Source organism: Urtica dioica, chromosome 12 (assembly GCF_054948205.1).
Source record: "Urtica dioica subsp. dioica isolate 48M chromosome 12, U.dioica_male_clone48M_v1_H2, whole genome shotgun sequence".
Classification (NCBI taxonomy): Eukaryota; Viridiplantae; Streptophyta; class Magnoliopsida; order Rosales; family Urticaceae; genus Urtica; species Urtica dioica.
The window spans coordinates 9,347,049-9,419,137 of NC_142767.1; the positions used below are offsets into that span (position 1 = coordinate 9,347,049).

Below are 72,089 nucleotides of genomic sequence, written 5' to 3' on the forward strand. Positions count from 1 at the left end.
TGGGAGATAGAGGAAGAGCACAAACGTGCCTACCAGAGAGAGAGAGGGAGAGAGAGCTGGTTGGAGAAAATGAGGAAGAGAAAAGAGAGAGAGAGAGGCTGGTCGGAGAAATTGAGGAAGAGAATAGAGGGGAGAGAGAGATGATCGGAGAAATGAGGAAAATAAATGAGAGAGAGATAGAACTGGTCGGAGGAAGATAAAGGAAGAGAGAATGAGCTGGTCGGAGGAAGAAAAAGGAAGAGAGAATGAGATGAGCTATTTGATTGGGTAAGGTTTTTTTTTAATTAGATATAAAAATGCTCAAAGAAAATACTTTAATTAATAAATACGTACACTAAAATTTACATAGTGTCGTTGTGCTAGGAGAGAGAGGAAGAGCACAGATGTACGAGAGAGATAGAGAGATTTGCCGTTGTCCTGGGAGATAGAGGAAGAGCACAAACGTGCCTACCAGAGAGAGAGGGAGAGAGAGCTGGTTGGAGAAAATGAGGAAGAGAAAAGAGAGAGAGAGAGAGAGAGAGAGAGAGAGAGAGAGAGGCTGGTCGGAGAAATTGAGGAAGAGAATAGAGGGGAGAGAGAGATGATCGGAGAAATGAGGAAAATAAATGAGAGAGAGATAGAACTGGTCGGAGGAAGATAAAGGAAGAGAGAATGAGCTGGTCGGAGGAAGAAAAAGGAAGAGAGAATGAGATGAGCTATTTGATTGGGTAAGGTTTTTTTTAATTAGATATAAAAATGCTCAAAGAAAATACTTTAATTAATAAATACGTACACTAAAATTTACATAGAATTCATAAATATAAAATCCATATATAGGCATCCAAAGCAATCCGATTTGAAATATAAAATCAAACCAAACAAATTTGAGGGTTTTTTATTTTTAATTTTTTTTTTTTGCAAAAATATTTTCAATTTTAGATTCAAAATGTAAGACCACTTTAAATACATATGATTTATGTCAATCAAAGTGAAATATGTTGCAATCGTTTATGATAAACTAGTTAAGATTCAGCAAATGATATTATAAATTAGACTTTTGCCCATTAACATGCATTACAAAATATGTCATCATGAGATATATATATATATATATATATATATCAGATTTTTTAAAAAAACTGTTTGAATAAGATATATATGAAGTTAGTGAGAGTGTGGGATATTAGTCTGTCTGTGGCTGTGTTGTTACAGGTATGGAGAGCAGACTATAATTAGAAGAGGAGATAGCCAGACTATTTCCTTAATGGCCGCGGCTTTGTGTACTTTGAGTGAAGAGATCTCTAAGGGGAGTTCGTTGGGAAAATATTCTCGGAAACGCCTATGGTGATTAGGTGCTTGACGGAAATCAAGCCTGGTTTATTAAGGTTCAAATTTGAGTCTAAAGGGGATATATATATATATATATATATATATATATATATATATATATATAGAGAGAGAGAGAGAGAGAGAAAGAGAGAGAGAGAGAGAGAGAGAGAGAGAGAGAAGAGGTCCTTGAACGTTCACACCAGAACAAATAAAGGCATTCGGTGCGACGATTGTCGCACCAAATGCCTCAAAAGTCGCACCTAATAGTTTATTAGGTGCGACTTTCGGTGCGATAAAATCGCACCTAAAAGTCCGTCGCTAAAGGTATTAGGTGCGACATGTCGCACCTAAAAGTATCCATATTAGGTGCGACACTTTCAGGTGCGGCATGTCGCACCTAATGTCCAATCTATTTTACTGCCAAAAATCTTGAATATGGCGGGTGATTTCATATCCGGTGCGACTTTGTCGCACCTAATAATCTTCTCAACATTATATTCGGTGCGACAAAATCGCACTGAATATGTTATTTTAATTAAAAAAAATTACAAAATTATAAATTCGAAAACTAAATCAAAATTTATGTATAATTAAATAAAAATTAATTAAAAAAATTCTAAATTAGAAATAATATTATGAAAATAGAATTCTTAATTAAAAATACAAACACAGTCTAACAAAAACGAAAAACTTAATTTCTATTTTATTCATATACAACTTATCGAGAGTAGAATTCCCTCTACCGAATAAGTTGGTAGAACTTCGAGAACTGCTTCCTCGTCCTCGTCTGTCGTTGCCTGACGCGCTGCCGCTCATTCTGCCGCTTCCATAAGGACGGTCTCACAAGAAATCCATAGAACCAGGCATAGAACCTGGCGTCTGCTGATCTGTGCCCCCTGGTTGCGGTGCAGACGGATGTTGGGGAGTCATGGGAGACTGGTTATGCATCTGGGTGAGGAAGGCGATCTGTTGCCGCATCTCCTGCAGCTCGGCTTGTTGGGCATCCATCTAAGCTCGCATCTCGGTAACCAATGGATCGGTCTGAGATGACGAACTTGACGAGCCTCTATCTAGCGCTTGGGCCACACCTAGCGATGACTTTGGGATCGAAGGTCCTATCCCTACTTCCCAGTCTCTGCGTACTCCCAAAACGTACCGCATCGCGTAGGAGAGGACGGTATGCGGGCGAGGGGGACAGCCTCGCTGATCGGAGCGCTGTCGGAGCAGAGAGAGGGAGGGGGACGTACCGGAGGTGGGCTAGTCGCCGGAGAGAGAGAGAGAGAGAGAGAGAGAGAGAGAGAGAGAGAGAGAGAGAGAGAGAGAGAGCGAGAGAGAGAGAGTCAGATTGAGAGAGAAGGACAGACAGAGCGAGAGAAGAGGACGCCGGCGTGGGGGGCTGGGCCGGGGTCGAGCTCGCCGGAGTTGCAGAGAGAGACGGGGCGGGGCTGGGCAAAGACGTAGAGAGAGTGAAGGCTCGATCGGGCGAGGAAGAAGAAAAAGGCTCAATTTTATAACCCCTAAAACTATTGGGTGTGACAATGTCGCACCCAATAATCATATTCGGTGCGACAATGTCGCACCGAATATGAAATCATAAATCCAAAAAAATTTCGGAGGGATTTCCCTGACAACTTTGAATTTTAAAACTTTTAAGTGCGACGATTAGGTATTAGGTGCGACAAAGTCGCACCGAAAGGTTTTTGGTGCGACTATTTAATATTATGTGCGACACTGTCGCACCGAATACCACTAAACATTAGCGAAATTTTTAGTCATCTAGATGAGTTTCCGGTGCGACATTTAGGTAATACCCTTCCGCACCAGAAATGTGAATTTGTATTAGTGTCAAAGGGAATCAACTCTTTCTAGCTCGGTGGCTGAGCCTCTTGACTATCTCGAAAATTGATTTCTCATAAATATAGTACTGGCCACAATAATGGCGTCACAGCTAGGTTTTCTAATGAACTTAGAGCTCGGAAATTTATTGGGATTGCCAGGAAATTGGTAAGGTGTTAAGGAAGCCTAAACTATTACGTCCGCGCCCGGGTGGAGATTGATGGGGATTGATATTAGGAAGCTACTTTTGCAAGGATTCCTCTTGGAGAGTATGCCAAAATTGAATTTCAACAATCACGAACAAATAATTGAATATGATGATCATTTTAAATGTATTATATGTGAATCTCAAGATTTCGTCATATAAGATAAGCTCGAATTAAAAACTTGTATAAAATAAATTATAAATAGAGTAATGCGAGGCAAACAAGCATTATCGTTGATTAACAAGAGTGATTACAAAATGAGTCGAGCTTGATGGTTCTATAAACAAGAAGAGTCGAGCTGAGAATGTTCATAATAATTTATGTAAGAAAAATTGTGTCATTTTCTTTGCAAATGAAATAAAGCTATATATCTAATTGACCCATAAATATATGATAAGTGGCTGACTACGGAAAATTGAATATATTATGATAAATTGTTACTTAATTACTATAATTAGGCACGTCAAACCCATTTTGGTAGTTCCTGAAGGATTCAATCGTCTCTTCGATGACACTGTTTTGATCATTTGGCTTGCTAAAAAGAAAAGAAAAGGAGGATTATTTTGAAAATACAATTAATTTAAATATTTTTTTCTCACAATCTATTAAAAAGACTTTATTTTCTTTTTATAACAAATGTCATGAAAATATTGTATTCAATGATAACTGTCGTAAAAAAGATGTTTAAATTGATAATCATACTCGTAAAAATGAAATATAGTCTTTTTAATAAATAATGTGCCGTCCCTCCACAAAAGCCCCTTGGTTTTCCGTTATGAGATCCTCCATATGTACCTTAAGTCTCATCACAAGGCATCGTGACACAATCTTATAAATCACGTTATAAAGACTAATGGGTCGGAATTCACTAACCTTCGTTGCCTTGTCTACCTTAGTAATGAGAGTAATCACCGTGTCGTTGATAGCCGAGATAGGGAGACCATCATTAAGGATTCCCAAGCAGGAATTGGAGACAAGCTTCCCCACAAGATCCCAATTCCGTTGGTAGAAAAGGGCTGGAAACCCATCGGCACCCGGGGTTTTGATGGCCCCCATCGAGAAGACCGCCCGCCGGACATCATCGGAATCGAACGGTCTAAGCAAGTCCGCGTTCATCTCGGCTGTTACTCTCGGAGCAACCCCCTCCAAAGCCGCCCGAATGCACTCCGGACTAAGATTCGAGGAAGTAAAAAAATCCCCAAAGTAAGACGAAATTACTTCCTCGACCCCCTCGTCCCATTCCCTCCAAATTCCGTTGTCGCCGAAAATACCCATAATGCCATTCTTCTTCCTCCTAGCCGACGCTTTATGGTGGAAAAGGGAAGTGTTCTTATCACCACAACGCAACTACGTCATTCTACTTCTTTGCCACCAAAACTTCTCCTCATTCTCAAGAAGAGCGTCGAGTTGGCGTTGCTCTCTCCCCAACTCCAACCGGGCAGCCTCACCACGTTCCTCCCCGGCCCTTCGGACCCTCGCTTTTTGGCCGTCAATTCTCGTCTTCAAAGCACATCTCCTCCCAATACCCCAATTGTCGAGGCTAGTCTTGCATCGCCGGAGAGACTCGAGAAGTTTGGGAAGGGCAGCCCTCGAATTATCACCTCCCTAACATTCTCGGATCCGCGTAATACACTCCTCATCCTCATACCAAGCTTCCTCAAAGAAAAACCGCCGGGGTCTTCTAGGAGGATTCATTCTTGTTCCATGAGGTGCAAAGAGAAGGGGCCTATGATCCGAGCTCCAATACTCCAAATGAACGAATTTGGCTTCCGAAAATAAAGAACTCCACTCCGGAGTCGTGATATTCGACAACATCATGATTTGTTTTGAAGGAATTCACTCCATGCAGATGGGGAGGTTTGGGAACGGGAAATGTGCGGCTCTCAAAATCGACATGACGAAGGCGTACAAATGGAGTGGAATTACTTGGATGCCATGATGTTGAAGATGGGCTTCGAAGGGGAATGGGTGGAGAAAATTATGAGATGTGTGACGTCGGTAAGGTTCTCCTTCAACATCAATGAGGCGGTTAGAGGCCATGTTGCTCCTCAACGAGGGCTTCAACAAGGGGACCCTCTCTCTCCCCTTCTATTCCTCTTTTGCTCGGAGGGTCTCTCGGCCTTGCTCGGGGAGGAGGAGAGGAGAGGAACGATTAACGGGGTTGGGTTTGGCCGAAACAACCTTCGGGTCTCTCACCTCCTCTTTGCCGATGACAGTCTTATCTTCTTCTGGGCTAGCATGGAGGAGTGCGATTCGATTGGGGGCTGCCTTGCGACTTACTCGGCGGCGTCGGGACAAAGTATTAAAATTAAATCTTGGCGTGGCTTATGGTTTTCTCACTCCGGAAGAGAGGTTCTTATCAAAGCGGTTCTTCAAGCCATCCCGAGCTACATGGCGAGTTGCTTCCACCTTCCCGAGACCCTCATATCCGAGATACACAAGGCGGTGGCCAAATTTTGGTGGGGTAGTAACGGTCATGAGAGGAAGATCCATTGGTGTAAGTGGGAGGAGCTTACCAAGAATAAAGCGGAGGGGGGCCTTGGGTTCTGGGATTTGGAAAATTTTAATCAAGCCCTCATTGCTAAAAGGGTTTGGCGGCTTATTCATCGTCCGGGCACCCTCGTCGAAAAGGTTTTCCGGGAAAGCTACTATCCGGAGGGCACTCTCTTGGCTGCTAAGTGTGGCTCGAACGCATCCTCTTTGTGGAGAAGCTTAATGTGGGGTAAAGAAGTCATCAATGCGGGTAGCCGTTGAAAGATTGGGGACAGGGAGTCGGCGTTGGTTCTTCGTGATAGATGGCTGCCCCATTCTCATAATTTCTCTCTTGTGGACCAGCCTTTCGTTCCCGAGGATATGAGAGTTGCCGAACTTAAATGCGTCGACGGTTCGTGGAATGAAGCCTTGGTCCGAGCCATGTTTGGTTGTGAGGATGCGGAAGCTATCTTGAGTATTCCGGGTAGTCGGGCCGGGGCTGCCGATATTATCTGGTGGCACCACACGAAAGATGGAGAATACTCGATCGCCTCTTCTTCGTGGTGGAAGGCTCTTTGGAAACTTCCGATTCCTCCGGAAATTAAGCTATTCTCTTGGCGTGTGTGCAAAGGATGGATTCCGGCTAAAACGGTTCTCGAGCGACGGAAAATTGTGGAAGATACTCGCTGCCTTCTATGCTACAACGGACCGGAGACGATCTCTCATGCCTTGTGGGTTTGTCAATGGTCTAGAAAGATTTGGAAAATTGGCGGTTTTGAAGAGGTGTTAAAAGTTGCTCATGTGGAAGATATTACAAGCATTTTCATTCACGCCGTGGAGTCCGTCGAGGTACGTCTTTTTGAATTTTTTGTGGTCTTGATTTGGGAGATTTGGAATCATAGGAACAATGTGTCCGCCGGTAACGGGAAATGGTCGCCGGAAGAGTTGGTGGCTTGGTCCGGTGATTTCCTTGAGGCTTATAGGACAGCCAACACCTCTTCTTTCCATAAGGGCAGCGATTCGACCCCCATCTCGTGCCCCCCCCCCCCCCCCCCCCCCCCCCCCCCTGAAGCACGACGTGTTAGCTATCTCCATGGACGCGGCCGTGGATGTTAAAGCTCTCCGACTCGGGACCGGCTGCGTCATCCGCGATCACAAAGGTTTTGTCATATCCTCGGCGATTTCCGCCAACCATGTAGGCGCCTCCCCCCCCCCCCCCCCCATCGCGGAGGCCACCGCCATTTTACGGGGTTTGAGTTTGGCCGTGAGTCTTGGGTTTGCCCGTGTTGTGATTCAATCCAATTGCCTCGAGGTGGTGCGTGCGATTAAATGTAGAACGACCTCGCCTACTGAGCTCGGTACCATCGTCAATGACATCAAGGTGGCTTCTAGTGTCTTTTTGGATTTTGATGCTATTTTTATTTCGCGTTCTTGTAATGTCGTGACTCACAAGATGGCCCGTTATGCGCTTAGTGTCGGTTCGGATGTGCATTGGCCGGGGTTTGTCCCGCCTTGTGCCATGCGTGATGTGTTATATGACCAACGGACTTTGACGTAACCACGGTATTCATCTGTCATTTACGTGAGGGTTTATATGTATTTGTCGTGGTTCCGCCCACGTTTATTAAAACAAAAAAATAATAATGCGAAAAATTCATCTAATTAGTTATATATAAAATTCAAGTCAATATAGTTCCCAAGTATAGCTTTTATTGATCATACTAAAAATATAATACGTTGGGATTCTTAAAAAAAAAAAAAAAAAAAAAAAAAAAAAAAAAAAAAAAAACCGTATCTGTGGCTATTTGGTGAGCGATTAAAAATATCAGAACCTCACAACCATTAAAAAAAAGTGTGGAAAGAATCATTTACAAAAGTAATTCAATTCGCCTTCAAAAAAAAAAAAGTAATTCAATTCACTGAATATTTTAAGTTTAAAAGTTGGTCAAATTAGTTCACCTTAAATTCTCACTTAATGTATGTTTATGAGTCTTTGAAACAAGCAAGGGATGATGATGGATATTGTAGTTTAAAGATGGAAAAAATAACTTTGCCATCTATTACATCAAACATATACTAGATTTTACTTTTTTTTTTATTGAATACAAATTATAACTACTCACTTTAATTGAATAACTAATTTATTTTTATAGCTCATTATTTAGATCTAAAGTTTTAATATAACACGACGTCCGAGATGAAGCTTGAGAATGTTCAGCCGTAACATAAGTTTTTGAGACTTTATATCTGAATGATGCGTGCAACCAAATTGAAAATGAACTTTTACATTATTTCGTGATGCGAGAGACTTGTTCAATAATGAAAGTGATATTGCAGGAAAAATTAAGATGGCTGCGAATAGGAACTAAATCTTTGAGTGGAGTTACAATTTGATACTTTATTAACATCTCATTTACGAAAGTTCGTCTTTCATATATGAAGCCGAATGGCAAGTCATGTTTGGGGTAAAAAAAACCTTTTGGAAGTTGGTGAATAGAATTTTGTTGCAAACCGCCTCTTCGTGTGTGAACAAGAGAAACTAAAGCACATTCGCAGTTTGCACTTTCTTGCAAATTGTCTAGGTTATAAGATGTTGGAAGAACCTGTCTTTTTTAACGACAACATGAAGCTTCAAAGAGATTTAGAAAGTGACATTACAAAAAGGAAAGACCTCGTTGATATAATCCAAAGTTCTATAGAGTTGATGAGAGACAATTATGGACGATGATGAACAATCTTTTAATTGATCAAACCAGTTTACTATGATGATGAAAAGTAGAACTCTGGTTCACTAGTAGCGTCATAGGCTCGCAATGAAGACATTGATTTAGACCATGTATTGAGTGACGAAGTTGGTTTAAAATTTGCATGGATTGTAATGATATTGGTGAAGGTGACAGTGGCGGGATTGGTGTTCGCTATAATTGTTGATGGTGGATGTCAAGTGATGGAACCTAATTTAAGGAATTGGAAAAAGTCCCACATCTGTTAGGGATAGTAACTTTGTACATTTCCTTAGTGTATATAAAGGATACTATTTGTTGTATTCCTTAGTACCCAAAAGAGAAACACTTGTACTTGTAAACTTTCCCAATTGGGTTTATAGTATTGCAGCGGCAAAGTGGACGTAGCTTTCTCTTTGAAAGTGAACCACTATAAATCTTGTGCTCCTTCTTTTATTTTCGTTTTCTGTTTCGAGAGAGAGGTTTTGACAGAGTTAACCCAACACGGTTGGGCGAACTGACGAACTGAATCCAAAGACGTTTGGATGAAGTGACGAAGTCATTCCAGGTCGATCTGACGAAGTGACAAGCTCGACTGATCAAGTGACGAGCTCGACTGACGAAGTGACGAGCTCGACTGACGAAGTAACGAGCTCGACTGGACGAAGTGACGAGTTCGACAAGGTCAAAATCCCAACAACTGGTATCAGAGCTTCTAGGTTTGCAGTTTCTTGTTGAAACGGAGTGCGACCTGTGGAGAAGAAGCGAAGTAGAAAACGATGGGAGGCGAAGAAGGCACGGTGCAAGGGATCGGGAAGTTCCACGGGTCGGATTATGCATTCTGGAGAATGCAGATCGAGGATTATTTGTACGGAAGAAAGCTTCATCAACCGCTGAGCGAGAAACCAGAAAAGATGGACGAGGCAGAATGGAAACTCCTCGACAGGCAGGTTCTGGGAGTTATTCGACTGAAGCTGTCGAAGAACGTGGCTCACAACGTGGCGAAGGAGAAGACCACGGCGGGAATGATGAAGGTCCTGACGGACATGTACGAGAAACCCTCGGCGAACAACAAGGTGTTTCTGATGAAGAGGCTTTTCCACTTGAAGATGGATGAAGGAGCCGGGGTAGCCACTCACATGAACGAGTTCAACACGATCGTTAACCAACTGTCATCGGTTGAGATCGAGTTCGACGATGAAGTGCGAGCTCTAATTCTGCTCGCGTCCTTGCCGAATAGCTGGGAGCCGATGAGGGCCGCGGTCAGCAACTCGGTTGGAAGTGCGAAGTTAAAGTTTAACGACGTACGAGATCGCATCCTCGCCGAAGAGGTGCGACGAATTGATTCTGGCGAGGCCTCGACGAGTTCGGCCTTGAATGTGGAGAACAGGGGAAGAAACAACAACCGGAGTCAGAACCGAGGGAAGGACAGGTCGAAGTCACGGAGTGGGCGAGGTCAGTCCAAGTCAGGGCGAACCTTTGCGTGCTGGAATTGTGGCGAGTCCGGCCACATCAGGAAGTACTGCAAGAAGCCGGCCAAGGAGAAAGGAGGTGCCCACGCCGTCACTGAAGAGTTAGCAGATGCGTTACTGCTAACGGTGGACAGCTCGACAGACTCAGGAGCGTCTTTTCACACCACCCCTGACAGCGACATTCTGGAGAATTATGTCGCAGGAAATCACGGGAAGGTCTACGTGGCTGATGGCGAGCCCCTAGACATTGTTGGTATCGGCGACGTCAGACTGAAGATTGGAAACAGGCAAGTCTGGAAGATCAACAAGGTCAGACACGTGCCGAAGTTGATGAGGAACCTAATATCGATGGGTCAGCTCGACGATGAAGGTTACACCACGACGTTCGGGAATAACTGGTGGAAGGTCTCAAAGGGAGCTATGGTGGTAGCTCGCGGACAGAAGACAGGCACGCTCTACATGACGTCGAGCTGCAGAGACATGGTGGCCGTGGTCGACAACACCGCGAAGACCGAGCTGTGGCACCGCAGGCTCGGGCACATGAGCGAGAAGGGAATGAAGATGCTGGTGAAAGACGGCATGATCCCGGAGCTGAAGACGGTGGAACATCACCAATGCGAGAGCTGCATTCTCGGGAAGCAGAAGCGAGTTAGCTTCTCGAATGCGAGCAGAGAGCTGAACGTGGAGAAACTCGAGCTGGTACATACCGACGTATGGGGACCAGCTCCAGTTCCTTCACTTGGAGGATCTCGCTACTATGTGACGTTCATAGACGATTCCACAAGGAAGGTATGGGTTTATTTCCTGAAGAATAAATCTGACGTGTTCGCTACCTTCAAAATATGGAAGGCGATGGTCGAGCTGGAGACGAGCTCGAAAGTGAAGTGCTTGAAGTCCGACAATGGAGGGGAGTACGTCGACTCCGACTTCAAGCGGTATTGTGTCGAGAACGGGATCAAGATGATGAGAACGATCCCGAGGACTCCCCAACAGAACGGAGTAGCGGAGCGAATGAATCGCACGCTGAATGAACGAGCTCGGAGTATGCGGATTCACTCCGGCCTGCCCAAGACGTTTTGGGCTGATGCAATCAACACGGCAGCCTTCTTGATAAATCGAGGACCTAGCGTTCCTTTGGATTTCAAAATTCCAGAAGAAGCATGGAATGGGAAGAAGGTAAACCTTTCTTATCTGAAAGTGTTTGGTTGTTTATCATATGTTCATATTGATGAATCTGTTCGAAGTAAGCTTGACCCAAAATCTAAAAAGTGTTATTTCATTGGTTATGGTGACACTGAGCTCGGCTATCGTTTCTGGGATGCCCACGCGAGAAAGATAGTCCGGAGCAGAAATGTTGTCTTCAACGAGCAGACGACGTACGGGGACGAGCTGAAGGGGAGCTCGACCAAGAAAGCTCCTGAGGGCGAGAAGTCAATGATCGACCTAAAAGACTTCTCGACGACCGAGCTGGAAGAAGAAGAAGACACTTCGATGACCGAGGTGAGATCAGGCCGAGCTGATGGCGGTCACGAGATCGAAGAAGACACTTCGATGACCGAGGTGAGATCAGGCCGAGCTGATGACGGTCACGATATTGAAGAAGAAGCTGATGACAACACCGAGCTCGAGGTGAATCAGCGGACTCCGATCACCGAGCTGCGGAGATCGTCAAGAGTCAGAAAACTGGTACACAAGTTTTCCCCGTCTCTCAACTACATCCTCCTTACCGACAGAGGAGAGCCGGAGTGCTATGAAGAGGCTATGGAGGTCGACACCTCGACCAAGTGGGAGCTCTCCATGAAGGACGAGATGGATTCATTGATCACGAATCATACTTGGGAGCTGGCGGAGTTACCAGCTGGGAAGAAAGCACTGCACAACAAGTGGGTGTACCGGATAAAGGAGGAGAGCAATGGAAGCCAACGGTTCAAGGCAAGGCTGGTGGTGAAAGGTTTCCAGCAGAAGGAGGGAATCGATTTCACAGAAATCTTCTCTCCGGTCGTCAAGCTCGTGACGATTAGAACCGTGCTGGGGTTGGTGGCCAAAGAAAATCTGCATCTGCAACAGATGGATGTGAAGACGGCGTTTCTTCACGGTGATCTCGACGAAGAGATCTATATGAGGCAGCCCGAAGGCTTCGAGGTGAAAGGAAGAGGGGAGCTCGGTGCAAGCTGCTGAAAAGTCTCTACGGGCTGAAGCAAGCCCCGCGGCAGTGGTACAAGAAGTTTGACAACTTCATGAAGCGAGCTGAGTTCGGCAGGTGTGAGGCCGACCACTGCTGTTACTTCAAAAGACTTGAAGACTCCTACGTGATTCTTCTGCTCTACGTCGACGACATGCTGATTGTAGGTGCCGACCTACACGAGATTGACGAGATGAAGAAGAGATTGTCCGAAGAGTTCGCGATGAAGGATCTAGGAGCCGCGAAGCAGATTCTCGGGATGAGAATCAAGAGGACGAGAGAGAGCATCAAGCTCTCACAGAAGGAGTACGTGAAGAAGGTGCTCCAATGTTTCAACATGGAGGACGCGAGGTCGGTCAGCTCGCCGCTGGCCAGCCACTTCAAATTTTCCAAGCAACAGTCGCCAGTGACAGAGGACGAGCTGGCGTACATGGACAAGATCCCTTATACTTCGGCCATCGGAAGCTTGATGTACGCAATGGTGTGCACGAGGCCGGACATTGCTCATGCAGTGGGAGTTGTGAGCAGATTCATGAGTACTCCGGGGAGAGAGCATTGGGAGGCGGTGAAGTGGATCCTCCGATATCTGAAAGGCAGCTCGACCTCGGCGCTGGTATTCAGGAAGTCCGAACTGGGACTCCAAGGTTACGTCGATGCTGACAATGGGGGCGACGTCGACAGCAGAAAGAGCACGTCCGACTATGTCTACACATTCGGAGGGACGGCTATCAGTTGGGTGTCGAGGTTGCATAAGATTTTTGCCTTGTCGAGCTGTGAGGCGGAGTATGTGGCCATCACAGAGGCCACGAAGGAGATGATATGGCTGCAGACGTTTCTGGGCGAGCTGGATCAAGACCATGAAGGGAGTGTGCTGTACAGTGACAGCCAAAGCGCCATTCAGTTGGCGAAGAACCCAGTGTATGATGCGAGGACCAAGCATATACAGCTGAGATACCACTTCATCAGGTCGGCTTTGGAAGATGGTATATTGGTACTTGAGAAGATCGCAGGGAGTCAGAATCCCGCCGACATGTTTACGAAGTCTGTGCCGTATGACAAACTGAGGTTGTGCTCGACCTCAGTTGGACTCCTCGTCTGATGAGTTGAGTCGCCGCTGCAAGATGGAGACGCGTGATGAGATTAGTCTCCAAGTGGGAGATTGTTGATGGTGGATGTCAAGTGATGGAGCCTAATCTAAGGAATTGGAAAAAGTCCCACATCTGTTAGGGATAGTAACTTTGTACATTTCCTTAGTGTATATAAAGGATACTATTTGTTGTATTCCTTAGTACCCAAAAGAGAAACACTTGTACTTGTAAACTTTCCCAATTGGGTTTATAGTATTGCAGCGGCAAAGTGGACGTAGCTTTCTCTTTGAAAGTGAACCACTATAAATCTTGTGTTCCTTCTTTTATTTTCGTTTTCTGTTTCGAGAGAGAGGTTTTGACAGAGTTAACCCAACACGGTTGGGCGAACTGACGAACTGAATCCAAAGACGTTTGGACGAAGTGACGAAGTCATTCCAGGTCGATCTGACGAAGTGACAAGCTCGACTGATCAAGTGACGAGCTCGACTGACGAAGTGACGAGCTCGACTGACGAAGTGATGAGTTCGACAAGGTCAAAATCCCAACAATAATGTTGTTGACGACACTCGTGGTAGAAAACTCAGTAACAAAGGATTTAGACTATGCAAGAAGGCTATCAAGTCATTCAAGATCTCGATCACACGTCACGCCGTCAAAGATATTCTACGTTAGAGCGTCGTACTGAATTTATGTTTATCTTTTTCAAACACTACATATGATTATTAGGATAAGTAATACATAATTTGTATAACGTCCGATGATTTCTATGACTTTGAGATCGAGTTATACAGTGGAAATAAAACATAAAGAAGAATTAATTCTTACATGTCCATTTGTTTCAGTAGTGAATGCTAAGTAAATCATGTCTTAGTTTCATTCGATGTCATTACTCCACCATACACTGAGTGAAAGTTTGTATACTTGTCATACTCAGACGCGGCTTGAGGGGAGGGTAAGTAAGGCAATTTTCCAAAGTCCCCGCCTTACAAAAAGGCTTTTTAAATTTAGATTTTTTTTAAAAAATACAAGTAATTTTGATTACTTTATTTATAGAAAATGCAGTAATTTGAATTGTTTTCTATAGTAAAAGTGTTTCGGTATTGTAGTTATCCATACATACTGATGCTATATATATATTCTATTTTACACGTGCACTTAAAATAAACTATATTTTAATTCATAATTATGATTCTATGATTATTCTACAATCTAATATGTATAATAATGTTTAATACTTCTATCTTTGTACTCTAAATTGTAGAAATATAATTTAAATCCTATACTATTAGTTTATATATTCTTTTTTAATATGCTATTTTTAATATATAATTAAAAGAAAAATTAAATATAACTCCAAATTATTTCAAATAGACCCTTAATATATATATATATATATATATATATTTGACAGGCTATTCAAATATACAAAAGTCAAATTTTTTCTTTTTACAAATAATTAGCGAATTAGCAAATCTTTAGTAAATATTTGATATTAGCCACAAATGATTACGTGGCAACATGTGGATGATCTACGTACGATTCCCAAGTTTGCTCTTTTAATTTTGTAAATAACCTTTACTCAATATTTGATAAATATTGCCTTATGGTTATTTACCAAATGTTTACTAAAAGTTGGTTAAATAACAAACCATACACGTAAATATTGCTATATATCTAGTGGATCCTTTTTATCGCCCAATGCTCTCGAATTACTTGAGTCGACTCTAGTCTTACTTACCATTATACTAATCCAGTCGAAGTACCACATGCCGTTCAAAATCCCTAGAGATATAGGCCAAAGCTTTGGTGCGCATAAATTGATACGGTGTTGAAGATATTATAACATGTGTAGGGATATCCTCTCACCAACTATGCTAAGAAATATAATCAAGCCGACTATGACATATATGTCTAAATTATTGCCAACCGTACATAGTACATGTGACAATTCACAGTGTCACTACGAGTTTCAAGAACATCAACCGAGTTTTATCCAACCAAATCGTCATTGATATCCATTCATATATGATTGGTAGTGTTTGAACTTATTATTTTCGTATTTTGAACATTTTATATTTTGACTTTGTATGTGGAACATCTTTATATAATAGATGATATATAGTGTTTAAACTTATTGTTTTGTATTTTAAATATTAACTTAATTTTAGACTTAATATAAAACTATGTATTTATTAGATTATTATGCAACAATACTCTATATTTCCGTTCAAAATAAAACTAATTTGACATATAATTTAAAAAGATAAATCTGACATGTTAATGCGCATGGATAGGTTTGATCCCTAATTACCTTAAATGACACAGAAATCGTCTATAAAACATCGTTAAGTTAAAGCCTCTTAGTGAAAACCCTCGCATCAATTTTGGTTTGCGGCGCTGGGATTTGCTTGGTATTATTTCTGATTTCTTCTTATTCCATTCACGTATTTCATTCTCTCTAAATTTCGTGGTTCAATCTGATGAATTACTTGATCAAAAGAAAGTTGCTTATTTTTATGGCTTTCTTGTTGCCCATGTTCAGAAATGTTCTAGCTTTTTGAACTTTATAGGTCGTTATGAGCTCTCCGATGCCTTTATCTGTTCGGGGTATAATCTGATTGATGTGTATTTGTTGATTTGCGATCTAATATAAAAGAACTAGATAATGAATTTCAAACTCCTATCAAAGAGTGAAGCGATTTCGTTGAAGCTCATGATCAGTGACAACAACTGATTGTCTATATATCTTTGTTTATTTGGTGTGAAATATTAAACTAAATCATTCTCGTCACTCATTTCATTATATATATATATATATATATATATATATATATATATATATATATATATATATATGTCGCTGTTCAATCTAAGGAATTAGTTTAATAAGGTTGGATTCCTTTTGTTTATGTTATGAATATCAACGAATTCGCTATCTATCACAAAAATACCTGGAGGTAAAATCGTTTTCAAAGTTCTGTGGCCATAGCGTTTTCCTTTAAGCTCATGATTTGTTACAAATCTATTGACAACAACTGGATTGTGTTTATACATCTGTGAAGAGGATGTAAGACTCTTGGCTTATTTGGAGTGTAACAATTAATGACTCTCTTTCAACTGTTTCCGTGTTCAGATTCGCGCTATGGAGATTTTGGCAGGTGTTGAACGTGAAGATTCCAAGGGTGATGATGGTAATTTTGAAGGTGTTTCAATGAATCGGAGTAGCGACATACCAAAGGTATATCCGTTAATCACTAGCTTGTTATGGAAATGATTTATTCGAATCTTTTTAAAAAACGGCTACTTGTTCAAACATTTCCGTTTAAGTTTGTGAAATAATAGTAGCTTTTGTTTTTTGTTTTTCTTTTTCCATAATAAGTATTTGAGTTGTTTTAAAAAATAAAATAAAAACCATTTGAATCTGATTTTATTTATTTAATTTTTTGCTAAATTCGGGGACTTGGTTGTTACAAGTAAAGAATAGGTAATTGGGAGTTTGTAATCTGATTTCACATTTGATTTCATAGTTCATACTAGCTTATATATTCGATTCAAGTTTTTTTTAATAAGTCATCTCATTAATTGCATTTCGTGAATTAAATCTTTGAGAGCAGTGCGATGTTTAAACTGTTTTCTTCGCTTGTACTTTATATAATCTACGTTGATCAGATTGAGTTATTCTAGAGACATGAGTAGTATATTATAGATATGGTAAATCTAATATCATTCATCCGTTTTCTCAAGTGTTGGTTAGGATTCAAGGAAAATATCGAGAGCTTGCATTTTTGGTTAGGATTCAAGTTTTCTCAAGTTTTTTTTAATGAGTCACAGTATTGATTGCTTCATTTTTAGCTCTAATCCAAACTTGTCATATGACTGAATTGGAGGAACTGGGTGCAAATTTGAGAACCGAAAGGGGAAGAAGTTGATTGCTCTAAATTCAACGTGATTTTGTGTTTCATTCCGTATAATATTTATTTCCATGATATACTAAATGCCAACCCATTGTTCACTCTTTTTTTTTGTGCTGGTGTTTGCTCTAACCTGATGTGGAATCGGTTTGCTAAAGGATGTTATATGTAATTCTAATTCTCTTATGTTAAGAAAATATTTCCCCAAGAGCCATGTTAAAAGATGTCTCTTCTCTTGCAGCTGATATCTGCACATGTGAAGCTTTTCCACACAAAATGGAGCTTGAAATTCTTCACATGTTGTGAAACAACGGAGTCCAAGCAATAATCGACGCTCGACTTTGTAATGGATTCCTTTGTTTGTTGGCGGAGATGGATAGTACTTGTCCATCAACTTGTTTATGACGCTTTTGTTGCGATAGTTTGAAGATCGCGATTCGGCGAATTCACGCAACAACCGTTACATGAACGAGACAAACTTCCAAACAATCTTCAATCCTCTGCAGCAGCACCGGGGCGAAAATAGAGAACGTATGTATTATTATCATTGAATTACAAAAAATATCACATGCAACCATTGAATTATTTTATTTGCAATGTTGAATAATCATATAGACATATATATATATATATATATATATATATATATATATATATATATATATATATATATATAACGTTGTTATTACCCATGCATTCGCAGGCAGAGAAAGTGGAGTGGATATGGAAGTAGCTCCCGAAAACAGAAAAGACTCGAATAGTCTTTCCCAAGAATTTCCCATATTTTGATTATAGAATTCGACGAGGTTTGTTGAAGGTATGTATCACCACCAGAAGAGGCTTGTATCGTCTTCCCCAACAAATTATTTGATGCTCGTACGTACTGTAGACACTGCACAGTTTAATGTATAATTTGATTTTTGCTTGAAAGGCTTGTATGGTCTTCCCCAAAAATTTCCCATTTTGATTATGGAATTCGACGAGGTTGGTTAAAGATGTGTTGCCACCAGAAGAGGCTTGTATTGTATGGTCTTCCCAAACTACACAGATTAATGTATACTTTGATTTTTGCATATAGATTGCCATATATTGTCAACATGTAATAGATTGTAGAGGAGCAAATATATAAATATTAGAATACGAGTGGAATCAAATATGCTAATTCAAGAATGTTCAAGTGATTCAGCACTAGAGAATGATTATCATGCCTGAGTACACCTAAGGATTCATGTTTCCAGTGAAAAATATAATTAAAAAATACAACCACCAAATCACCTCTGCTATGATCGTGACATAACATCCATCAATTTCAAAAGGCCATCAATAGCTGTGTGACGAGCTAACTTAGCAAAGAGAAAAATCGAACAAAATATTTACACCATCTAACGAATTGGTGGACTAACTTTTACGCCAAGTAATTGGACTTACAACGATGATAAAGAAGACCAAATTCAGTAAGAAGAGATCTTTTCGAACTCAACAAGGTTAGGCCCATCTCAATTCAAAGGATCCATAACATCTCGAACTCAGTTTTGGTGTCGCATTGATTAAGCGGGAAAATTTTCCCGAGCGGACTCACTGCCGAGTCGCATGAGAAAGCGGTTGAATAGCTAAGGATTCAACAAACTAATATATGAGACCTCGTGCTTCTCTATTTCTTTTATCTAGTAAATTTGAACTGACCTGATGTCTAACTGTCTATACAATCTTGTGTTTTTATTAGGTGACATCTTATGCGTACGGATCATCTGATTTGTTGGGAACTCAAATTGATGCAGCGATAAATCTTGATTTGTTCATTCATCTATACCATCCAATTTCTATTATTTTTTTCATCCAGCTTAAATTTTGTATAGGTGCACAAACATTTTCTGCCATAATATATATTGTTTTAGTTGTTGTGCTAATGAAGCAATAATTATGCCCTCAAGTTTATTTCTTAAGTCATGGCTTATGCTCAAATTTTAGGTAATAGTTGTGGTCCTGCCTTCAACGACCAAGGGAGTGCATTGGTGTGGTACTTCAGGTAAAATTGATGTCATGCTGTTTGATTTTCCCTTGTTGATTGGATTTTCTCACTGAAGACCTTTGAATCGATTATGAAGTTTTTAAGGATTGTATTTTATGAAACTGTTTGATTAATGATATAGAAAATGAATCGGTTGATTGTATTTTAAAGTACATTTTGATCATAAAAATGACAAGTACATATTTATCTTGTCTTAATAATATTTTTATTCTCTATGTTAATTTACTTCATACCTCATCATTATATATAACTACAATTTTTTTTTAATAATTAGCATTATCTTTTATCAAGAATAATTTTTAAAAATCCACATCAAATTTATGTACTAAAATATAAATTTAACTCGTACTGATTTTTTTGACGCATTATAATTCATATAGCACGTTCTCGAAACTAGCAATTCAATAAGTAGATTTGGTTTGAGTGCGTTAATTTGTGTTGATGGTATGTATGACCACTTTTACTTAACATATATAGTTTTTCCTTTTTTTTTCCAAAATTTATCGTTCTTTGTTTTTTCCCCTTCTAAATATTGATTTCCTTCCATGCCCCTCTCCAACTAAAATTTTGGCTTTCTTCTTGGTATCATTGGAAGCCTTGTACCATGTGAGGTTTTAGGCTTTTTATTTATTATCCATATACTAATGATTTAAAACCACATTTTTGTTCCATGTGACTACTACAAAACGAGTGATAGAAAGCGTTTTATAAATATCATTAAATACTAAAGACTGTGCTTATTAGACGCCGTTGAATCACATGACGTTAAAACTATTCGGTGGCACCTAAAAAAAGCGCAGTCCATAGTTGTTCCACGTAGGAGACACGTTGGATTTTGGGGCGGAAGGTTTTAACGGCGCTTATATATAAGCGCTGTGTATTCTTTTGAACGGCGTCTATTTGTCTGACACGTGCCACGCTCTCGGGTGTACACTTTTAAAAGAATTTATTTATAAGCGCCGTTTAATGTATATTTTTTTATATAAAAATTCAAATATTACCAAAATTTCTTACACGGTTTCATAATATATCCTTCAGGCCGATTTCAATTTCTAACGTATCCCATAAATACCTTCGTAAATCTCTCAAAGGGATACATCCATCGAAGATACACGGGCCCACACAACTCCACTTCTCTCACCTAGTGAACAGTAAGATGGAGCATTATGTCGAAGAACGAAGGAGGGAAATATTGTTCCAATTTACATAATGTGATCTCTATGTCACTTTGAGCAACTGTAAAATTGGAACGTCCACCACCTTGGAGCAAAGAATGTTGAAGAATCCAAAAATTCGAATGAGAGCGTTTCTCAATCCTTCTGGCAATATCGACTCAATGGCAACAGGAAAAAAATGTTGCATTAACACATGCGTATCGTGAGACTTAAGCCCAAAAATTTCAACTCATCCATGGAAATATAACTACAAATGTTTGCAGCATAGCTTTTGGTTACCTTAATATCAGCCAAAATTTGACAAAACTTTTTTCTTTCTTTTCTCGTAAGAGTAAAAGAACATGCTGGCAGAGATGTTCGGTTCCCTTTTTCGTTTGAGGCTAACTCGTCTCTTATTCCAAGTAACAACATGTCACGCCGTGATGCTACACTATCTTTTATTTTTTGGGGACGTTTAAAAGAGTGTTGACGATATTCTCACAAACATTTTTCTTAATGTGCATCATCACATCCAAATTGTGATGATGCACATTAAGAAAAATGTTTGTGAGAATATCGTCAATGTATAGGTAAATTTTTACAATACTCCAGTTCGTAGAAAATTGATTTCTTCTTCCAAATTTTATCGTCAAACACCTCTTTTTTTGTATTTGTAGACTTGTCTCCAATTTTCTTATTTGGAATCTTTCCAAACGGCTTGAACTTCATACGTGAACCCCCGTCAACGGTTTCCTCTTTACACCAAAATTTTTCTTGCCGTTGAACGCCTTCATTTGTCTTCAAAATCGATACCTTAACGGTAAGAACCGTCGGTGACCCATGTACACCACCTTTTCCAGTGCTCCAAGCGGAGAGTGCCTTATTTATCTTCTCCACAAATCGAACATGTGTGATAGCCTTTCACATAACATCCAGACACAAATTACCGTAAGCAGGAAAATCATTTATCGTCCACATAAGAAGAGCTTTTAGAGTAAATTCCTCTCTAGAATACGCGTCGAATGCATGTATACCATTCTCCCATAATTCTTTAAGCTCATCAATCAAACGGGCGAGATAAAAATCAATGTCATTATCAGGTTGCTTCGGGCCGAAAATAAGTAAAGGCATCAACATAAATTTGCGTTTCATGCACAACCAAGGAGGAAGATTGTAAATTACAAGAAGCACCGGCCACAGTTGTATCTGCTTCTCTGACTCTATGTGGATTGATTCCATCTTCAGAGTGTGCTAGACGCAAATTCCTTGGCTCTTTGGCAAAGGCTGGCCACATCGAGTCCATGTGTTTCCACGATGGTAAATTAGCAGAATGTCGTAACATTCCATCGTCAACTCGTTTAGTTGCATGCCAAGTCAAATTCTCGGCATGCTCAGAATTTTGGAATAGGCGTCGCAGCCGTGGGATGATAGGAATGTGACATACTACTTTTGCAGGAATCCGATTTTGCTTTTTTGGATTGTTTGTTTTCTTCCACCTTGATTCATTGTATATGGTATATTGCTCCAAACATTCATATTCCTTATGGTAGATGATGTAATCGTTCCGGCATGCATGAATTTTGGTATAACCCAAACCGATGGCCGCAAATATTTTTTTGGCTAGGTAAAGACTCATTGGCAATTGATTGTTTTCGGGCAACATGCCTCTTAGCAAATCAAGGAGTTCTAAGAACATAACATCGCTGCATCCGAACTTAGCTTTTAGATTAAATAACCATAGTAAGATCGAGAGTTTTGCGAACTTGGCACAACCAGGATACAAAGGTTTTTCGACATCAGATAGTAAGGAATGAAGATCTTTGGAATTATCAAGCAGTTCATCTTGCAAATCATCGATCATCTCAGCAACATATGGAGCGTCAAAATCATCACCATTAGGAACTGTTTCGGCTGACACTTCATTACTCTTGCGCTTCTTAGAGTTTTCACTATGATGTACCCACTGAGTGTAGCTTTTGTCGATACCATTTATGATCAAATGATCTCTTAAAGAATGGATGTCCTCGTATTGATAATTTCCACATTTCTCACAAGGATAATGAATTCTATATATATTCTTGCAAAGTGCTCGACAATGACACACGAAAGATTTCGCACCATCAACGTACTATCTTGTACTGAAATTCTGATTAGTCACAAAGACAAGATGTCGCACACAATGTGTCCGACAACTTGCTTGAACACAGATAATGGATAATCAACAAACAGAGCGATAAATAAAAGACACAATCTGGTTACTCAGTTCGGTGCAACATCACCTACGTCTGGGTGCACTCTGCCAGTGGAAATGATTTCACTATATAGTAGTCAATAGTAAAAGCAAGGTCTTATATGATTGCAACACAAAATCAAAGCCCTAGAAACTATTACCACGAGTGAATACCTAGACCAGGGACTCCCCCTGAATTTGAGATCCTCCTCAATTCGACTCTTCGGGCAAACACCTATGCTGGGATGACTTCAGTCTTCAAACGCACGTGAGTCCTCAATCACGTAAACACAGAACCCAAATCACTCAAACACTCAATCTTCTCGAATAGTATTTGATGAATAACACCGCTCTTATCAATACACAAAGCCTCCCAATCCGCCGGTCTTGCACGTCTAGGAGCTCTAAGTATTTTGATAAAGCGTCGAGGCTGCTAAGGGGGGAGCGCATGGCTTTTATAGCAGTTGTACAATCCTGGAAGTGTATCTAGGGTTTTCTTACCTATTCTCGCAAGAATATCACGCAATAAAGTAACCAGCGAGGCAATCTGGTAAAACTGGAAACTTGCCAGAAATACTGTCTGCGCACAGGAGGAATGATGTCCTACCAGAAGCTGGAGCATGAAAACCGACATCTTTCCATACAACTTGCTCTAAAAAATAAAGCCAACTTATAACGTAACAACAATCTCCCCTGGCTATTTTTTAGGCAAGCACATCCAGAGCAGTTCTCAATCAAGCGTCAAGACCAGAAAAGAGCGTCAAAATAAATGACCCTCATGACGCCTCTCTCCCTAATTTCCTCAAAAACATACCAAAGGCAAGGATCGACCGAGACAGAGGGAGGAGAAACAGCAAACAGTCTGAGCATATACAAGAGAAGTGAAGCAAGCAATAGATAAACCAACACCTAACAAAGTCTGAAGTTAGTCTTGAACAAACAAATCAGAGAGGTAGCAGAGGTTAAACACAAATAAAAGTAAGGGTGTTTCAACTGGTACACACAACATCAACAAGCAAGAAAAAACAGCAGAAGTTCAAAAGTTATAGACCATAGACAAAGAAGACTAGTGAGCAACAGTTTGGGCGGAGTCACCATCACTTTCATCACTTAGGCCATCTGAGCCACTGTTGCCAGACCCCTCACTGTCTTCATTACCGGCAGTATCTACAGCATCATTGTCTTGACCAGGCTGAGTAGTAGCCGCATCATCATTACCAAGAAAAGCAGTTAAGTCGCGAACAAGACCTTCATATATGGACTTCATGCGAGAGAGGGACTCGATGGTCTTCTTGAGGATGTCAATCTCCTCACTGAGCTCTTTAAAAATGTTCCTTTGAACTTCATCAGAAACATGACCCATCTTCATCGTGCTACCAGAGGCGAAAAATGTAGCGACAGATGGTTTGACAATATCACGAGCATGCTTCCCCTCGAAAAGCTTGTGAATGATGGTAAGAACACCAGGTCTTTTATCTGCTACATCCGTGCTATGCATAATATTCTTGGTTTTCTTAAGAATAATGCCAGTGATTATGGAAGGGAATCCGACGGGAAGCTTCACGACATAAGATTTGGCATGTTTTGCCAAATGATAAAAAAACAAATTCTCCAAAATCAAAGGAAGGACGTGTACCTATTTGGTAGATCAGGGTAGCCAACTCTGCTTTGATGCTAGACCCATGTGAAGAGGGAGCCTAGTTAGCAATGCCGCTGTGATAGAGAACTGAGTATTTGGCAGTGAGATCAGAAGATGGTAAAGTGCCCTTGGAAGGCCAAACTTTGGTCTCATCACCAGTGATTTCCCTTGCAATGACGCCCAGGGAAGGAACCCGATCAGCGGTAATTATTTTCCCTCGACTAAGGAAATTTTTGATAACTTCTGGGGATATCTCAAAGCAATGCCATCTGACATACTCTTTCCTGAATTCAGCATCATCAGGAACATCAAAAGTAGAGGAGAGGTTGACGATGAATTCCTTCACCAAAGTAGGGTAGTAGACACCAATGTTGGTGACCATCTTGAGCATCTCAGCATTAAGCAGGAGTTCCATGATGACTCCGATCTTTAGAGCTTCGCTAGACAGCTCTTTCTCGGGAAAGATAGCACGATGATATACAAACCTCCACTTAAGAACTCCATATTCCTTGTGAAACGAAACATTGTCCATGGGAGCAGCAGCGACATTCTTGGGAAGCTTTTGACCTCCCACAGATCTCTTATTTCCAATGCCAAGAGATGTCACAGGTTCCTCTTCTTCAGCCTCAAAGGGCTCGTCAGTGACAGACACAGATACCTCAATAGGCTTTTTCCCTTTCTTCTTGTTTAGTCCAACCTTGACCTTCCTCTTCATTTTCTTTTCCTTGATAGGAGCAACTGGCTCACTTTCCTCCAACATCTTTCGCTTCTTCTTTCTCTTCTCAGACAAAAGAGTGGCAATACACACGTCATCATCATGCTGAACTTTCTCCTTTAGAGAAGAAAAAACAGCCTCTCCAATATCTTGTCTCTTATCAGTCTTATCCTCGTGCACATGAGCAGAGGATGTCGGGACATCCTTCACAACATCTTGTCCTAAACCCAGAATCCCCCAATCACATCATCATGTGGGGGTTCTTGATCATCGAGAAGAGATTCCAAAACATCACTGTCCTTTAGGGTTCTCATCAACAGGTTCTGAAAGAATAGTAGAGTCAGAGTTACCTTGAACCATCTTATGAGGACTTTCAAGAGGAGAGGTGCTGGTGTGGGCTTCTTCCATGGTAGTGACATTAACATCGCCTCTCTCTTCAAACGCACTCTGGAACTGACATCGCCGGTGATGTCCGTGATGGAGAGAGCGGCTTTCTTGATCATGTCTCTTCTTGTGGCTGCAAGGGAAGGGTTTTCAGGCAGAACTGACGACCCAGCAAGAGCACCTCCGGCCTGACCATCGGCGCGTTTACTAGGTCGCATTCCATGAACCGTGAGCCCATGCATATTACTCTGCGGCTCAAGCCCAACCCCTTTCTTCGCGAAATTCTTCGTCTTCATTTGCGACTTCTCCTTCTTTTCAAACCTTGTAGTGTTAATACCACTTCTTGTACCCACCATTTTGATGAAAACTCCAAGATAAATACTACCTAGATAACCGTCGAAAGAGGTGGTTACCCAATTCAAAGAAATTTTGTGAGAAGAGGGTGAGAAAACAGGAGAGACGGCTTCAGCGAAATTTGAAAAAGAGATAACTTCCCAGGCTTCTTTGAGAAATAAACCGTAAGTTGCATGTTTGATGGCTACATTGTTTTACATAAGTATGTGTTCATGGGCCCATTTGTCTGGTTGGCCCATTAGAGGAAATGCAGTTTTGTTTTTTGCTGAACCAGGAAATAAGATTGTTTCCCAGATAGAAACATCCATCAGAGGTGCTTCTTCTATCAACAATGCTACCTGCCTAGTCAGCATCACAATATCCCACAAGAGTAGAAGAGGTATCAAAAGTGTATAGAAGACCAAAATCAGCAGTTCCCGATATGTACCTCACAATGCACTTGACTTGAGACAAATGGCTAGCTTTGGGATTAGCTTGATAACGAGCACAAACACCAACATAATCTGCTATGTCAGGACGACTGGTAGTAAGATAGAGAAGACTGCCAATGATACTTCTGTAAAGGCTTTGATCAACAGATTCACCAAGCTCATCCCTAGTCAGTTTAACATGAGTAACGGCGGGGGTCCGCTTGTGAGATGACTTTTCTAAACCAAACTTCTTGTGAAATCCCAATTTTTTTTAGCTTAATTAAAAAGCTAAAAATTTTGTGTTCGAGTTACGTTAGTTTTTTTAATAAAGTAGTAGTGAATGATTTATTTATGTGGTAGTTTTTGAAGTTTTTTTTTTTTATGTGTTCTTCAGAGTGTTTTTGAATTTAATATACTCTTTAGATTACAAAATATGGATATAATATTTATAAATTATATATTATAAATAAGTTATTATACATACTTTATATATATATATATATATATATATATATTATAGAAAATTAAAGTTAACGTAATAGTATATATATATATATATTACTTTATATTATATAACATAATATATATTAGTTCTTACGTTTATGTTTATATATATATATATATATATATATATATATATATTATATAAATTTTACTTATTTATATGTGACCAGTATGCCTCTTATAATAATAATAATAATAATAATAATAATAATAATAATAATAATAATAATAATAATTAATATATTAATATTAGAAGTAGGATTAGGGTTTGGGCTTTTAAGGTTTGGGCTTTAAGGGTTTAATTAAGTCATATTTAAACATCCCCTCCTCTTCTTTTAACGCTTCTTCTCTGCTCTCCCTCCCCCATCCCTCTCTTGGTTTGAAAATTCGTAGCTCTAATTAGGTATGCTTTCTTTTCTCTCTGGTTCGGATTATTTGAAAACGGTTTCTTAAAACGCTTGTTCTGGTTTCAAAAAAATTGGTTTTCCGTTGATTCTTTTTGGAAATGTTAGTTTTAAGTGTCTTCTATCTAAATCTGCAATCGAAAAATATTTTTATGAAATACAGAATATTTTCCGATTATTTTCAAATCAGCGCACAGACCTGAGACCTATTCCCGATTTTCAGACTTAAACTTACTGTGGATTCAACAAATTTGGTTTTGCGTTGATTCTTTTTGAAAAGGTTAGGTTTAAATGTCTTCTATCTAACCCTTTAATCGAAAAATATTTTTATTAGATACAGAATAGTTTCTGATTATTTTCAAAACGGTGCACAGACAGTTTTTGACAAAAATTTTAAAGTTAGATTTTAGCACTTCTTTTATTTTTAGTAAATAGTTAAAAAATTATTCTGGCCGTGATGCCTTTACAAAAAGTTATCAAAATCATGTTTTATACCTACTGGAATTTTTACAGAAGTTTTCTCAGAGTTTTAATGTTTTCACCGAAACCCTAATAGCCAAGGGTATTTTGGTAATTTCACTTTGAAAGTCGTTTTGGAAAATTTCCAGAACCTGAGTTGTCTTTAGAACTTCTTCAAAAGTAACTTAATAATTTTTTCTCCATCGATTAGGTTCCGAGCCGCGTAGCTTTTCCGACCCGTTTAGTTTTCCCGAGCCGTCATCGACCAACAGTCGTGATTTCCGAAGCGAAGGTGAGAATAATCTCACTACAACACGGATTTGTTCAAAAATAAAAATTTGTGACTGTGCAATCTGTTTTAGTTGTGTTATGTGACTTTATATGTTGTTTTTGTTGATATGTGTGATATGTTGATATGTTATGTTTCATGTGTTTATGGTGTGTTATGATTCAATTATGCATGTTATTTACAATATGTTCTTATTCTAAGCATGTTATTAAGTATGTCAATAAATTATGTTGTTCTTGCATTTGACGTAATCAAGTAATAAGTTTAACAAGTAAATAAGAGGGTCGTACCGCCTCGATCCAAGGAGGTAACAAGAGGATCTTCTCGAGCCGAATCAAGGGCTCACCTAGAGAAGTTCTTCACAAGTTTATCAGATAGATGGGACGTTCTATGGGAGCTTGCAGCCCTATAGTTTGTTACCAAAGTGTACACTGAAATTGGTACGACTACTCTAGGGGACCCCGAATTAAAATATGTCAGACTTTACTTTTTGGTATCATGTGTCTCTATTTAGCAAGTGAAATACGAATAACTGGCTATGCATTTATATTGCTCTTGTTTTGTGAGTATAGTTATTCTCGCTGAGCGTTAGCTCACCTATGTATATTCGTCTGTGTTGTAGGTAAACAACCTATGAGCAAGTGAGGAGGGTGGATCAGCGGCGGCGATAGCGAAAGGGTTGGGTTATGGTTGCCGTTTTCGAAAATAAAAGACTTCCGCTTTGCTTTTAGTTTTTAAATAATCCAAACCCAAGGTTTTATTTTTAATGGATTAAGTTATGTTTTTTCAATTCCGTTAAAGGTTACGACTTTATTTATGGTATTTATTTTACAATGTTATCTTTGGGTTTTAATTTTCAATTATGCAACTTCGAATTTTTGGTTGTTTTCGTTCATCAAGTTTTAAATGAAAATTTATTTTTAGGTTACGAGTTTTCAAAACTTTATACTTTAAGTTATGTTTAAAAAAAAAATTATCTCAAATTTTCTTAAGTTTTAAAAAGTAAAATAAGTAAGATGGTCCGAAATGTCGGGCCGTCACACTTCTTCACGATGTTTTTAGCATATTTACTTTGAGAGATAAAAAAACTATCATTCATCTGCCTAATCTGAAAACCCAAGAAAAAGTTAAGCTCACCAACCATACTCATTTCGAATTCATACAGCATTTGTCGCACAAAAAGGTCCACCATCTTGTTCGACATTCCTCCAAAGACAATATCGTCAACATAGATTTGAGCAATCATGAGGTTGCCATCCTCCTTCTTTATGAACAAAGTTTTATCAACTCCACCTCTAACATAACCATTATGCACAAGAAACTGAGTTAGTCTTTCATACCATGCCCGAGGTGTTTGCTTAAGACCGTAGAAAGCCTTTCTAAGCTTGTAGACATGTTGGGGTGAGCTAGGATCTACAAAACCTTTAGGCTGGGCAACATAGACTTCTTCATTCAAGTACCCATTGAAGAAAGCACTTTTAACATCCATCTGGAAAAGTTTGAAATGGAGATGACAAGAGATGCCAAGCAAGAGTCTGATGGCTTCAAGCCGAGCAACAGGAGCAAAAGTTTCATCAAAATCCACACCTTCCACCTGTGTATAACCATGTGCCACAAGTCTAGCTTTGTTTTCGAGTTATATTCCCATGCTCATCAGATTTATTTTAAAAATCGACTTAGTTCCAATAACATTAACATTGTCAGGTTTTGGAACTAACTCTCAGACTTCATTTCTTTCAAACTTAACAAGTTTCTCTTGCATAGCACTAATCCAGTATTCATCATCAATTGCCTCATTGACATTTTTAGATTCAATTTTAGAGACAAAGTAGAGATTACCAATCACTTATCTGTAGTTTACTGGAGTTTTTGAACGAGTGCGCATACCATCTCCAATATCACCAATCACCTCATCAATAAGGTGATTTCTCTGAACTCTTCTGGAGGGAACCCTTCTTTCTGGTGAAGAGTTAGCTTCTTCAGAAAAGACTCTTGTTCAGGCAATGTCGTCCACTTTGTCACCAACATCGGTCCTGACATCTGTGCTACTAGGTAATACATCATCTTCATCATTAGCACTCTTAGAGTCATCAGAAATATCATTAACAACCACATTTATAGACTCCATCATAGTATTAATGCGTTTATTAAAAACACGATAAGCACGACTGTTTTTGGAATACCCAAGAAAGATACCCTCATCACTTTTGGGATCAAACTTACGGCAAGGATCTCGATCAGCAAGAATGTAGCACACCGAGCCAAATAAATGGAAGTACTTGACATTTGGTTTTCTCCCCCTCTATATCTCATAATGAGTGACTGTAGTACCCGGACGAATGGTAACTCTGTTATGAATATGGCAGGCTGTGTTGAGTGCTTCAGCCCATAAGTGAAGAGATTGTCTCTGGGAAGCATCATCACACGAGCCATTTCCAACAGTGCGATTTTTCCTCTTAATAATCCCATTTTGTTGTGGGGTGATGGGGGCAAAAAATTCATGAGATATTCCTTCTGCAATACAAAAGTTAGTAAAACTCATGTTTTCAAATTTCCTTCCATGATCATTCGGATTCTGACCACTTTTCCTATGCTTTCTCCCTTTTCTCTTTGCACTTGCTTGCATAAAGCTTCAAAAACAGCGAAAGTGTCAGATTTCTCATGAATAAAATCAACCCAAGTATACCTAGAGAATTCATCGACACATAAGATGTTGCACCATCAAGACCATGTGAAGGAGTTCTAAAACCCGCGAGGTAATAAGATGTTGCACCATCTTGTGCGACTTCTTGATCTGCTTTCCAATCTGACAATCCCCACATATTTTTCATTCAACAATCTTTAGCTCAGGGAGTCCGACAATGGCCTTATCAGAGACAATTTTGTGCATGCTTCTGAGGTTCAGATGACCGAGCTTTTGATTCCATAGCTTAGCTTCATCTACCTTGGACAAGAGACACTTTGTGACCTGAGAGTCTTTGATCGGAGACCACATGTAGCAATTGTCCTGAGACCTGGTTCCTTTCATAAGCTCATCATGTTCCTCATTTATCACCACACACTTATCACGAGTAAAATTAACATATAAGTTCAAATCGCAAAGTTCGCTGATACTATAAGATTAGCAGTGAGACCTTCAACCAATAACGCCTCTGTCAAGCAAGACAAACCAGGATAGTTGAGCTGACCTTTGCCAATAATCTTGACCTTCACTCCATCACCAAAAGTAACATGGCAATTAACGTAAGGTATTATGTTGGAAAAAAAGGCATGAACACCAGTTATGTGACGAGAACAACCACTATCAAAATAACAATCGTTACCAGTTGAGGCACTCAGAGAGGTGCATGCAATGTTGGCACGATAGGATTATCTTTCACTCTCCATTCCATGCGAGAATGGGGTTGACGGCGTGGTTGAGCATGCATGTGGGAAGATTGATGCTGATGAAGGTTCCTCCCATATAGGCGATACAAAATGGCCGAATATGACCCATTTGTCCACAATGATGGCAGACCCAACGAGGTCTGTTGACAAGAGACCTGATTGGTCCATGAGGATGTTGCTGATGTTGATTATGAAACTTGTCACCACCAGATGTCTGAGACATTTTGCGCGGCATCTGGTCAGCAGACTTTTGGGGAACAAAAGTAGTCAGTGACGTGGAAGCACCATGAGTATACCCAGACCCCTTCATGTTCTTCGCAGGTTTTCCAACAGTTAGAATTTTATCAAGGTTGTCGGTGCCAGAATTCAGAATTCAACATCCTGACAAATTTAGTCATCTGGTCAAGTTCCCCATTTAAGCGGCTGATTTCGCGCTTTAGATCAATAATGGTTTCTAAGAGCATTGTCTTGTCTTCAGTAAGAGAGAGCATGAGTGCACTCTGCTTGTCAAGAACCTGAGACTCTTCAACCCATTTAGTATGCAAAAGATTATAAGCATCATTCATAGCATCATCAGATAGTTCATCATCAGTAACAAATTTCGTTGAGGATTCAGCAAATTCATCAATAGATTCAAGGTTATGAATGGGAATAGAGGCTGTGATGGCAACCAAATTTCTTATCTGGTCAGAGTCACTGTCTTCTTCCTCATCAGATAGAATGGCGTTGTATCCCTTTTTCTGCTTTTTCAGGAAGTTAGGACACTTCTTCTGAATATGCCCAAAGCCTTCACACTCATGACACTGAATATCTTTGCCTTTTCCAGAGTGTTCACGACTTCTACCGTTTCTGTGAGGGTTTCCATTCTTCTAGAACCTTTGTCGAAAGTTGTCTGTGACATCTTGCGAGACATTCTTCCCAGTCATCTGGTTGAATCTCTTCATAACCCTGCTATAGTTTTTGGCAAGCATAACAATAGTATCATCAATTTCGTTATCAGAATCAGAGTATACATACTCCTTCTGATCATGAATAGAGCTTTTGAGGGTCATTCCTTTGTGTTTCTTCTCCATCTTGGGAAGAGAAAGCTCGAAGGTCATGAGGGATCCCATAAGTTCATCAAACTTTAGTGTTTTAAGGTCATGGACTTCTTCTATTGCCGTAATCTTCATTTTGAATCTTCGGCTTAAAGCTCTCAGGGTTTTTCTGACTAGATCTTCATCGGTCGTAGGTTTACCGAGATAGTAGGATTCGTTGGCAAGATCTCGAATACGCACATTGAAGTCGGCAACATATTCATCTTCAAGCATAGTGAGAGCTTCAAAGTTTGTAGTGAGATACTGAAGATTCTGCTCACGAACTTTAGTGGTTCCCTCATAGGCGACAGCAAGAATTTCCCAAGCTTCTTTGGCACTTGTGCATGTGTTTATTAGCCTGAAAACATTTTTATCAACCCCGTTAAATATAGCATTAAGTGCACGAGAGTTACCCAGAGCCGCCTCATCTTCTGTAGGACTCCAGTCTTTCGCGGGTTTGGGACCAGTCATAGCCCCTTTGTCATCAACAGAATCTGGAGCTTCCCAACCATGGATCAAAGCCTTCCAAATTATGCTGTCGAGGGATTTCATAAAAGCGCTCATACGGGCTTTCCAGTAACTTTAGTTGGTTCCATCAAGGACAGGAGGACGATTGACCGAGCCTCCCTCTTTGGAACTATCCATATCTGGTAATAAGAATAAAAAAAACCTAGGAAACCACCCAAAGATCTAGGTGTCTGCTCTGTTACCAATTGAAATTCTGATTAGTCACAAAGGCAAGATGTCGCACACAATGTGTTGAAAATGTGTCCGACAACTTACTTGAACACAGATAATAGATAATCAACAAACAGTGCGGTAAATAAACGACACACAATATGGTTACCCAGGTCAGTGCAATATCACCTACGTCTGGGGGCACTCTGGCAGTGGAAAGGATTTCACTATATAGTAGTCAATAGTACAAGCAATGTCTTATATGATTACAACACAAAATCAAAGCCCTAGAAACTATTACCACAAGTGAATTCCTAGACCAGTGACTCTCCCTGAATTTGAGATCCTCCTATATTCCACTCTTCGAGCAAACACCTATGCTAGGATGACTTCAATCTTCAAACGCACGTGAGTCTTCAATCACGTAAACACATAACCCAAATCACTCAAACACTCAATCTTCTCGAATAGTATTCGATGAATAACACCGCTCTTATCAATACACAAAGCCTCTCAATCCACCGGTCTTGCACGTCTAGGAGCTCTAAGTATTTTGATAAAGCGTCGAGGCTGCTAAGGGGGGAGCGCATGGCTTTTATAGCAGTTGTACAATCCTCGAAGTGTATCTAGGATTTCCTTACCCATTCTCGCAAGAATATCACGCAATAAAGTCACTAGCGAGGCAATATGGCAAAACCGGAAACTTGCCAGATATACTGTCTCCGCACAAGAGGAAGGATGTCTTACCAGAAGCTTGAGCTTGAAGATCGACATCTTTTCATACAACTTGCTCTAAAAAATAAAGCCAACTTATAACGTAACAACATGTACCTCTATGTAAAGTTATCCATGACTTGTCCATTTGATAAGACTGTAAAAAAATTATATCAAACCCAACAGCTTATACGTACTAAACCACAAATAACACACTATATATAGTTGAAACTCAAATAAAACACGCCATCAAACAAACACAATCATGAATTCACAAACCCAACAACTTAACAAAATATATACTTAATCACAAATAATACACTATAGTTGACACTCAATAATAAAAAAAGACAACAAACATACACAATCATGAATTCACAAAAGGACAAATTTTTACTAAAAAATTAATATTTTCACAAAAGGACAAAAAAACTTTTTATACAATAGAGGGTGTTATTATATAAACGCCTTTAAAACACATCATGTTGGACCTACCACTACCACCGTTTAATATTTTATACCCTATTTCAAATAATATAACTTAGAAACATTCACATATTTGAGCTAAAACCTATCGAAATCAATAATCCGAGATTTATCTCGTTGTTGTAACATTGCAACAAAACAAATGAAAAATAACATATACAAAATTTAAAAATCAAAGAAGATTTACCTCGAGATGGTCGGTCAAGTAAGAACGGGGTCAGAGAGTATATGCACATGCTAAAAAAAAAAGAAACAACTAATCCACTACTTCAAAAATGATGTAGAACCAATTAAATAACTTAATATGAAAAATCCCTTAAAATTTTTAGCATATAATTACACAAAACAAGAAAAAAAAATACAAACCCTAAGTTGAGGTCGGAGTTAATGCTAGAGGCTTAGACATAAGAATCCGAAACTTTAAAATGATTTGCAATTCACAATACCACCTACACAAACAAGAAATTTTTTAAAAAATTGATAATATTTGAAAGAGGAAAAAAAAAAAGATGAGTACTAACCCGGCCGAGCGCAAAGACAAAACACGAGAACAAATCAGGGTTGTTGGTGACGGTTTGTGAGCAAAAATGTGGTCAGCGGCGACGGAGAAAGGCTGAGAAGACACCATGTGGTCGCATGGCGTTAATGGAGGTTTTAGAGTTCTTATCACGCGAGAGAGGTAGAACAAAAAAGAAGAAGACACAAGAATGAATGAAAATAAATTGTACTGTGCCAATAAGTCAAAAATACTGACTGACCCGGACACGTCTCATGTTCTTATTGGGCCGCACTTTAGACGGCGCTAATATATAAGCGTCGCCTAAAGTTTCTGATAAGACACGACACGTGTCATGTTATGACAAGCCCACCACATGGCTGTTTGTGGTTGAGCGAAAAAGTAAGATTGCACTTATAATGAAACGCCTTCTTTTATTTACCACGGCGCTCCTCCTCGAGCTCCACGTGGATCATTTCTGTTCGTCGGTAAACACCCATCTTTCGGTGTGTTTTTTGGTTTCGGGCTGAAACTTATTTAGTTCGGTTCGGCTTTAGCCCGTTTTACGAACCGGAACCGAATTTTCGGTTCTCAAATTTTTAGACCAATAATCGGACCGAATTGGTCCAAATCCGAAATTCGGTTAATGAAATTATGAAAACCGATATCGGGTTTAAAAACCGGTTTTGAAAACGGTTATCTAGTTCCAAAATTGATTATCCAAAAAATCAATTATACGGTTTCATAGCCAATTACCCGGTTCAAACCTATTTATTTTACTACAATTTTGTAATAATAATTAAAAATAAAAAATAAAACGTTGGTTAATAAGTTTCAAAGGTTATCCAATTGAAATCGGTTATTTGGTTTCAAACTGGTTATCCGATTCAAATCAATTATCCGGTTCCTAAATTGATTATCCGTTTTATTAAAAAAAAAAATCGGTTAAATAACAGATTACCGAATTTATGGATTATTCAAAACCGATAATCAATCCAGTTTCATACACCAGATCGGTTAACCGAACCGAATTTTCAGTTTGATGATGTGACACCAAATTTCGGTGTCGGATCGGTTCGGTTATCGGTTTAAGCGATTTTTGGTCCATTTTTGTACACCCAACGTGATTTTGATAATATGCAGAGTAACAATAAAGAGAAATTGACAAGAGAAAGATGAAGATTGTATCACTAATCTTGAGACTAAAAATACATTTAATACAACGTTTTTATATCTAATGATGACTGGAACAGAGTTAGTTAACTAACTAGACTAACCAGAAATCCTCCTCTAACTAAAGATAAGTATAATTAAAAGTCCTCCTCAAGCTAAACTTTGGTGATAATTAAGGTTATCTTGGACCATAGGTCTTGAAATCTGGGACCAGAGCGCGCCTTGGTGAAGATATTTACAAACTAACCGTCAAAGGGCACATAACAAATATCCAGTGCTTTAGCAAGGTCTTTTCTCTGATAAAGAGAACATTTATTTCAATATGATCAGTCCCTGCATGGTAGACAAATTTTGAAGCTAAAGAACTAGCTCCTAGTAAAGACATAATTTCTATGTGCCATAATTTTATTTTATTTACAGTAATTGATTAAAAATACACATCATTCGAATTTCAGACGGAAAACAAATCTTTTTTTTTTTTTTTTAAATTTTAATATCTTTAAGAGTGATCCAAACTTTAATTGAGATAGCCCGCCTTAAATTCAATGGTCAAGGCAGTTATAGCAACGATCACCCACGCGATCAAACTAATTTAATGGGGCTGTCGACAGCAGTTATTACTTGCATTTTTATAGTGTCCCCAATGCGTAAAATTCATTGGTGTTTTCGGTATGGGTTGACTTATTGTGATATTAAACTCCCATAAGCACGAATAAATAATATTAGTTATGGCCCCGGACCAATAATAGATCCTTTGTACAATAATGGCCACATAATGACAATAAAGGTCATAGTAATCCCCATCTTCCAAGTTACCGAATATGAAGTAAATATATAAATACTGCCCATTACTCCTGTGTGTATAGTTAATTAAGACTATACATATTCTAATAGCCGGTCTCTGAGTCTCTAATTTGGACTCAATTTCTTTGAGTTGCAGGGGTACTTTATCAGGAGACTGGTAATTATGGTGATTGGTACGGAAAGAGTTGTAGTTGGTGTTGTGGGATTAGTGGTAATTTGGATCAGCCATTTGATTTGGAGATGGATGAACCCAAAATGCGCAAATGGCGGGATTCTGCCACCTGGATCCATGGGGTTCCCTCTCATCGGAGAGACTCTCTCTCTCATCCGTCCAAGTTATTCTCTTGATCTTCATCCATTCCTCAAAAAGAGAATTCAAAGGTATTTGCACAGTCAATTATGAATGCATATCATATACACACATTTTAGAGGGCATACGTGAGCTTTTTAGATAGAGGCGGTGTGAAATTACCAAGACACAGCATTTTATGTAGTAAAACTCAATTGATGTTGGCTCTAATTAATTTGTTTTGGGGTTGCGTGTGTTCGAGTAGATATGGGCCGATTTTCAAAACTAGCATAGCAGGTCATCCGGTGGTTGTGTCGGCCGATCCGGAAGTGAATGCGTTTCTTTTGCAGCGAGAAGGAACATTGGTGGAGCTCTGGTACTTGGACACGTTTTCGAAGGTGTTTGCCCTCGAAGGCGAGTCCCGAATCAGCGCTATCGGCGGCGTCCACAAATACATGCGCACCATTTTTTTAAGTCATTTCGGGGGCGACACTCTCAAGAATTTGATCCCTCATATCGAACTAGCTGTCGACAAAGCCTTAAATTCATGGTCAACTCACGATTGCATTGAAGTCAAAACCGCTTCCTCAGCCGTGAGTACCAACGGATCACAAATTTCTAATTCAAGTCAATTCTGATGTTGAAGTTTTAGTAAATCTCTCTTATCACAAAATTGATCATTACTCGGTTAGTGTATTGCCAATGGTAGATGAAAAACTAATTTTAGTTAGATGGAATTTAGAGTGAATCATTTTACAAAATTACTTTGAGAAAAACAACTGTAATTGAATATACATGAATTTCAAATTATACTTGTTATATAAAGTATACATCATGCAGTTTAGATATACTGTGTCATTCAAATTAAGTTTGTACGTGGTTTAGCAAAAAGTCAATTCTTTTCTCCATAGTTTTTTTTCTTAAGGATATTTGCTATCAGTGGAGATTAAATGTGAAATTATCACTAGACTAAACTAGGTACTAACTGAAATAATTTTTTTTTAAAGGAGTTAATTTGTATGTATATATGATGTGTCTTTTTATTTATTTATTTATAATATACATGATACTGTCTCTCATTTTCCCCCCTTCATTGTGGTTTTACAAACTGCAGTTGACTCTGGATTTTAGTGCAAAGCATGCTATTAATTACGACGCTGACAAATCAACAATAAATTTAGCGGAATCATACCACAAGTTCTCCAATCTTTTTATGTCGTTTCCCTTGAACATTCCTGGTACGGCATTCAATCAGGGCTTAAAGGTATTGAAATTAATGCAGATCACTAATTTTTTTTTTTTTTTTTTTTAATGGTTTTTTTATTTCACGCGTGGACTCGGTGAGAATATTTACATGAAATTTAAAAAATGGAAGCGTAGGTCCAAAAGAGCTTAGATACAGTGTTTAGGGCTATGCTAAAGGAGAGACTTGATTCCCCAGAGCCGCATCGGAATGATTTCCTTGGTCAAGTTGCCAAGGACATTAATAGCGAAGAGTACTTGACTGAGGATTTCATGGTCAACTTGATTTTTATTGGCCTTTTCGGCACATTCGAGACGATTTCGACAACCGTAGCGTTAGCTTTCAAGCTGCTCTCAGACCACCCTCGGGTGGTGGAAGAATTGATAGTATGTACTATTTAATATCATATTTATAAAAAAAATATGATACATTTATATCCACAGGACCTGTACTGGCATTCTTATGATTGATTGATTTCGAATGTACTCAGGCTGAACATGAATCGATCCTCAGAAGGAGGGAAGATCGAAATTCTATGCTCACATGGGAAGAGTGCAAATCAATGACTTTCACATTTCAAGTTAGTATTATTTTTTACAAAATGTCTACTAGCTAGTTATGTTGCGACGCTTTTAATATTGTCACATGCATTTTATAGGTTATCAATGAAACTTTGAGGTTGACGAGTCATACACCTGGATTAATACGCAAGACAAGGCAAGATATCCCTACAAAAAAAGGTATAATTCATTATTTATTTTTATTTCTTTTGGGGTAGGGCCCTTCTTAAAACGAACTCCAACTTCTACTCGTAAGCAAGGATATTTTCATCAATTTTGTTAAAATCTTGTGAAACAATTACTTTTCTATAAATATATATATATATATATATATATATATATATATATATATATATAATTATATCATGGTATTAAAAATAATGAAGAAAGGTTTTTGTACAGATTAAATGATATCATTTATGCCTTTAACAAAAGTTGATAACAAATAATTTTAACTTAGTTCACCCTATATATTTAAGTAAATTAATTGAAAAAAATAAGTACAATATATAATGAATAGGGACAATTTGGGGAGTAGATCAATAGACCACAATTTAAAAAAAAAACAGCAAAAGTTTCATTTTATTAAAAAAATAGTTAATCATGCCCGCAGTGAATAGATTAAATTTTTTATTTAGTTAATTAATTTCTTGTGGGTCTGATAGACTATTTCATTAATAAAAATAAAATTTTGGCTAAAATCTTAAAAAAAACAAACTTAGAGAATTGATTACTTGCAACAAATTCTATTGAATATATATATATATATATGTGTGTGTGTGTGTATTTTTCGATGAAAATAACCCTTAAGATTAGCTCTAAAACTATACCCTTAAGGTCTTTTGATCCCGTTCATTTGAACTTATAGATGTGTAGATGCACTTTTCACTGTGAAATTTAAGATTTGACCTTCCGCACTCTGGCGGCAATTATATTTGCGCTTATGTAGTTCCTTTATTAATTAACTTTTGCTCGTATATTCAATGAAAAGCTGTATACTTTGAGCGTGTATATATATATATATATATATATATATATATATATACATATTCTAAAATACATTTAAGAAAATAATGTTAGTAAACTGTACATAAAAAATGGACTAGCTTTTAACACCAACTACGTACCACTTCTGGAGCAACTAATTTATGCGTATTTTATTTCTCAACATTTTTATTTTTATTTATTTATTTATTATCTAGATGTGATGGACCACTTGTTTTTAATGTTTTTTTTTAGGCTTCACAATTCCAAAAGGTTGGGCAATCATGTTACTCACTTCTTCTCTACACTTCAACCCTAATACATACAAAAATCCCCTGGAGTTCAACCCATGGCGTTGGAAGGTAATTAATAAGTATTTTGATTTCTATCGCTAATTATTGTTTCAGCATGCTGAATAAGAATATTGTGTCACCAAACACGATGTTCTATTATATATCGGATTTGAAATTATTGTAGGAGCTTGATTCACTTGTCGTATCTAAGAATTTTATGCCTTTCGGGGGCGGAAGTAGACAATGCGCGGGATCCGAATACAGCAGAATGTTTATGGCCACCTTATTTCACGTATTGTTCACTAAATATAGGTAAAAATTCCTATTTGACCGTACTAATGTTTTGGATTTATATTTATTTTAAAAAAACAACTTTTTTTTTTACTCTTGAAAAAACAGCTTGTAGTCTGCACAACTTACTATGCCCTGAATCAATTTTTCAATTTCAGCTGGGAGAAGGTCAAGTTTGGAAACATTGCTCGAAATCCTATTATGCAATTCGGAGATGGAATTCACATCAAGTTTTCAAAGAAACAAAGTCAAGACATGTAGTTTTCAAGGTCTAGTTTGACATATGTAATCAGAGGAGTTGGACGAATTTCTATATCTTATTCACGTTTACACTCTTGATTTTTATACACAAGACATTGTACTAAATATAATACATACATATAAAACCTTAGTAATAAATACTCTATTCTAGAATACTTTATAATAATGCCGTGAAACTGGATCATATATGTTAAAACTGGAGCATATATGTTAATCATGTCCAACTTGTTACAAAGATATACAACTGGTGTCCTGTTAAGTGCTTTTGTGAATATGTCCCCAAATTGGTCTTTTGTCTTCACATATGCGGTGGAAGCTAAGCGTTCTTAAATTTTCTCGCGAAAAAAAGGACATTCGATCTCGATGTATTTGGTACGCTCATGAAAGACGGGATTGAACGCAATGTGCTTGGTTATCGCACCATGATTTTGCTTGCATGTGCCGTGGATTTGTACTCTTGACTTAACATTGGATCTTGATTCAACATGTTTCTTTTTGCTCTTCCATGAGACCAAGTTTCCTCCGACAGAGACGCAATACCCTATAGTCGATCTCCTGTCAATCTTGGATCCTGCCCAGTATGCATCTATAAAGCATTCAATGCGAGTATGACTATGATTCGAGTATAAGATCCCACGCCCTGGTGCTCCTTTTAAATAGCACAAGATCTACTCTAATGTTGCTCAATGGTCAACTAGTGTTGGTGACGCTAGGGGTGGCAATTTGGTCCGGACACGAAACACGAAACGGTTACGACACGATTTAAAGCGGATTTGGATCTCATTAAATGGGTCGGTTCTTAATTGGATCGAACACGCTAACACGATTAAATAATGGTTCAAAATGACACGATTACGGTAACACGATAAAAAGCCGATTAACACGATTATTAAATGGTCGACGCGAAACACGATTACGACCCGCACGAATATGATCCAATTAACACGATTACGAGTAATAGCACGATTACGATCCATTTAAACACGATTAATATTATATATGTAAAATTATAAATTTGTAACTATAAACATAAAATTATAATTATAAACATAAAATTGATATTAGAAAACATGATGTAATAAATAAAGTATATTCGTATAAATATCAATTCACGTCTGATAACATATAGTCAATAGTATACCAATTGACTTAACGGGAGCAATAAGAATCTCAATTCATTTTGAACAATCACAATTACTATAGTCTAATAATAACGTATCATATATGGTGCGACTTTGTCGCACCTAAAAGTAATAGGTGCGACAAAAACATATCCGTTGCGACAATATCGCACCGGATACCACTAAACATTAGCGAATTTTTTAGTCATCTGGCGGAGTATCCGGTGTGACATGTCGCACCTAATATGGGCTTAGGTGCGACTATTAGGTGCGACATGTCGCACCTAATACCCTTCCGCACCAGAAATGAGAATTTGTAGTAGTGATATTCAATTTTGTTTTATTTCAATTTATATCGAACAATTTTCATTCACAATCACAATAACTATCATCTCATAATAACGTATCATATTCAATTTTATTGGATTTCAATTAAATTCATATTGAAAAATCACAATTTGAAATTGACAGTCACAATACCTATAGTCTCATAATACCGTATCACATTCAATTTTATTTTATTTCAATTCAATTCAATTCATATCGAACAATTACAATTTACAATCACAATAACTATCATCTCATAATAACGTATCATATTCAATTTTATGCGATTTTAATTCAATTCAATTCACAATCACAATAACTATCGTCTCATAATAATGTATCATATTCAATTTTGTTTTATTTCAATTCAATTAAATTGATATTGAAAAATCATAATTTATAATTGACAGTCACAATAACTATAGTCTCATTATAACGTATCATATTCAGTTTCTTTAAATCGTATGAGTATTGGTTAGAGAGTCACTCGTAGTGTATTGTTGAATATGTGAATGTGAATGTGGGTATTGATTATGTACTTGTTGAACTTTTGATTTTAGGTATTGTTGAACTTCTGGTCTTGGGCATTGTTGAACTTCTGATTTTGGCTTGAGTTTAAAGTGTGTTTGTTTTTGGTGTAAGTGTTTTTTGTTTTTTGTTTTTTTTTACAGACTATAAATGGATTGTGATTCTAAATCAGTTGAACAAACAGTGGCGATGTATCGGAAAATAGTACAAAAAGAAAAAGGACAATTCTGATCTTATGACTGTTATGTTTTTTTTAATAATTATATCGCAACTAATTGAGTCTGAATGTCTAAACACGGTTAAATACCCATTTAACACGACTATTAAATGGTTTAATTTAAACGGTTATGGATCTATAAAAAAAATAAACGGTCGGATTTGGATCTAGATATCAAACACGATTAATAAATGGTCGGATTTGGTTCTAGCAATTATTTATTCAAACACGATTAACATGACACGAATACGACACGAACACGAAATTGCCATCCCTAGGTGACGCCCAGAACTGGCTTACTATGCTGACGGAGTATGCAATGTCTGGGCGAGTTACGGTGAGGTAGTTCAGTTTTTTTTATCAATGTTCTGTATCGTTCATGATCATCAATTGGTTCTCCCTCCTTTGTAAGCTATATGTTGGGAGTCATTGGGGCACTACATCGCTTAGCCCCTAATTTTTCTGTCTCGAAAGAAAACAAAAAATTAGCCAAATAAGCCACTAAAAGTGTAAGAATTGTTAAATAGCCAACCTTTTGTAAATAGTGACTTCGGCTTATTTATGGCACTCAAAAAGACAAAAATGTCCAAAAATATTCCCACCTATTTTGTGTTTTTTTTTGTCTTTTTGAGTACCGTAAATAAGCTGAAGTGGCTATTTACAGAAAATTAACAAAATGCTGGCTATTATACAAAAACGCTATAAGTCAAATGACTATATAGCTAAAAGACACAAAAGAAAATCAAGCACATACTTCCTATGAGATAAGTATATACATTTTCAGTTTCTCGAATATTTTGGCGTACCCAAGTTCGTGTGAAACTGAGTGTGGAGTAAGGTTTTGAGAGACGAAATACCAGTAGTATCACTTCCTGGAATTACGAAGTCGTCAACATAATCAACTAGGAGAATGATACCATCTTTCGTTTTCTAATAAATAGAGCGATCAGATTTGCTCTTTAGTAGCCCAAACTGTTCAAGGGCCTAGTTAAACCTTCCCAACTCAAGCACGAGGACTTTGCGTCACCCCATAAAATGTTTTTCGTAGACGAAACACTATGTCATACTCCCCTTGAGCAACAATACCAGGTGATTGCTCCATGTATACCTCTTCATGTAGGTCCCCATGTAGAAACACATTCTTAATGTCAAGTTGGTGTAGGTGCTAATCATGGGTTATTTCCAAGGAGATGAAAAGTTGGACAAATGTCAAGTTAACAATCGGAGAGAATGTATCGAAATAGTCATCGTCATAGGTTTGGGCAAAGCCTTTGGCAAATAAGCGGGCCTTCAATCAACCAAGGGTTCCATCTGGATTCATTTTGACCATGAAGACCCATTTATATTCAATTGCTCGTTTCCCTAAAGGAAGAATAACCAACTCCCAAGTTCCGTTGTCATCTAAGACATTCATTTCCTTTGTCATTGCTTTCTGCAAACCTGGATGATCTAAGGCTTCATAAACAGTGTTAGACACTGTGATGGAGTTAAGAGATGAAACAAAGGTATGTGAAGATGATGAAAAAAATTATATGAGATAGAGGAAGAAATGAGATAGGTATATCGTTGTTTACCTTTGCATAATGCGATGGGAAAATCATCAGTCGGAGGTGGATCTGATGATGAATGACTGATATAGGACATTTCTCTGGAGGATCAATGAGTGTGTGTGGTGCCGGGCAAATGCGTAGAGTGTATATAATGGGTGGTCAAGGAAGTAGAGTTGGTGCAACACTAGGAGCAGTTTTAATGGTGTCTATTATGGAGTTAGGTGCTATAGGAGGGGAAGCCAGTGAATTCAGAGGAGTCGAGGCTTCTGGTGAAGTGATTGAATAAAATAAGATATCATCATCCTCAGGTAGTGGCGAGGCTGATTTCTCAGATGTAAAGTAGGGTACGTGTCCTAGAAAGGTGACATCAATGGATATAAGGTACTTTGAAGACTAGGAGAATAGCATCGGTATCCCTTTTGAAGGCGATAATTCTAAAGATTTTGGATCTAATTTTGTGAAACCTGGACGGACATCTCGAAAAAACATGTGCTACCAACGATTTTTGGACTGAACAAAGATTTATGGGAAAACATTGTCTTATATGGAATTGCAACTCGAAAACAGATGATGGCATTCAATTGATGAGGAAAGAAGCCGTACAGATAGCGTCAACCTAAAAATATTTTGAAACACCTGTTTGAAATAGTAAGACACGTGCAGTTTCGAGAAGGTTTCGATTTTTGCATTTGGCAACTCCATTTTGGGACGGGGTGTCAACATAAGATGTTTCATGGAGGATGCCATTTTGGGCCATGTAATTTTGGAATTGACCGGACGTGTATTCTTTGGCATTATCACTACGGAGTGTGCGAATGGAGACATTAAATTGAGTACGAACCTCCGCAGAAAATGTTAAAAAAGAATGGGAATAATTCAGAATGTGTTTTCATTAAAAACCAGGTGAGATAAATCATCCACAAAGGTGACAAAGTATCTATACACTGGTTTGGAAACAAGACAAGGACCCCAAACATCTTAATGAACTAATTCAAAAGGAACACTAGCACATTTGCTAACTCTATGACTAAAACTAAGGCAATGATATTTAGCAAATTGACACGACTCATAATCTAATGTAGACATCGAGCTAAATTGAGGACAAAGTTGTTTAAGGAGAGGAAGAGAAAGGTGACCAGAATGATAATTTTTGTCAAAATCAGATGTGACACTGGGACATACAATGAGTTTGGATGTGTCAAGAATGTAGAGACCTCTAAATACATATCCTTTACCAATAAACTATTTTTTCATGAGATCTTGAAATACAAAAGAGTAAGGAAAAAATGAGATTGATCAATTCAGCATTTTTGTGAGTTGGCTAACACATAGAAGGTTGAATGATAAGTTGGGAAAATGTAAGTCGGGGGATAAAGGGAATAATGGAGTATGATTGATGGTGCCTGAGATAATGACATTTTAAGGAGTCTCGTCGGCTAAAGTGACAGTGGAAGCAGAATCATTAAATGTAAAAGTGGAGAAGAGGTTGGTGTTACCTGTTATATGATCTGTAGCACCAAAATGAGTGACCATTTTGAGGATGAGGAAATGAGATACGTGTTTGTTTTACCTGATTAGGAAATGGCAACAACAGAGGATGTAGAGGTCCTTAGTGATTTTTGGTACTTGGAGAACTTAGCATACTCATCAACGGGGATTCGAACCAAGCTTTCGGAGGCGGATGCAACATAGGCCGAGTGGTTCTTCTAGTTCTTGTACATGAGCTTCCGGAACTCTTGTTTGGTGCGGCCTGGTTTCTTGTAGTAGTTATAAGTTATTGTGCCGGACTCCTTGGGACGAGAATCAAAATTCTATGGGCCTCCAGGCTTGTAGTTAGTAGAGCGGCTTGAGTCATACTTGTTTTGAGATAGTAAGGCTCTGTTGACATGATTAGATAAGGCCCCTCTGTACGAAGAACGCGGCTGAATACCTCTTGGAGGGATGTGATGTCGGAGCCAGATATAATTTGAGACCTTACAGTTTCAAAGGTCGTAGGTAGTTCCGCAAGGAAGCTCATGATGGCCATTCGCTCCCTTTGTTGTTGCTGAATTTGCACATTAAGGACGAAGGGCAAAAGCATGTTGAGCTCTTCGTAAGTCTTCTTGAACTCCATGAAGTAGGTGGTGAGAGGTTGGTCTGCTTCTCAGCCTTATAAAAAGCTTTTCACATATCGAACATACAAGATAGATTTCCTTTCCTGGATTAAAGTAAGTCCTAATAATCCATTAATTCCAATTACCTCACCATCAATGGAGTTTCGGAATTGCAAAAAAAGACAAGCATCCTCGCAAAAACCATGTTTGTCTTGACTCGTCACTCGGGGAAGAACCGGTCAAGTGAGCATCCTCGCGAAACCATGTTTATCGTGAAGCCACGCTAACTTATATGCTTTTGGGTATTGTTCCGACGCAAGACCCAACTTCTTCATGACGTCTTCGGCGATGACATTTTCATAACTTCCCGAGTCATGACAAAGCGGCACACCTTGTCGCCGATTGTGCAAGGCGATTGGAAGATATTATTGCGGAGCCAACCGTTGTCACGGCGTGAAAGGGCAAAAAAAGTTTGGCGAATGACAAGTGCGTGACCAACGTCACCCGCTACTTTTTCTATCTCCTCGGCAATTTCATCATCATCATCATCGTAAATCGGATGGCCAAAGAGTTCGTGTGTTTACTTAGCGAGTAAGCCGCGGCGCAAGTTTTGGGGGCAATTATTTCAACGATGACGATTGGGGGCGTGATTTGATTTGCGTCGGGGAGGGGCTGGATAGGAACAGGGTTGTGTTGCTTCTCGATTGCGAAGGCACACTGATGTGCCTCGGCCACCGTTACAGGATCAAACCAACTAGGATCAAACATATTCAATATGTCTTGGATTTGATGCGTAACCCTCAAATGTTGCGGGAGACAATTTGATCCACTATCTCGATGATCTCGTTCCGGGCGATGAGGATGAAAAATTCCGTCGAATAATCTTTGACAAATCTTGTAACTTGGTGGAGATTCTAGAGAGATTGATACAACGTATAGGCGTAATTGTGCGTAAGAAAAGCGATATGCAATCTTCCGTCGAATAATGAGGATGTGTTTCTTCATTTTCTCCCACGTAGCAATCTTCGCATTTCCGCTACGGGCGCGTTGCGCCTTTGTCTGGGTCTACCAAGCGACTAGACGGCCGCGAAACTGGGTAGCCACGACGGAGGTCGCCGATATCCGGGCATCGCCTTGAAATCGAGGATTTCATCGAGCGCGACAAGCCAATCTTGGAATTCTTCATCTTTGACGTAGATCTCGAAAATATCTATCTTGAACGCCGATTCTCAACGCGTGACACTTTTTAAACCGTTTGCACGTGGATGAACCGGGAGCTGAACGGCGAGGTTTGGTGTGAATGGGTTATCATCGTCGGTATCAGAACCATCGATGGGAGCTAGCTGCGCTTCGGGTCGTTGTTGCATAAGCACTTCGACGGAACGGGTTAGAGCCTATTGTTGATGGAATCTTGCGAACTCTTCACGTTTATAAGCGTCATCTAAATCAGCCTCACGATCAGGAATTCCTCCATGTCGACCTCGACGAGCCATGGTGGTGGTGATGGCGATCGGACTGACTCTGCTACTAACTGATGTAGAGCGATATAGGAAAGAGAAAAAAAACACAAGGGTTGTTCAAGCAAGAAAGCTCGAGTTTTTTTCAACTCTAAAAAAGCTAATCGATTACAGCCATGGTGTGACCTATATGGTCTTTAAGCATACATAAAGAAAATAGGAAATACAAATAAGTATGAAATGAAAATGAAATAAAATTGAATACTAATGCTCATCAAGTCCCATAATTTTCGCATAAAAAAGCTCTTGTCCCAAAGAATTTTTAAGTCTTCGGATGGTGTCTCCCCTGAGGAAGATGTTAATCCACACATTTCCCTCTCCCTAGCTATTTTAGATGTGTGGTAAAGCCAAATAGAGTGCCGATAATCTTTTTCTCTCATGTAACAAGATTCCCCATATTCGACAATGGTTCTTCTCCAAACTGTCGCTACTGTCTGAAGGGCCCTCATCCTTTACGTGTGACATTTCGAATTCTCCTTATTACGTTTCCAGCTTTATTCATATGTTGTATTTGAAATATTCCAACATCAATGATAAATTTTGAGGAACATCATACTCAAAAATTATTTTAGACACTCTCGGAGATTGTTTCTAATTTAGGAAGGTCTCGTTTCGAGTCAAACTTTCTATTTTAAGAAAGTTGACTCAAGATAAAAAAGTCAACATTTAAATTTTGATATGATCTCATGACATGAGATATTTAATTTCATGTTTCATGAATCAATTTCATTAAATCACTTTTAGATTATTTATTATTGAATTTAATCAAGAATGTGACACATTTTTTTATATTGTGACACATTTACAACTTCTAGCAATGGTACACTTTTCAAACAACCTTGTGGCATCAAAAGCAAAATTGTTTGACTTATTCCTCTTGGTGTAGCCGTGTAAGATGATTCTAATAAGATAAAATTTGTTGTCTTGAAAGTTGCACTAATAGGTTGTTATGTAAGAAACCTTTTGGTGGTGATAAGTTTGTACTTTTCAATAGTTTGATAAGAACAACTTTATCTCATGCATGATCATGCATAGAACCTAGAATAGGACATCTTTTTACTGTATGGATGTGTAAGGATTTTTGGTGTGTTTCAATAAGGAAATAAAAAAAATAGAAGAGTGAGAGAGGTAGACATGCACGGTTTGTCCAAGCTATATAGCACCCAATATTTTCCAATAAATAGACCCCAAGACACTCTCTCCTTTCATCACAAAATTTCCAAAGTTTAGAGAGAAAACAAAGTGAGTTAGAGTGGAGAGAGACAAATCATAGAATATAGAATTCATTAGATTTTCTTCTAGAGATCAAGGTGAAGATCAATTCTTGCCCTTTCTTCAAGTCCAAGAGGTTAGCATTTTCCCATCTTAATTCTTTATAATTATAGTTCCTTAGTATGTTCTTGTTCTAGTTTTATTTCCATGTTATCATCCAACTCTAGAAACTAGAACCTTACAATGCATGCACGAAATGTTTTATTTTTCTTCAAATCTGCTTTTTAATTTATGTAACTTTGGTAATTAGTTTTTATTACTTCTAAATACTCAAATTGTTAATGGAGTATACCAAAACGAAGCTACATATGTCTTATTTTGTAATATATTTTTATATGTATTTTATGTGATTTCGTTTGTAAAAATCCTCTAAATGCACACTGCTACGGAGATATCCTTAGGACCCAAGAAGTGATGTCATGCTATGGAGTATATTTTTTTAAATAGGTTGGTGTAATAGTTTTAATTTAAAATTATTTTTTTTTGTAATATATCTATTATGTCTTTTATATGTTCCAAAAAGAAATTTCAGAAAATAAGTTTTAAAGAGTTCGAACGAGTACTTTCAATTTTGTGTGCCGAAACTGTTTTCTCACCCGGACAGATTTGTTTAATGAACTTAAAAATAATTCTTGGAATTTTTTACAGATGATCAATTTAAGTTTAATATGGCATTTTAAAGGTACAGATATTATTGTAGTTTTGCAAAAAGAATCACCGATTTCCGAGTCACGAGCTATCCGTAATTAACAAAAGTGTAACTATAGGTCATTCTGAAAATAATTTTTTCCAGCAACGTTTGTATAAACCTTCAAATTATATTTTCAATATGCATCATATTTTTCCGAGCCTTAGATCGTTCTTAGAGCTTTAATATTCTTATAGGTCTTTTATCCATTAAGCTTGGTTTTGTAAGAATAGATTATAGAAGCTCATAAGTTATTTTCCTATAGGTTCGAGAAAGAGTCGGATTCCTAGCTCGAGTGCTAAGTATCTTGAAACCGAGAGGTGAGTTCTGTTGTCAATGGTGCCCACAAGAAAAGTTGTAATCTTTATTTTGTACATTTGATGTAATAAAGTCTCATGAAGACTCTTGCTTGTAATTGCCTATTCATTCATTAATAAAGTTGAAACGTTCATTCATTCTTTCTTTGTTTGAAGCTTTATGATAAAAACCTAGTCTTTTAGTCCATAAACAAACTTAACAACTTACGAAGAGACAAATGTAGATTTGCATGAACAAACTCTTCGTAGTTTGCTTAAAACGATATATTCGCAATCTTAGGGTCAAAGGACTATTGACCTCAGTATGATTGTTAGAAGAATCTATGATGTCTGGTTATGAGGCATTGAGAGTTGGGGACTCTATAGTTCTTCTAGGTATCTTCCGAAGGTACTGAATTGACCAGTGTACTTCTAGAGACAATATAAGAACAAACCATTTAACCTCTTATGTCTCGAAGTCACTATGTATGAATTGCATCATGCTTACCTTAATCCTGAAATGAGACATGCCATTTCACACCTTAGTATTCTCATTTGAGAAAGTCAAAGTTCGGACTCACTATGTGATTCCGAACAAGGCCTATTGGTGAAGTACTAAGTTGTGAGTCTGTCATGAGTAACTTTGTGAAGTTCTCATAGATATGGAATTCATGTACAAGATTGCTGAAATGCAATGTATGTCACCTCATGCTTTGTTCCTTGGAGTGTGAATAAATGAACTGGCCAGTGTCCAAATTGAGTCCTGACTCTTTTGGATGAAACAATGTGACTTGTTAGCTCCTCGTCAATACATTGTTTCTAACTTATTCACAAGCGACAAAGGAGTTGAGGAAATAACAGCTAGAAAGGTAAAATGGTAATTTAGTAAATCCCGACTAGCTGATGACATTCATGAAGGGTAAACATAGATAATATTCAGTGGATCCGCTCATCGTAATTAAGTCGAATTCTTGAGTAGAAAATAAATTCATTTGAACCGAGAGATTTTCAGTGTCAGCTCTTTAGTGGAGTCAGTTGGCATTAAGCTAAACTTGGAAAAGGTTTGTGAACTTTTGAGTCCTAGTGTTTAGCTCAAGCTTTGTTCATTTGGGTCCATGAGGTCACTATCACGAATCACATCGATAGGAATAGTTAAACTGGAAGCTAAGTCAAAACAAGAACGAAAATTGTCGAAAGGGTATTTTTGTCTTTTGAGACATAAGGATGAAATGGATGTCAATAAATTTTGACAAGTTCATTTGATGACTTAATGTCACTCGGCCATAATATGATTAATTGGGCCTTGTGAATTAACTTCGTTTCATAAGAATTTTGTTGAAAATTCTTAATGGGCTTTTCTCATATTGTTATGAACAAATGAAGAAGCTTCTAGAAGCTCCTTCTAGATGAGGATAGGCGCCCAAGTACCCAAGGAAAAGAGAAAGTCAAAGGCAAGGCATGGAATAAAAGAGGAAACTAATCCCTTGGGGATGTGTTTGATGTAGGCGCCCATTTAGGGGATTTGGGCAATAAAAGATTGCTCAAAAAGGCTTGGAAAATAAGAGGAAACTACTTCCTTCCAAGGCCAACCCTTCTCCTATAAATAGGACCCTCATTCCTCTCATTCCATTCATCCCACACAAGTTAGAGATTGAGAGACTCTCTCTCTAGACATTGTGGCCGAAATCCTCTCTCTCTCTCTCTCTTTCTAGTTTATTTTCGATTTTTCTTGTTTTGGCACCTAGGTCCTCACTCGACCTAGTGTTTAGCTCTGCGACTTCGAGACTCGTTCTTAAGTCGTAGCGTTTAAAAGTGCCCAGTCACTGATTCCTTCTTTTCGAGGGATTTAGTGATAGAAACTTTCGTGGTTGCTCGAGGTGCCGAGGAAAGAAAGAGAGACGTGCTGCGAGGGGAGACGAGCGTTGCAAACTTTCCACAAGCTTCTTCAAAGTTCAAGCTTCAAGAAAGGTTAGTAAACTTCTAGCTCATATTGGTTTTCAATTACATGTACTTGCACTTGTCTAGGTTAGTAAAAACTGTTTTTACTTGTAAAAGAAAATTTTTAAAATTCCGCCGCTTACCGAAGCGTTAATTATTTTCTTAAACCCTAGATCGATTCCAACAAATGGTATCAGAGCTATGGTCAAAGATTAGCATGTACATGTTTTTAAAATTATGAGCTTGAAAATCGTTTTCGAAAGTTTACTAATTTTGTGACAAGTTAGAAATGTAATCTTAGATTTTTTTTAATTTATTGCTCATGTCTTTAAATTAAAAAGCATGTTGTTTTTCTATGAGTTTGGGAAGTTTTTAAAACACATTAGAATCAGTTCTAAAAGTTTTTAATTTTTTATATTGAAAAACGTGTTTTAAAGGTTTGAGAAATTTAGAGTAAAATTTTGTGACTAGTTATATTGTCTTGCTAGTTTCGTTTATTTACTTGAATCGTTTTATGCATGTTGTTATTTCTTTTATTCTATGTTATTACCTTGCTAATAAAACACAAATAAAAGCTTTAAACAACTTCATAAAACGTTCCGTTACACTCGATTCTTTTTCGCACCTAAAAAGGACCAAGCTTTAATTTAATTCTTTTTCTTCGAGCTGGAGTAAATCCGTATTAAAAGTGGCATAACTCTCTACTCAGAAATAGAAATTTAATGATTCTTGAATCAAATTAAAGCTCTGTCTGTCCTCTGTCCAATGCCACCGGTTTCGGCTGAAAAAGACATCGGAGCCACCAGATATGGCGATTTTACTCCGAGGTGCGCGGCTGTCTGAAACTCCAGTTTTTTAGAAATCCGGATTTTCAAACCCCACTACCATGAGTTATAGAACTCTAATGAGAAAATTTTCTTGAGCAAAATTGTTTTTCATATGATTATAAACATGATGTGTAAAGATTAAAAGTTTTGATTTTTGAAAGATTAATTGAAATTGAGTTTTTACAAAACTAGTTTGAATTTTGAAAAACCGTTTTCACTTTCAAACTTGAAAATATTTTGACATCCAAATCAAATAAGTTTTCAAAATGTTTTCAAAACTATATCTATATCACATATGTTCAAAATCTATATGCTCTTGAAAATTTGAGTGGGAGGTCTCGTTGTAGACAAGCCGAAAAATAAAAAGATGTGTAATCTCAAACTTACAAGTGTTCGAGTGAGTTGAAGTTCACACTTCCCTCAAGCACTTTCCCGAAATATAAAATAGGAAAAGATCGAGTATGTCCCTTGTGCCTTTATGCACTAATACTGCTCTGAACATGTCGATCTAGGATTATCTTCTAGTTGTCCGCTCTGTCGCTCTCTCTAACTAGGAAATCTGTTTCCGAAATTATAAGAGTCGATGAACCAACTCCAAAAACTAAGTGGGAGGGTTATATTCGTTGTTTGTAACCCACGATCCCCAACACTAATGAAAGATGCAATAACGTGGGACTAAGAGCCGCTCTTGCGACCCTCACTTTAATGTGAGTACTCCAAGGCGTTATTGCCTCGATCATTGCTCAATGAGCTACGTCCGAGAGTGATGCAATGATGACAAGGCCTCCTCTTGGGGGATTGTTTTTCAAAGCTGATCTTTTGGACTAAGTGGTTGGTTACACACTTAGGCTCAATCCCTAGTAATCCTCCCTTGAGGCTCTGCGAAAGGATGTGAGTGATCAAACCAATTTACAAGGTGGCTAGTCAAAATAGATGTATTGACATCTTGGCTTAGCATTAATGATGTGTCATTTACTTATAAAAGGAGATTTTTTGCGGCCTTCTCTTGAGGGAGTAAATTATCGTTTGGTTTATAACACCTTTGGATTTTATAAAAGTCTTAATAAAACTTAAATCCTAAACCAAAGACTAATCATAAACTTGTTTCAACTTACATAGGCAATATGTCTCTCAACCATCTCTTTATCTTTCTTTCCTCGATCGAACTCGAAACGAAAAACTACGTAGATTCGATACGTAACCTCGACATAATACCTACCGTTAACAAGCACAAATGGGTACTCACCACCCCGTGTCCTCCTCTGACGAATGATGATTCAACTCAAGAGGACAATGACGCCTTAGCGGCCAGGCTTCGATTCAATGAGATTGTGAGGTGTTGTATCTTGGCATCTATGAACAATATGCTGAACGAGCAACATCATGACATCGAGACTGCCGCTGACATGCTCTACAATCTCCTTGAGATGTTTGGAGGGCAAAGGCATCAAACAAGGCTACAAGCAGTCCGACAGTTTATGAACTGTCATATGCAGGCTAGGACTCCTGTTGGAGACTTCATGATACTGATCATTAGTTTTCTAAATAAAATGGAAATCCTAGGATCTGAGATTGATGGGAAGAATATCATAGATATGATCTTAGAAACTCTCCCCGTATCTCTTGATCCCTCCAAGATGAACTACTTCATAAACAAGCTAGAGTACACTGTTACCAAGCTTATAAAGGAGTTTCACACTGCTGAATGTCTCACTAAGAGAAAGAGTAATCAAGGAGAGGCACATGCTACTGAGCAAAAAGCCTCCGCCTCTGGAACTAAGAAGAGACCTTAGAAGGCCGATAAAAAGAACTGTCCCGCCTATCTCAAAGCAAAGGAACATAGTATTGTACTAGTTACCGAAGCATGCTTAGTAGCTGATAATGTATCAACGTGGATTCTTGACTCCGCTGCTACTAACCATATTTGTTGTTCCTTGAATGGTTTCAAGAAAACCAAAAGCTTAGAGGAAGGCGAGTTCTGTTTCAAATGGGGTGATGGGAGCCTGGTGTCCGCGAAGGTTGTGGGATCCGTGACGCTGTCTTTTGAAGACCGCACTTTAAACTTGAATAATGTTTATTTTGTTCCTACCTTTGGGAAGAACTTAATATCCGTTGCTCGTCTTCTTGAGCAAGATTATTGTTTAAAGTTCATTAAGAATGGAATTCGTATTTCGTTTCCTGATAATTCTTTTGTCACTGATGCATGTATGAAGAATGCTCTTTTCTACATCTATCCCACTCAACCTTCTCTTTTAGACACCGAAATAGATGACGATCTAATTAGGGAGCCAAAGAAGATCAAACTTTCTGAATCCTCCGATCTAACAAAATCAACATACCTCTGGCACTTAAGACTTGGTCATATCAGTCTAGATAGGATTAAGAGACTTGTGAGGGATGGTCCACTCCAAGCCTCTGCAATAGGTTCACTACCTACTTGTGAATCCTGCATAGAAGGAAAAATGACTAACCGACCTTTCTCCGATAAGGGTCGAAGAGCCACTGAGTTGCTGGAACTAATACATTCTGATGTATGTGGTCCGCTCAACCAACAGGCACGTGGAGGATACGAATACTTCGTTACCTTCACTGATGATTACTCAAGATATGGGTTTGTCTATTTGCTTAAACACAAATCCGAGACCTTTAACGTATTTAAGGTCTTTAGGGCTTTAGTGGAAAAGCAAACTGGCAAAGTGATCAAAACCCTTCGATCTGATCGAGGTGGTGAGTATATGTCTGGAGAGTTCGATGACTTTCTTAAAGAAGAAGGTATCGCTTCTCAGCTTACCGCACCTGGCACACCTCAACAAAACGGAGTGTCAGAGAGAAGAAACCGAACTCTTATGGAGATGGTTAGATCGATGATGAGTTACTCATCACTCCCGCTTTCCTTTTGGGGATATGCCCTCGAAACAGCCGCCTACATTATGAACCAAGTTCCGTCTAAAACGGTTCCTGGTACTCCTTATGAGAGATGGACTGGCCGTAAAGTGAATCTTGGCCGCATCCGAATTTGGGGTTGCCCTGCACACGTGCTGAGGCAAAAGACTAGCAAGTTGGCTAGTAGGTCAGAATTGTGCCTGTTTGTGGGATATCCGAAGGAAATCAAAGGTTTTACTTTCTATAGTCCCGAGGACGATAAGACTTTCGTTAGCACGAATGCTCGTTTCCTTGAGGAGGACTTTATGAAGGATGCGAAACCTAGAAGCAAAATTGTGCTTGAAGAAAAGTTGGGTGAGGAAGCTTCTACCTCATCTGTAAGAACCGTTCTTACCCCAACTGAAACACAACCTAACTCATCAGAATCTCGTCAAGTTGTACTTCGACGTAGTGGGAGGACTACTCAAAAGCCTGACAGGTACATGTCTTATGGAGACTCTCTTGTAGCCGTCTCTGACATGGATGATCCTGTTTCCTATAGCCAAGCGATGGCTTATTCTGAATCAAACCTTTGGCTTGACGCCATGAAAGTTGAAATGCACTCAATGTATGTCAACAATGTCTGGAAACTTGTAGACCTTCCTGAAGGGATTAAACCCGTAGGGTGTAAGTGGATATACAAGAAGAAAAAGGGTCCTGATGGGAACGTCGAGACGTTCAAAGCACGACTTGTGGCGAAGGGTTATACCCAACAAGAAGGGATTGACTATGAAGAAACCTTCTCGCCATTCGCGATGCTTAAATCCATCCGCATACTCCTATCCATAGCTGGAGCTCTCGACTATGAGATCTGGCAAATGGATGTCAAGACAGCCATTCTGAATGGCAATCTTGACGAGCACATTTACATGGCTCAACCAGACGGTTTCGTGGATAAAGGTCAAGAGACCAAGGTTTGTGAGTTGCTTAAATCCATTTATGGACTAAAGCAAGCATCTAGGTCATGGAATATTAGATTCGATGAAACTGTAAAGAGCTTCGGCTTTGAACAGTCAATAGATGAGCCTTGTGTTTACAAGCTAATACACGAAGGCAAAGTTGTGTTTCTGGTACTATATGTCGATGATATACTACTCATTGGTAATGACGTGGGTAAGTTATCTGAGGTTAAGGTCTGGCTGGCAAAGCAATTCGATATGAAGGATCTAGGAGAAGCCGCATACATTCTGGGAATCCAAATCTTTCGAGATAGGAAAAACCGGACCCTGTCGCTCTCTCAAGCATCTTATATTGATAAGGTGATGGATCGCTTCTCGATGCAAGACTGCAAGAGGGGTCAAACACCCTTTAGGCATGGAGTTTCACTCTCTAAGGACCAGTCTCCCAAGACTGCACAAGAGATTGAAGACATGAGGAAGATTCCTTACGCCTCTGCCGTAGGAAGCCTCATGTATGCTATGCTTTGCACTAGACCTGACATCTGTTTCGCCGTTGGCGTAGTTAGTCGTTTCCAATCCAACCCTGGACCCGAGCACTGGATTGCTGTTAAGCATGTTCTTAAGTATCTTCGAAGAACTAGGAACTTGATGCTTACATACTCAGGTACTGACCTGACTATGACAGGATATACCGACTCCGATTTTCAAGCGGATAAGGATTCCAGGAAATCCACTTCGGGATCTGTGTTCATCCTTAATGGTGGAGCTGTTGTGTGGAGGAGTATTAAGCAATCTTGCATTGCTGACTCCACAATGGAAGCAGAATATGTGGCTGCTTGTGAAGCATCCAAAGAGGCTGTATGGCTTAGAAAATTCCTTAAGTATTTGGAAGTTGTTCCAAACGTCGACGAGCCCATGACCCTTTATTGTGATAATAGTGGGGCTGTCGCTAACTCAAAGGAACCTAGAAGCCATAAGCGCTCTAAGCATATTGAGAGGAAATACCATTTGATTCGAGAGATCGTGCAGCGCGGAGACGTGGAAGTGAAGAAGATCTCAACGGTGGACAACCTAGCAGATCCATTCATCAAGGCCCTAGCGAACAAGATCTTCGACCAACATCGTGAGGGATTAGGCATGAAAGACTACACACATCTTCTTTGAGTCAAGTGGGAGTTTGTTGTCAATGGTGCCCACAAGAAGAGTTGTAATCTTTATTTTGTACATTTGATGTAATAAAGTCTCATGAAGACTCTTGCTTGTAATTGCCTATTCATTCATTAATAAAGTTGAAACGTTCATTCATTCTTTCTTTGTTTGAAGTTTTATGATAAAAACCTAGTCTTTTAGTCCATAAACAAACTTAACAACTTACGAAGAGACAAATGTAGATTTGCATGAACAAACTCTTCGTAGTTTGCTTAAAACGATATATTCGCAATCTTAGGGTCAAAGGACTATTGACCTCAATATGATTGTTAGAAGAATCTATGATGTCTGGTTATGAGGCATTGAGAGTTGGGGACTCTATAGTTCTTCTAGGTATCTTCCGAATGTACTGAATTGACCAGTGCACTTCTAGAGACAATATAAGAACAAACCATTTAACCTCTTATGTCTCGAAGTCACTATGTATGAATTGCATCATGCTTACCTTAATCCTGAAATGAGACATGCCATTTCACACCTTAGTATTCTCATTTGAGAAAGTCAAAGTTCGGACTCACTATGTGATTCCGAACAAGGCCTATTGGTGAAGTACTAAGTTGTGAGTCTGTCATGAGTAACTTTGTGAAGTTCTCATAGATATGGAATTCATGTACAAGATTGCTGAAATGCAATGTATGTCACCTCATGCTTTGTTCCTTGGAGTGTGAATAAATGAACTGGCCAGTGTCCAAATTGAGTCCTGACTCTTTTGGATGAAACAATGTGACTTGTTAGCTCCTCGTCAATACATTGTTTCTAACTTATTCACAAGCGACAAAGGAGTTGAGGAAATAACAGCTAGAAAGGTAAAATGGTAATTTAGTAAATCCCGACTAGCTGATGACATTCATGAAGGGTAAACATAGATAATATTCAGTGGATCCGCTCATCGTAATTAAGTCGAATTCTTGAGTAGAAAATAAATTCATTTGAACCGAGAGATTTTCAGTGTCAGCTCTTTAGTGGAGTCAGTTGGCATTAAGCTAAACTTGGAAAAGGTTTGTGAACTTTTGAGTCCAAGTGTTTAGCTCAAGCTTTGTTCATTTGGGTCCATGAGGTCACTATCACGAATCACATCGATAGGAATAGTTAAACCGGAAGCTAAGTCAAAACAAGAACGAAAATTGTCGAAAGGGTATTTTTGTCTTTTGAGACATAAGGATGAAATGGATGTCAATAAATTTTGACAAGTTCATTTGATGACTTAATGTCACTCGGCCATAATATGATTAATTGGGCCTTGTGAATTAACTTCGTTTCATATTGTTATGAACAAATGAAGAAGCTTCTAGAAGCTCCTTCTAGATGAGGATAGGCACCCAAGTACCCAAGGAAAAGAGAAAGTCAAAGGCAAGGCATGGAATAAAAGAGGAAACTAATCCCTTGGGGATGTGTTTGATGTAGGCGCCCATTTAGGGGATTTGGGCAATAAAAGATTGCTCAAAAAGGCTTGGAAAATAAGAGGAAACTACTTCCTTCCAAGGCCAACCCTTCTCCTATAAATAGGACCCTCATTCCTTTCATTCCATTCATCCCACACAAGTTAGAGATTGAGAGACTCTCTCTCTAGACATTGTGGCCGAAATCCTCTCTCTCTCTCTCTTTCTAGTTTATTTTCGATTTTTCTTGTTTTGGCACCTAGGTCCTCACTCGACCTAGTGTTTAGCTCTGCGACTTCGAGACTCGTTCTTAAGTCGTAGCGTTTAAAAGTGCCCACTCATTGATTCCTTCTTTTCGAGTGATTTAGTGATAGAAACTTTCGTGGTTGCTCGAGGTGCCGAGGAAAGAAAGAGAGACGTGCTGCGAGGGGAGACGAGCGTTGCAAACTTTCCACAAGCTTCTTCAAAGTTCAAGCTTCAAGAAAGGTTAGTAAACTTCTAGCTCATATTGGTTTTCAATTACATGTACTTGCACTTGTCTAGGTTAGTAAAAACTGTTTTTACTTGTAAAAGAAAATTTTTAAAATTCCGCCGCTTACCGAAGCGTTAATTATTTTCTTAAACCCTAGATCGATTCCAACAAGTTCATCTCGCTACAATGCGAATTAGTTCAAAATAATATCATGCGCAAGTATTATTTAAATTTTATGGATGTGTATTATTTTATTACTATATACATGTTAGATTACATGATTATGTTTCCAAGTTTATCTTACCATATTTGTGAACTATGTTTAATATGTATTAAAGTATTTTTATCCAAGAATTTCCAAGTATGCTTTAGACTTATTTTATTTCATGAAATTTACCATGCAAATGATTTAATAAGTATGCAAGTGAGAACACTAAGTAGGTGACGTATCGGCCTACGCCAGAGTAGGTTCTTGTGACCCACCTCGTAGACGTTTATGTCTCGATAAGTAGGTGAAGTATGCAAGTGAGAACACTAAGTAGGTGACGTATCGGCCTACGCCAGAGTAAGTTCTTGTGACCCACCTCGTAGACGTTTATGTCTCGATAAGGTGAGTCGTACATGTTCAGGGAGGGCGGAATCAATGTTTGGCCGTATTGTTTCCATAAGCCTCAGTGCGCACGATATGATACGATCACTAGGGGCCCCCGAAAATCATGAATTAAGTAACAAGATATGTATCACGTTGATAATAAGACTTAATAAAACTTTATAATGTTTATTTATTATTATGTAGAAAAATGTTTTGTGAGTTTTTCATTAATTTCACTGAGCTTTAGCTCACATGTTTGTATATGTTTTTCTTCGTTCACATTGTAGGACATGTGCAAGGTAAATGACTTTGAGTTGGGATCGTGGTGGCGATAAGAGTTAAGGGTGGGGATAGATACTGCTACGCTAATTAAAACGTTTTCTACTGCCAAGTTATTATGATAATCGTGTTAAACATGTTCCTTTATATTTATAACATCTTGAAGACAAATAATTATTTTAGTTAAGAAGAAATAATTTTTGTACTTATTCATATTATTATACTCTAGAGTTAAAGTTTTTAGTTGAGAATAAATAATTGTTTCAGTTCTAGTTTTTCGAAATAAAAATATTGACGAGTATGAAATGAAATTCAAGCTTCTATGATTGGATAACGACTTAAAAAAAAATCGGGTCGTCATAGTTGGTATCAGAGCGGTTTCCTGCCATCCACCTTTACTCTTTGTTGCACGACCACGCATCTACAACTCAAGTAAGTACTTTTTTTCGTTTACTTATTCTTTTAGAAATAATAGGAAAGGATGAATAACGCAACTCTCACGACCGAAGCCGATTGACGAGCTATAATGGCTTTCCAGGATTCTAGACCATCGAAGTTTAACGGCATAGGCGATCCCCATGCTTGCGAGTGGTCTGATCATATTGAGCGCCTATTTGAAATGCTTCAAATTCCAGAACGCCTAGGAAGGACTTAGCCGTACTTCAACTCATGGGCAATGCTCATAAATGGTGGGAAAGTATTCGAAGAGTTCGTCCATTTCCTATGTGGAGGGGTTTTAGACAAGCAATCACAAACCACTTCGACCGCGAAGGTCTCATGGGAGCACAACGGATCGAACGATACTATGACGAACTCGCACCATGGGGTTGGACGGAAGGAGAAAGCCTCATGAGCTACACCTTATGATTCTATACCGAGCTTGTTGTTAGACTACCGGACGAGGTCGGGAACTTACCACTCATAAATCATTACTTGGATAGCCTACCCCACCATATGAGACCAGCCGTAATGTTCCCTCCAAGATAGATTGATGTTAGGATTTTCCTTCATGATATTCTCAATGTCATCGCCTTAGAAGCACAAGCGAACATCATCGTAGAAGAAGCTTGGGAATAGGAGGAAGATCCGGAAGAGGATCCGGAAGAAGACCCGGAAGAACCCATTGACGATCTAGGAAACGTTACCGACTAGTTCTTTCCTTTTATTTATTTCCTTTCTTTCTTTGTTGCAAAGATAGCATTGTAACCTTTGTAATAAAAAGAAAATTTTGAAATAAAAATAGAGTTCTCCTCAAACATGTCTATACACTCTTACCTTAATGTTCGTACACGCAAACTCCCTCTAACTCATTGTTTATTAAACATGTCAGAATGACACGTCCGATAAGAAACACTGCTCGAGTCCTCGCAATTGATGGACCTCCACCCCCTGCAATGAGAGGAAGAGCTCGAACCACGAGGGGTAGAAAGCTGGCAAGGCCAAACCCCCAAATCCCAAATCCAGCAGCACAACCACAAGCTCAAGATGATCTTGCAGCGACAGTTGTTGCGCTTCAACAACGACTACAAGCTCAAGAAGCAGAAATTCAAGGGCTAAGAAATGAGCTACATCATGGAGAGAGGGTCGCGAACCAGGCCCCACCCGCAAACATACATCCCACAGTAGCTCCTCAAGAAGCCAACAGAGAGGCTGGGGCCATGATGCGATTGGAGTCGTATGATCGATTCCGAAGAATGGGAGCTCCGAAGTTTGATGGCTCATCAGATCCCCTGATTGCTGAGGATTGTTGTCTGATGTCCAAATGATCCTCAACTTTATGGATATCAACGAGCGTGAAAAGGTCCGGTGAGTAACCTTTGTGCTCAAGAAAGACGCTCGATATTGGTGGGAGAAGTGGCACTGCGAAGGGATATCAACCTCATGAATTGGGAGGACTTCGTACAAGAGTTCAACACGAAATACTTCAACATGAGAGCCATGAACCTTCAACAAAAAGAGTTCAATGAGCTCAAGCAAGGTACCTTGACAGTAACTGAAGCAGTTCAAAAATTTACGCAACTATCAAGATTGTGCCCGCACCTAGTCCCCATTGAAACAGAGCCTGTGCGACGTCTAATGGAAGTCTTCCGACCAGAGCTAGCCCTTGCGATTAATAGTGGTAACCAACCACCTCAAACTGTAGGGGAATGCGTAGAGAGAGCCTTGCGAGCGGAATATCGACAAGCTCAAGTCAAGGAAGAGCGAGCTCAGTTCTTCAAAGCCTGCAAAGAAGAAAAAGCTCAACAGAAGAACGAGAGCACCAGCGACAAAAATCGACGTCCACCATTGAACCCTAGTGGACAACTCAATTAGAGTATTAGTCAAGGTGGGAACAACGGAAATGGAAAATGGGTCAATCCGCAAGGAAACAATCGTAGTGGGAATAATAAGCAGTTCAAGCACAGCAACAACAACAACACAGCCAATAACCACACATATCCAAAGTGTCCGAAATGCGAAAAATTCCACCCAAGAGGATGTCGACAAGGCACCCTATCCTGTTACAATTGTGGACAACCAGGACACTTCTCGAGGGACTGTACCATCCCAAAGGGAAGTCATAAAGGACAATACCAACAAAGTGTTGGAATTGATCTAGGGTTTAAGAAAATGTTTAACGCTTCGCAAAGCGGCGGAATTTTAAAAATTTTCTTTTGAAGTAAAAACAGTTTTTTACTAACCTAGACAAAGAGCAAGTACATATAAATAAAAACTATTATGAGCTAAGAAGTTTACTAACCTTTCTTGAAGCTTGAACTTTGAGAAGCTTTTGGAATGTTTGCAACGCTCGTCTCCCCTCGCAACACGTCTCTCTTTCTTTCCTCGGCACCTCGAGCAACCACGAAAGTTTCTATCACTAAATCACTCGAAATAAAGGAATTAGTGAGTGGGCACTTTTAAACACTACGACTTAAGAACGAGTCTTGAAGTCGCAGAGCTAAACACTAGGTCAAATGAGGACCTAGGTGCCAAAACAAAATCGAAAATAAACTAGAGAGATAGAGAGAGGAGTTCGGCCACAATGTCTAGAGAGAGAGTCTCTCAATCTCTAACTTGTGTGGAATGAATTGAATGAGAGGAATGAGGGTCCTATTTATAGGAGAAGGGTTGGCCTTGGAAAGAAGTAGTTTCCTCTTATTTTCCAAGCCTTTATGAGGAAATCTTATTTCCTCTTTTTCCCTTTCTTTGCACGTCCAACATGTGCTTCAATAAGCCTTGGATTTGTTTCCTCATTTAGTTTGTCTCTCTCTGTCCCTTGTGTTGGCCGAACTTATGCTTTCCTCATAGAGGAAATTTGTTTCCTCTTTTTCTTTTGGCAAGTATCATAATACATTCATGCACAAAATATTCTCTCTTGGTTGGGTATGTTGGGCGCCTATGACCTTCCACAATGGGCTTCTAGAAGCTTTTCCATTTGTTCATGACAACATGAAAAAGGCCCATTAAGAATTTTCAATAAAATTCTTATGAAATGAAATTAATCCACAAGGCCCAATTAATCATATTATGGCCGAGTGTTACTTGTCATCAAATGACCATGTCAAAAAATTTATTGACATTCATTTCATCCTATGTCTCAAAAGACAAAAATACCATTTTGACAATTTTCGTTCTTGTTTTGACTTAGCTTCCAGTTTAACTATTCCTACTCGATGTGATTCATGACAGTGACCTCATGGACCCAAATGAATAAAGCTTGAGCTAAACACTTGGACTCAAAAGTTCACAAACCTTTTCCAAGTTTAGCTTAATGCCAACTGACTCCACTAAAGAGTTGACACTGAAAATCTCTCGGTTCAAATGAATTTATTTTCTACTCAAGAATTCGACCTAATTATGATGAACGGATCCACTTAATATTATCTATGTTTACCCTTCATGAATGTCATCAGCTAGTCGGGATTTACTAAATTACCATTTTACCCTTCTAGCTGTTATTTCCTCAACTCATTTTATCCTTCATGAAGTCCTCCTCTAGGAAACGAGCATTCGTGCTAACGAAAGTCTTATCGTCCTCGGGACTATAGAAAATGAAACCTTTGGTTTCCTTTGGGTTGTTGTCAATGGTGCCCACAAGAAGAGTTGTAGTCTTTATTTTGTACATTTGATGTAATAAAGTCTCATGAAGACTCTTGCTTGTAATTGCCGATTCATTTAATAATAAAGTTGAAACGTTCATTCATTCTTTCTTTGTTTGAAGCTTTATGATAAAACCTTAGTCTTTTAGTCCATAAACAAACTTAACAACTTACGAAGAGACAAATGTAGATTTGCATGCACAAACTCTTCGTAGTTTGCTTAAAACGATATATTCGCAATCTTAGGATCGAAGGACTATTGACCTCAGTACGATTGTTAGAAGAATCTATGATGTCTGGTTATGAGGCATTGAGAGTTGAAGACTCTATAGTTCTTCTAGGTATCTTCCGAAGGTACTGAATTGACCACTGCACCTCTAGAGACAAGATAAGAACAAACCATTTAACCTCTTATGTCTCGAAGTCACTATGTATGAATTGCATCATGCTTACCTTAATCCTGAAATGAGACATGCCATTTCACAGCTTAGTATTCTCATTTGAGAAAGTCAGAGTTCGGACTCACTATGTGATTCCGAACAGGGCCTATTGGTGAAGTACTAAGTTGTGAGAATGTCATGAGTAACTTTGTGAAGTTCTCATAGATATTGAATTCATGTACAAGATTGCTGAAATGCAATGTATGTCACCTCATGCTTTGTTCCTTTGAGTGTGAATAAATGAACTGGCCAGTGTCCAAATTGAGTCCTGACTCTTTTGGATGAAACAATGTGACTTGTTAGCTCCTCGTCAATACATTGTTTCTAACTTATTCACAAGCGACAAAGGAGTTGAGGAAATAACAGCTAGAAGGGTAAAATGGTAATTTAGTAAATCCCGACTAGCTGATGACATTCATGAAGGGTAAACATAGATAATATTCAGTGGATCCGCTCATCATAATTAGGTCGAATTCTTGAGTAGAAAATAAATTCATTTGAACCGAGAGATTTTCAGTGTCAGCTCTTTAGTGGAATCAGTTGGCATTAAGCTAAACTTGGAAAAGGTTTGTGAACTTTTGAGTCCAAGTGTTTAGCTCAAGCTTTGTTCATTTGGGTCCATGAGGTCACTGTCACGAATCACATCGATAGGAATAGTTAAACTGGAAGCTAAGTCAAAACGAGGACGAAAATAGTCAAAAGGGTATTTTTGTCTTTTGAGACAAAGGATGAAATGAATGTCAATAAATTTTTTCACAAGGTCATTTGATGACTTAATGTCACTCGGCCATGACTTGATCATTGGGCCTCGTGAATTAATTTCATTTCATAAGAGTTTTATTGAAAATTCTTAATGGGCCTTTTTCATGTTCTCATGAATAAATGAAGAAGCTTCTAGAAGCTCCTTCTAGAGACATGTTGGGCGCCTACCCTATAGAGAAATAGGAGAGTTTATTTTTTGCATAAATGTATTTAGATACTTGCCAAAAGAAAAAGAGGAAACAAATTTGCATAAGGATGCATAAGGAACTTCGGCCACATGAGATAAAAGGCAAGGCATGGAACAAAATAGGAAACAAATCCAAGGCTTAATGAAGCCTACCTTGGCCGAGTATGTCATAGAGGAAAAGAGGAAATTGGCTCATGAATATGTGATATTCTATAGAAGAGGAAACTACCTTGTTGAAGGTAAGACCTCTCCTATAAATAGGAGCCTCATTCTTCTCATTTTTCTCATTCAACACAAGTTAGAGATTGAGAGACTCTCTCTCTAGACATTGTGTCCGAAAATCCTCTCTCCCTCTCTCTAGTTTATTTTCGATTTTTTCTTGTCTTGGCACCTAGGTCCTCACTCGACATAGTGGTTAGCTCTGCGACTTCGAGACTCCTTCTTAAGTCGTAGTGTTTAAAAGTGCCCACTCACTGATTCCTTCTTTTCGAGTGATTTAGTGATAGAAACTTTCGTGGTTGCTCGAGGTGCCGAGGAAAGAAAGAGAGACGTGCTGCGAGGGGAGACGAGCGTTGAAAACATTCCAAAAGCTTCTCAAAGTTCAAGCTTCAAGAAAGGTTAGTAAACTTCTTAGCTCATAATAGTTTTTATTTATATGTACTTGCTCTTTGTCTAGGTTAGTAAAAAACTGTTTTTACTTCAAAAGAAAATTTTTAAAATTCCGCCGCTTTGCGAAGCGTTAAACATTTTCTTAAACCCTAGATCAATTCCAACAAATGGTATCAGAGCTATGGTCAAAGATTAGCATGTACATGTATTTAAAATTATGAGCTTGAAAATCGTTTTCGAAAGTTTACTAATTTTGTGACAAGTTAGAATTGTTATCTTAGATTTTTTTTAATTTATTGCTCATGTCTTTAAATTAAAAAGCATGTTGATTTTCTATGAGTTTGGGATGTTTTTAAAACACATTAGAATCAGTTCTAAAAGTTTTTAATTTTTTATATTGAAAAACGTGTTTTAAAGGTTTGAGAAATTTCGAGTAAAATTTTGTGACTAGTTTTGATATCTTACTAGTTTCTTATTTTTACTTGAATCGTTTTATGCTTGTTGTTATTTCTTTTATTCTATGTTATTACCCTGCTAATAAAACACAAATAAAAGCTTTAAACAACATCTTAAAACGTTCCGTTACACTCGATTCTTTTTCGCACCTAAAAAGGACCAAGCTTTAATTTATTTCTTTTTCTTCTAGCTGGAGTAAACCCGCATTAAAAGTGGCATAACTCTCTGCTCAGAAATTTAAATTTAATGATTCTTGAATCAAATTAAAGCTCTGTCTGTCCTCTGTCCAATGCCACTGGTTTCGGCTCAAAAGGACATCGGAGCCGCCAGATATGGCGATTTTACTCTGAGGTGCGCGGCTGTCTGAAACTCCAGTTTTTTAGAAATCCGGATTTTCAAACCCCACTACCATGAGTTATAGAACTCTAATGAGAAAATTTTCTTGAGCAAAAATGTTTTTCATATGATTATAAACATGATGTGTAAGATTAAAATGTTTTGATTTTTGAAAGTTTAATTGAAATTTTTTTTTTTACAAAACTAATTTGAATTTTGAAAAACCGTTTTCACTTTCAAACTTGAAAATATTTTGTCATCCAAATCAAATAAATTTTCAAAATGTTTTCAAAACTATATCTATATCACATATGTTCAAAATCTATATGCTCTTGAAAATTTGAGTGGGAGGTCTCTTTGTAGACAAGCCAAAAAAATAAAAAGATGTGTAATCTCAAACTTTCAAGTGTTCGAGTGAGTTGAAGTTCACACTTCCCTCACGCACTTTCCCGAAATAGAAAATAGGAAAAGATCGAGTATGTACCTTGTGCCTTTATGCACTAATACTGCTCTGAACATGTCGATCTAGGATTCTCTTCTAGTTGTCCGCTCTGTCGCTCTCTAACTAGGAAATCTGTTTCCGAAATTATAAGAGTCGATGAACCAACTCCAAAAACTAAGTGGGAGGGTTATATTCGTTGTTTGTAACCCACGATCCCCAACACTAATGAAAGATGCAATAACGTGGGACTAAGAGCCGATCTTGCGACCATCACTTAAATGTGAGTACTCCAAGGCGTTATTGCCACGATCATTGCTCAATGAGCTACGTCCGAGAGTGATGCAATGATGACAAGGCCTCCCCTTGGGGGATTGTTTTTCAAAGCTGATATTTTGGACTAAGTGGTTGGTTACACACTTAGGCTCAATCCCTAGTAATCCTCCCTTGAGGCTCTGCGAAAGGATATGAGTGATCAAACCAATTTACAAGGTGGCTAGTCAAAGCTGATGTATTGACATCTTTGCTAAGCATTAATGATGTGTCATTTACTTATAAAAGGAGATTTTTTGCGGCCTTCTCTTGAGGGAGTAAATTATCGTTTGGTTTATAACACCTTTGGATTTTATAAAAGTCTTAATAAAACTTAAATCCTAAACCAAAGACTAATCATAAACTTGTTTCAACTTTTATAGGCAATATGTCTCTCAACCCTCTCTCTACAATTCTTTCTTCGAATAAACTCGAAGGCGACAATTACGTCGACTGGAAACGTAACCTCGACATAGTCCTTACTGTCGACAAGCACAAATGGGTTCTCACCACCCCATATCCTCAAACGAATGAAGATTCGACGCAAGAGGAGAAAGACGCCCTGGCGGCCTGGCTTGGATCCGATGAGATTGCGAGATGCTATATTTTGGCATCGATGAACAATGTGTTGCAACAACAACATCGTGATTATGAAACTGCCACCGATATGCTCTACAATCTCCATGAGATGTTTGGAGGGCAAGGACGTCAAGCTAGGCAACAAGCGGTCCGACAATTCATGAACTGTCGTATGAAGGCTGGAACTCCCGTTAGAGATCATATGATGCTGATCATTAGCTATCTAAACGAAATGGAGATTCTTGGATCTGAGATTAATGGGGAGACTAAAATAGATATGATCTTGGAAACTCTCCCCGAAACCTTTGATACCTTCAAGTTGAATTATTCCATGAACAAGCTGGAGTACACTGTTACCGAGCTCATGAAGGAACTTCAAACCGCTGAGGCACTCACTAAGAAAAAGAGGGCTCAAGGAGAAGTACATGGTACTACCTCCACCTCTGGATCTAAGAAGAGACCTCGCAATGCCGAGAAGAGGAACCAACCTAAGGTTCAAACGAAGAAGAAGGCGCCAAAGGCTCCGAAGGTGGACAAGTCTAAAGACAAGTGCCACCACTGCAACGAGCCTGGTCACTGGCGTAGGAACTGTCCCGCCTACCTCAAAACCAAAGCAAAAGGTATTGTACTTGTTACTGAAGCCTGTTTAGTAGCTGATAATGTATCATCGTGGATTATTGACTCCGCTGCTACTAACCATATTTGCTGCTCCTTGACTGGTTTTAGGAAAAGCAAAAGCTCAGAGGATGGCGACTTCTGCTTCAAGTGGGGTGATGAGAGCGTGGTGTCTGCGAAGGCTGTGGGATCCGTGACGCTATCTTTTGAAGATCGAACTTTAAATTTGAATAATGTTTATTATGTTCCTTCCTTTGGGAAAAACCTAGTATCTGTTGCTCAACTTTTCGAGCAAGATTATTATTTAAAGTTTATAAAGAATGGAATTCGTATTTCTTTTTCTAATTCTTTTGTCACTGATGCATGTATGAAGAATGGTCTTTTTTACATCTATCCCACTCAACCTTCTCTTTTAGACACCGAAATAGATAACGATCTAATTAGGGAGCCAAAGAGGATCAAACTTTCTGAATCCTCCGATCTAACAAAATCAACATACCTCTGGCACTTAAGACTTGGTCATATCAGTCTAGATAGGATTAAGAGACTTGTGAGGGATGGTCCACTCCAAGCCTCTGCAATAGGTTCACTACCTACTTGTGAATCCTGTATAGAAGGAAAAATGACTAAGCGACCTTTCTCCGATAAGGGTCGAAGAGCCACTGAGTTGCTGGAACTAATACATTCTGATGTATGTGGTCCGCTCAACCAACAGGCACGTGGAGGATACGAATACTTCGTTACCTTCACTGATGATTACTCAAGATATGGGTTTGTCTATTTGCTCAAACAAAAATCCGAGACCTTTAACGTATTTAAGGTCTTTAGGGCTTTAGTGGAAAAGCAAATTGGCAAAGTGATCAAAACCCTTCGATCTGATCGAGGTGGTGAGTATATGTCTGGAGAGTTCGATGACTTTCTTAAGGAAGAAGGTATCGCTTCTCAGCTTACCGCACCTGGCACACCTTAACAAAACGGAGTGTCAGAGAGAAGAAACCGAACTCTTATGGAGATGGTTAGATCAATGATGAGTTACTCACCACTCCCTCCTTCCTTTTGGGGATATGCCCTCGAAATAGCCGCCTACATTCTGAACCAAGTTTCGTCCAAAACGGTTCCTGGTACTCTTTATGAACGATGGACTGGCCGTAAAGTGAATCTTGGCCGCATCCGAATTTGGGGTTGCCCTGCACACGTGCTGAGGCAAAACACTAGCAAGTTGGCTAGTAGGTCAGAATTGTGCCTGTTTGTAGGATATCTGAAGGAAACCAAAGGTTTTACTTTCTATAGTCCCGAGGACGATAAGACTTTCGTTAGCACGAATGCTCGTTTCCTTGAGGAGGACTTTATGAAGGATGCAAAACCTAGAAGCAAAATTGTGCTTGAAGAAAAGTTGGGTGAGGAAGCTTCTACCTCATCTGTAAGAGCTGTTCTTACCCCAACTGAAACACAACCTAACTCATCAGAATCTCGTCAAGTAGTACTTAGACGTAGTGGGAGGGCTACTCAAAAGCCTGACAGGTACATGTCTTATGGAGACTCTCTTGTAGCCGTCTCTGACATGGATGACCCTGTTTCCTATAGCCAAGCGATGGCTTGTTCTGAATCAAACCTTTGGCTTGACGCCATGAAAGTTGAAATGCACTCGATGTATATCAACAAAGTCTGGGAACTTGTAGACCTTCCTGAAGGGATTAAACCCGTAGGGTGTAAGTGGATATACAAGAAGAAAAGGGGTCCTGATGGGAACGTCGAGACGTTCAAAGCACGACTTGTGGCGAAGGGTTATACCCAACAAGAAGGGATTGACTATGAAGAAACCTTCTCGCCAGTCACGATGCTTAAATCCATCCGCATACTCATATCCATAGCTGCAGCTCTCGACTATGAGATCTGGCAAATGGATGTCAAGACAGCCTTTCTGAATGGCAATCTTGACGAGCGCATTTACATGGCTCAACCAAACGGTTTCGTGGATAAAGGTCAAGAGACCAAGGTTTGTGAGTTGCTTAAATCCATTTATGGACTAAAGCAAGCATCTAGGTCATGGAATATTAAATTCGATGAAACTGTAAAGAGCTTTGGCTTTGAACAGTCAATAGATGAGCCTTGTGCTTACAAGTTAATACACGAAGGCAAAGTTGTGTTTCTGGTAATATATGTCGATGATATACTACTCATTGGTAATGACGTGGGTAAGTTATCTGAGGTTAAGGTCTGGCTGGCAAAGCAATTCGATATGAAAGATCTAGGAGAAGCCGCATACATTCTGGGAATCCAAATCTTTCGAGATAGGAAAAACCGGACCCTGTCGCTCTCTCAAGCATCTTATATTGATAAGGTGATGGATCGCTTCTCGATGCAAGACTGCAAGAGGGGTCAAACACCCTTTAGGCATGGAGTTTCACTCTCTAAGGACCAGTCTCCCAAGACTGCACAAGAGATTGAAGACATGAGGAAGATTCCTTACGCCTCTGCCGTAGGAAGCCTCATGTATGCTATGCTTTGCACTAGACCTGCCATCTGTTTCGCCGTTGGCGTAGTTAGTCATTTCCAATCCAACCCTGGACCCGAGCACTGGATTGCTGTGAAGCATGTTCTTAAGTATCTTCGAAGAACTAGGAACTTGATGCTTACATACTCAG

The 72,089-nt window shown here is 38.8% G+C and overlaps 1 protein-coding gene and 1 long non-coding RNA gene across 2 annotated transcripts; both read left to right on the top strand.

Annotated features, from left to right (window-relative positions):
* The first annotated feature begins 15,570 nt into the window (after nt 1-15,570).
* LOC149378979 (uncharacterized) lies at nt 15,571-18,379 on the top strand. Its single transcript, XR_016294239.1, has 4 exons — nt 15,571-15,698; nt 16,421-16,525; nt 17,440-17,729; nt 17,902-18,379. It is a non-coding gene; the product is annotated as an uncharacterized LOC149378979 (long non-coding RNA).
* Nucleotides 18,380-36,662: 18,283 nt separating this feature from the next.
* LOC149378980 (cucurbitadienol 11-hydroxylase-like) lies at nt 36,663-40,668 on the top strand. Its single transcript, XM_089603406.1, has 9 exons — nt 36,663-36,964; nt 37,138-37,465; nt 37,987-38,136; nt 38,253-38,501; nt 38,606-38,695; nt 38,774-38,855; nt 39,915-40,021; nt 40,137-40,264; nt 40,402-40,668. The coding sequence occupies exons 1-9, from the start codon at nt 36,747-36,749 to the stop codon at nt 40,502-40,504; spliced, it is 1,455 nt and encodes a 484-aa protein (XP_089459532.1). The 5' UTR covers nt 36,663-36,746; the 3' UTR covers nt 40,505-40,668.
* The last annotated feature ends 31,421 nt before the right edge of the window (nt 40,669-72,089 follow it).

What these genes read in the sequence shown, in the direction of transcription:
- LOC149378980 (XM_089603406.1), top strand. Translation starts at nt 36,747, where the DNA reads ATGGTGATTGGTACGGAAAGAGTTGTAGTTGGTGTTGTGGGATTAGTG. An exon ending in AGATATCCCTACAAAAAAAG is followed by an intron (nt 38,856 to 39,914) that starts GTATAATTCATT and finishes GTTTTTTTTTAG; the next exon opens with GCTTCACAATTCCAAAAGGT. An exon ending in TCAACCCATGGCGTTGGAAG is followed by an intron (nt 40,022 to 40,136) that starts GTAATTAATAAG and finishes AAATTATTGTAG; the next exon opens with GAGCTTGATTCACTTGTCGT.